This window comes from Pyrus communis, chromosome 4 (genome assembly GCF_963583255.1).
Source record: "Pyrus communis chromosome 4, drPyrComm1.1, whole genome shotgun sequence".
In the NCBI taxonomy this organism is placed as follows: domain Eukaryota; kingdom Viridiplantae; phylum Streptophyta; class Magnoliopsida; order Rosales; family Rosaceae; genus Pyrus; species Pyrus communis.
The window spans coordinates 24,372,377-24,444,465 of NC_084806.1; the positions used below are offsets into that span (position 1 = coordinate 24,372,377).

At 38.3% G+C, this 72,089-nt stretch overlaps 3 protein-coding genes across 3 annotated transcripts; all 3 read left to right on the forward strand.

Annotated features, from left to right (window-relative positions):
- The first annotated feature begins 17,023 nt into the window (after window positions 1-17,023).
- Window positions 17,024-17,812, forward strand: LOC137732862 (secreted RxLR effector protein 161-like). Its single transcript, XM_068472123.1, has one exon. It carries the CDS (start codon window positions 17,024-17,026, stop codon window positions 17,810-17,812), a length of 789 nt encoding a protein of 262 aa, XP_068328224.1.
- A 3,383-nt stretch (window positions 17,813-21,195) lies between these two features.
- Window positions 21,196-24,170, forward strand: LOC137730593 (tetraspanin-8-like). The gene is made up of 2 exons (XM_068469580.1): window positions 21,196-21,773; window positions 23,697-24,170. The coding sequence occupies exons 1-2, from the start codon at window positions 21,273-21,275 to the stop codon at window positions 23,991-23,993; spliced, it is 798 nt and encodes a 265-aa protein (XP_068325681.1). The 5' UTR covers window positions 21,196-21,272; the 3' UTR covers window positions 23,994-24,170.
- A 25,674-nt stretch (window positions 24,171-49,844) lies between these two features.
- Window positions 49,845-50,552, forward strand: LOC137732863 (uncharacterized). The gene is made up of 2 exons (XM_068472124.1): window positions 49,845-50,081; window positions 50,178-50,552. The coding sequence occupies exons 1-2, from the start codon at window positions 49,845-49,847 to the stop codon at window positions 50,550-50,552; spliced, it is 612 nt and encodes a 203-aa protein (XP_068328225.1).
- Window positions 50,553-72,089: the final 21,537 nt, after the last annotated feature.

A 72,089-nucleotide genomic window follows, 5' to 3' on the forward strand; every position in this document is an offset into this window, starting at 1 on the left:
TCCACCTACAACATCCACCTACTTCACCTACAACATCCACTTCACCTACAACATCCACCTACTTCACCTACAACATCCACATAGCCATATGTTCCCTCCACTACTCCTATAAATACCCTTGCATTCATTTATTCATGGACATCTCATTTCATACACAACACACCACAAACACATCCCTTTCTCTCTTAGCAATGAGTCTCCCTTAGAATCCAAAAACCATCTTTCCATTTCCATCACTCCTCTTCCATTCCACACTTCCATCCCCCAAACCAATTATCCCTAGACCTTATGCTACAATAAAGAGGAAGAGAAGAGAGCCTAAACGTTCATACAATTCAAGTTTGAGTTGTTGGAATGTTTAGGCGTTTCTTTGATTTCAATGTTTAATTTCAATTCTCTTTGTTTTGTATGAGGAACTAAACCCCCCTTTAGCTAGGGGGTGATTCGAAATATATGTTTATGCTTGCATTTTGATTTGATTACTTCTAATTACGTTTCATAAGTTGTGAATTCAATTTGTTTAACTGTTTTATTGATAACCTATTTATGTATGTTTATTGAGAGTGCACACTTAATTTTCATGCATGAATTTGACGCTAGAATATAAGTGAATTTCACCTAATCGTTATGAACTTATATTCACAAGTAGTGGAGGTTGCTTATAAACAATCGCGTTAAACGAATTCTTGGCATAAGTTTCATGCAATCATAGTAACGAATGCCTCGTCAACACTTATAGTTTTCATAATGCTTAATGATCTTTGATTGTATCTTTATTGTGCTGTTCACGTAAAGGACTTTTGGAGAATGTTGTGAATTGCGTTGCGCTAACCCATCCAATTCATTAACTTAAGGAAAACTTGACGGTTAATTTAAGCGGACCTAATTAACCCGGGGTGATGAGTTTAATAATTTATTGAAATGTAATTGGAAATCTTTTTATTATGCAAGTGTAACATATGTGGAGATGACCCCCTTAGCTATTCTATCATCCATTCATTCCATTTCATCAATTTCATATTTACATTCTGTTTTAATTTGTTCATTTAATTTAATTTCGTATAAACTTAAGTCCCCCTTTACTTTAATGTCAATTTAGTTAGAAATCATTTTAGTTTGTGTTTTTAAAAGCATTTTGAGTTTTTGGTTTGTTTTAGAGTTTTAAAGTTTAGTTTTACATTCTTTGAGTCTAATTTAGTGTTTTATATTGCATTTTTACGTTTTTGAGTCAAATCCAAGTGATTAACAATCCCTCCTAATCCCCGGTCCAGAACGATCCCTACTTATACTTATACTACAATTGTCAAAAAGAGGGTTTAATTTGTGCGCGTAAAAATCTCGCACCAAATTTTGGCGCCGTTGCCGGGGATTAGAAAATTTGCTAATCCCTTGGATTGTTTGTTTCTGTATTGTCTTTTAGATTTAGTTTTTATTTGTGTTTTGTTTGTTAAGAACAACATGGCACTTGATAACACTTCTCTTTTGTCACAGCTCATGGAAAGGTCCCAAATGCAAAGAGTTGATATATCTAATCTTCAATCAAGGAATAACGTGTTTTCCAATACTTACAATTCGGATTGGAGTGATCATTCAAACTCTATGTGGTGGGAACCTCAAAATGCTCAACAAGGAGGATATTGGCAGCCACCACAACCTCATATTCAATATGCCCAACCAAACTCAAGTTCGTCAATAGATTATAATCAAAAGCTTAATGAATTAATTTGTTTGGTGCAGGGCTCACAAAATCAAGACAATGAGGCTCAACAAGAAGGATATTGGCAGCCATATGAGGAGTTCTATTCAACGCCTATGCAGCCACCACAAAGGTTGGACCACTTGGATAAGCAAATTGGGCAGATCGCGGAGTTCGTAGGACAGTTTCGAGACCAAGGCGAACTCCCTAGTTCAACCATTGCAAATCAGAAGGGAGAATTTGAAAACACCAATGCTATCATGTTGAGAAGTGACAAGGAGGTTGGAACGGACCCTCAACCATCAAAATCAAATCACAAGGAAGAGGAATACACCCAACCCACGGAAAGGGTGGAAACACCTTTACCGGAGGCACTTATTGCTCCTACGCCATCTAATTCAAGTAAGGTTGTTCCAATTAGTTCTAACCCCATTCCACCTAATATCCCTATTCCTTGCAGGTTCATGAATTCCAAGGAAGAAGAAAGTGAAAAAGACATCTTGGAAGACCTTCCAAAGGTGCAAAGTAGGGAATTTCATGAATTCATCAAAGGGGATATACTTGAGACAACAATGCCCAAAGAAGTTGAATTTGATGACATTGGACAAGTCATAACCATCACATGCAATCTGGCCAAGTCCAATATCCCTGAAACTTTCAAAGGAGTGGTGTTTGTTATTGAGTTCTTGTCAGACAAAACAAGTAAGTCATTTTTTTCAAATTCCATTACATTTTATACTAACTTGTTGTTTTTTATGAATCAGGCACCTACATTAGAATTCAAACCAATGCCGGTTCACTTCAAGTATCACCTTCCATTCAAGGACCAATTCCATGCCGTTTGATTTTATTTATGTTAAAAATAAAAAAATTAAAAAAAAAAAAAAAAAAAAAAAAAAAAAAAGAAAGATACTAAACATGGAGAAAGATGGAGCCTTCACATAGGATGTTTACGTGAAGCCCCACTACGAGGCGTCGAAGCAGAAGGAATAGAAGCGGAAGGCATAGGAGCAGAAGGCATAGAAGCAGGAGGCATAGAAGCGGAAGGCATCGGAGCGGAAGGCATCGGAGCTAGAGCATTCCAGGCCTCAATACTTGGCCAAACGCTGGATGACCCAGGAAAAAGGTGCCTCTGGAGATAAGACGCAAGCCTTTGACGGTCATTGTGAATTCGACCCTCAGATTCTTGCAGCTCATCAAGCTTCCTCTTCATCCCCGACGAATAGTTATTTGCAAGCACATGCAAACTTCTATTCTCGTACTTAAGCTGCTGGATCTCTTGCTTAAGTCTTTCCACCTCTGCCATCAACGATTCCACTTGGCGGGACCGAGCAAGCAGGCGTTGGCCCATGTTGGACACAGAACTCGCACACTGAACACTAAGTGCGAGGGACTCTTGAACGGCCAACTCATCGGACCGTCCTGACAGCAGCCTACTATCTTTTGGAGTGAGGAGGTTTTTAGCTACTATTGTAGCTGTTGTGGCGTCCTGCATCACAGAGTCTTCACCTGAAAGAGGACCGTTAGAAGATAAAAAAGAAGGGCGCCATACATTACCTTGACGGGGCGCAACCGGATCGCTGCTGAGACTCAAATCTAAGCTAAGGTTCGATGAGTTTGCCATTTTTTTCAAAAGTGTTCAAAGAGAAGGGGTGGATGGAGTTAAAATTTCACAAAGGGCCAGAGTCGAGTTTCAGGAATGGGAAATCTTCAGAGTGTGTGTGTTGGGGTGATTGATAGCTCTATAAAAAGCCAAGACGACGCGTCCACCGATTCAAAGAGCCGGATTTTCCGGCGTAATTTAGGCGACGCTCCCTCGGCTTTTCAGAAAACGCGTTCAACTTTGTCAAAAGATTTCTGACAAAGCTGAAAACACGTGGAGGCCATCATCGCATCTACACATCTTTAGCCGACAAGCGCAAAGTTCGGCGACGCTTTCTCTGCTTTTCAGAAGACGCGTGCAGCTTTGTCAAAAGGAGTCGCATCTGCACTACCACGTGTCGTTCAGAAAGCGAAGGGGCGTCGTTCAGAAATCGAAGGGGCGCCTGTTCAGAAATCGAAGAGGCGTATTCAAAGATCGAAGAGGCGCCACTATTTCAAAGAGCTGGATTTGCGAGATCAAAACGTTTGTCGACAAGGGTAAAAAGTACCACCACTTGATATTATCTCTATATATGTCGACCTTCGTCTTTTATGGCAGGGCAAACCTGAAGAAAATGCCCAACTCTCCCTCACCTCTAAGGGCGCACTCCCAGCAAAGCCTTTCAAAATACTCAATTCTTTCTTCTTCCCCAAAGATGATACCAGATGCCTGGAGTACATATGACCCAGGAGGAAACGGCGGATTGAAGCATGTGCTGATTCATTCACCGCTTCTTCAAAGCAAAGGTATCTCATATCATCAAGGTCAAAAGCAAAAGTATCTCATATCATGCTCTTTCCCTGTCTTTTTCTTTGTCCTTGTTCTTACTTGCATGGCAAAGTAAAAGAAGCAATCAGCCGGCACTTGGAGTCAGTCTTCCGATCTGGAGCCAACTGCCTGGAATCTATTCCTGATTGCTTACCTAGCGTTGCTCTCGAGTAGTCATCTTCAACGGTTGATACACTTCCAGACAAGGGACCACTCCTGCAAAGATTGAACAAAGAAACAGATAACAGGAGGAAGCTCAGACCTTCGGGGGAAACCAAAAGAACAATCCTGCTGCCCAGTTCAAGAGTAAGCCTGTGGAATCACCAAGATCATGCCTCAATACAATCACCAAGGAGAAGAGGGAATTTACACTCCATAACCAGATTTGCGTCCCTAAACTCTTCTCTTTGTTAATTACATTCTGCCATGTTTAGTATGTTTAGTTGCTTTTTGTGTGTTTACTTATGTTTTGTGTGAACCATATGCTTAAAACATTGAGGACAATGTTTGATTTAAGTATGGGGGGGGGGGGGGGTAACTAAGTATATTTAATGCAAATTCGTGGGATTTTATCACCCATAACTTCAAATGTTGTTCCTTGCTGTTTTAAGGTGTTTTTAAGTTGTTTTAGAGTGTTTTAGTGTGTTTTGTTTTATAATTCGAAAATCCCATAAAAATTTGAAAAATTGTTTTGAAAAACCCAAAAAGAGTTGTTTTAAGAGTCGTTTTTGTGTGTTTGTGTCTTAGGGTACCTTCCAACACAATGATAAGGATTTGGTTTATAATTGCATGAAGGTTAGAAAGAGTTATAAACATAGAGAAAAGTTTGATTTACTCTTGGTATATGCTTGGTTATGGTTATAATGTATGACTTCACATGCAATCATAAAAGAAAAAAAATTCGTTTTTGTAACATGCTTGAAGGAAGGAACTCAAACAAACGCTACAACCCTGAGAGACTTGAGCCTATAACGTTCTTTGGAGAGTATAATCTGTGATTTCTTGTTTTCTAAAGTCGTTGCATGATCTCATTATTCTTTGCTTGGTTACTACTTAGAAGGCGTTTCATCATATAGTTCCAAATGCTAGAACTCATGCCCATTTCATTCAAAGCATGTTATTGATTTGCATAACACATATTCAAGAAGAAGTTGTGTAGTGACCACCACCATAGCCAAATAGCCTTACTTCCCATACTTCGTATATGTTGTAAGTTTTAACCCCGTTGAGCCTCGTTTTGCCTTTATTCCTTGTTTACCCACATCACCCCTTACCTAGCTTAGAGTAGGACTTTCCTATACCCTTGTTCTTAAAGTTTAGTGAGCATGACTTAAATGAATTCCTTTTGAGTTACATTATGCAAGAAAATGAGTGTGGGGGAGTAAAAGTTTGTTCTTACGTTTATATGTATGTTTTGAGATTTAAAAGAAAAAGAAGAAAAGAAAAAAAAAAAAAAAAAAAAAAAAAAAAAGGAGTGAAAATAAGTAAGAATGAACTCACGAGCGTTGATGGTTGAAGAAAGGGTCCAAAAAGTTGAATATGGCCCTAAGTTTTGTGTGATTTTCCCTTGGGTGTTCAAAGTTGACTTCTGCGTTCTTAAGGGAATTCTAAGTGCCTAATTCAATACTTTGCTCACTATTGCTTTAAGAATGTTTGTTTATCCTTCACCTTTCATTGTTAGCCAATACCCTAGCCCCGTTACTACCCTTTGACTTCTATATTGAGTGTTATGTATTTCAATTGTGGAGTTTGAACTTGGTATGAGCTTATGGTGTCACTGGTTCTCGCGTCTAAGTAGTAGCATTCCATTCATGAGATCATATCTAAACATGCTTATTAACTCCAGAAAATGCTTTCCTTATTATAACATATGTGAGTGTTCGTCTACATGTTTACATCAATCTTCTCACATATACCTAGTGTAGGGTGTGTAGTCAGAAAATCTGTGTGAAAAACGAGAGTACATCTAGTAAGAAATTGAGGGAATTCTCTAAAGGCATGTTACTACATTTGAAATGTGTTTTAATTGCTTAATTGTGAACTAGTATGTGGTGACTATGATTAAGAATGTACTTAAGTGTAAAGATGGCTCAAATCTGTGAGAATAATGATTTTTAACTTGTCATGTGCATTGGAAGTCCCTGATACGATTGTTGGAAGGTGTAGGTTGTGTTTTGTTCTTTTTGTTTTGTTTTTCTGTTTTGCTCGAGGACTAGCAAAAGCTAAGTGTGGGGGTATTTGATAGGAGCATATTTATGCGACTTAAATGGCTTGTTCTCGTACATTTACGTTATGTTTCTTTAGTTATTTTAGTACTTTAAGCTATTTTCGTGTGTTTGTAGGTCGAAAGGGCTAAAGGAGCAAAAAGATGCATTTTGGAGACTTTTGGAGCACTTTTGGGCTAAGGACGGATAGCTTATGCTTGAAGCCAAAGTGTTGGACGAAATTGAAGACCTAATTGGAGCCAAAGTGTTGGAACCTTGTTCTCTTTAGTTTTAGGACATTTAAACCTTTCCTAATCCCAATCATGCCATGCATAACACACATCCATTATAACACATTGTCATTGCACATGCATTTCCTTCATTAGTTAACCCACATGCACTTATCACTTATCATCACCACATATCATATCACTTAATCACTTATCACTTATCATCACCACTTAACCACTTATCATATCATAACCACATATCATATCACTTATCACTTATCACTTAACATATCATCCACCTACTTCACCTACAACATCCACTTCACCTACAACATCCACCTACTCCACCTACAACATCCACCTACTTCACCTACAACATCCACTTCACCTACAACATCCACCTACTTCACCTACAACATCCACATAGCCATATGTTCCCTCCACTACTCCTATAAATACCCTTGCATTCATTTATTCATGGACATCTCATTTCATACACAACACACCACAAACACATCCCTTTCTCTCTTAGCAATGAGTCTCCCTTAGAATCCAAAAACCATCTTTCCATTTCCATCACTCCTCTTCCATTCCACACTTCCATCCCCCAAACCAATTATCCCTAGACCTTATGCTACAATAAAGAGGAAGAGAAGAGAGCCTAAACGTTCATACAATTCAAGTTTGAGTTGTTGGAATGTTTAGGCGTTTCTTTGATTTCAATGTTTAATTTCAATTCTCTTTGTTTTGTATGAGGAACTAAACCCCCCTTTAGCTAGGGGGTGATTCGAAATATATGTTTATGCTTGCATTTTGATTTGATTACTTCTAATTACGTTTCATAAGTTGTGAATTCAATTTGTTTAACTGTTTTATTGATAACCTATTTATGTATGTTTATTGAGAGTGCACACTTAATTTTCATGCATGAATTTGACGCTAGAATATAAGTGAATTTCACCTAATCGTTATGAACTTATATTCACAAGTAGTGGAGGTTGCTTATAAACAATCGCGTTAAACGAATTCTTGGCATAAGTTTCATGCAATCATAGTAACGAATGCCTCGTCAACACTTATAGTTTTCATAATGCTTAATGATCTTTGATTGTATCTTTATTGTGCTGTTCACGTAAAGGACTTTTGGAGAATGTTGTGAATTGCGTTGCGCTAACCCATCCAATTCATTAACTTAAGGAAAACTTGACGGTTAATTTAAGCGGACCTAATTAACCCGGAGTGATGAGTTTAATAATTTATTGAAATGTAATTGGAAATCTTTTTATTATGCAAGTGTAACATATGTGGAGATGACCCCCTTAGCTATTCTATCATCCATTCATTCCATTTCATCAATTTCATATTTACATTCTGTTTTAATTTGTTCATTTAATTTAATTTCGTATAAACTTAAGTCCCCCTTTACTTTAATGTCAATTTAGTTAGAAATCATTTTAGTTTGTGTTTTTAAAAGCATTTTGAGTTTTTGGTTTGTTTTAGAGTTTTAAAGTTTAGTTTTACATTCTTTGAGTCTAATTTAGTGTTTTATATTGCATTTTTACGTTTTTGAGTCAAATCCAAGTGATTAACAATCCCTCATAATCCCCGGTCCAGAACGATCCCTACTTATATTTATACTACAATTGTCAAAAAGAGGGTTTAATTTGTGCGCGTAAAAATCTCGCACCAGAGGTTCCCTATTTTGGAAACTTGGAGAGTCATTCCTTCATCCATCCAATAAGTCATGGAGCCTAGAACCAAAGTTCCTCCATCCACATCCATGGAGTCAAGGAGCAAGGAGACTAAGGAAAGAAGGCCCTCATATGGGTGAATATCGTTTGCTAAGCAAAGAGGTGCTTCAAAGGTATGAAAGTTTCTCAACTCTTTTCTTTAAGATTTGAGTTGAGTCTTGGTTCACCACAATTACTTGGCCTTGAATTTCACGGGTAAAGTTTTATTTTTGAGTGCATACAAGCACGATTCTGCTCTTTAATTGTTAATTGCATGTATAGATGTTGCTCAAATGAACTTGTTTTCACAAATTTTTCCTTCAGAGGATTATTTCAGTTGTTCAGCAGTCTAGCTTTCTTTAGCTACACTCACAACAATGAATTTCATGCTCTCCAGTGTGAGAAGGTAACCTAATCTCCCGACACACATCTGGGTATGCTCTTCCATGCTCTTCAGTACGAGAGGGTAAACTAATTCCCCAACATCCATTTGGGTTTGCTCTCTAGTGCTATAGCATAAACTAATTCCCCAACACCCATCTGCGAGAAGGTAAATTAATTCCCTGACACCTATTTGCGAGAAGGTAAACCAATTCCCTGACATCTATCTGCATCTGCTCTCCAATGCGATAGGGTAAACTAATTCCCCGATACCTATTTGGGTCTGCTCTCCAGCGTGAGAAGGTAAATTTATTTCCTGACAACCATCTAGGTCTGGTCTCCAGCGCGAGATGGTAAACTAATTCCTTGACAACCATTTGGGTCTGCTCTCCAGCGCGAGATGATAAACTAATTTCTTGACACCTATTTGGGTCTGCTCTCATACGAGAGGGTAAACTAATTCTCTGATAGGGTAAACTAATTCTCTGATACCCATCTACGTCTACTCTCCAGCAGGAGAGGGTAAATTGCCCTTTTTTTTATTTATATTTTTTATATGATTAGTTAACAATTTTCATGTCCCAAAAATCTTTATCATGTTATGATGTAGGCCATGCAGCTCAAAGGACCAAAAGACTCAACGATTAGCTAAGCAGCATATGGTCAGGGGGCAGCAACTCACGATGAACCTAACAGCTCGATGCCCTGAGAAGCCAAAGCTTAAGCCATAGTGACTCTGTGGGATCGTCTTCTTTTTCAAAGCAGCGCACTTATCCGATGATCCTATAGCTAAAAGTTTTGCAAGACATTTCAAGCAAGAAAAGTTTCAACAAAAATGAAGAAGGAGAAAGAGAAGAAAACAGTTTATTAAATTTCTTGTATGTTGATAAATTAGCACGATGTTTGTCAAAATCCGACATATGCTAAATAAAGCAAAACTACTCATTAACAGCTTGGATGATAATTAGCTCTCCTACAACCATCAAGCCTTCAACAGCCATTTTGCACTCAACAATTTGCTCATCTGACACTTGATCTTCAGTAGCTCTGATCTTGGTAGCTTCATCCTCAACTTCTCCATCTAAGGTAGTTGAGAAATCAAACTCGAGCAGTTCCCTATTTCTTAGCAAGAAGTACAGATGTAGTAGCATTGGAAGGAGTAGGCTTTGACACCTCTTTAACAACCTAATCCACTTTTCCAAGTTACAAACTTTCCTTCCCACTTCTCATAGTGGCAAGCCTTTCAGAAGTCGATCTAGACTTAGCCACAACTGGATACTTCACTCTATCTCCCGATCTAGATACTGAAAACAGCTTGTTGTTAGCTTTCTAGAAGCAGTAGAATCCTACCATCATGCGAAATTGCATGCCTATGCATCTCAAAGAAGATTCTAAATAGCTCGTTGGAATTAATCTTGACATGAATAACCTTGGAGTACCCAGCCTTACCAGAAAATTTGCCTTGACTACACTACAGCGGAATATATCCCATCACCTTGGTAACTCAAGTGAGACATATTCAAAGAATCCATGCATGGAGGGCATAAGGAAAATATTACAATGAGGTTCACAAAGAAAAAAAGATAAAAGCATGCATGAAGTAGGGGGCACCAGGCAATAGCCCAACACGCCACGACTTGAGGCTAAGAAGGCCTACCAACACCTCCCACTTTTCCTTTCTTCTTCTTAGCTCAGAAGGAAAAGACCAGGGCCCCTTCTTCCCCCATCTTTCTTGATCTAGCAAGGTAGGGAGCCTAGCCCATACTAGCTCCCTCATCTCTCTTTTTCCTTGGGCCAAACTAGATAGGAAGCCCAAGCCTCTGTTGGAAGTATGCCCACAAAGCCACTCATTTGATGTAATAGCTTTTTGGAATACTTATTGTGTTAAACTTTTATATGTTTAATAGAGGGCAAAGCTTATTGTTAATCACTATTTATAGTATCTTGTGTTTAAGCAATAAGGGAATCCAAGGAATGTATTTGATCTAAGAGAGAAGTGATTTAAGTTAGTTAAATTAACGAGACCTTTCTCTTATGTTCATTCCTAAAACGTTCCTAGCCATAGGATTGCCAATTGGGCATTGACAATCCGCTAAGGTTAGTATGTGTTATGTCGACTCAAGCCTGAGTATGAACTAGTCTCAAGTCATTTGGTGTTGGACACTAAGGCAAACACATAGGTGCTCGAAAGAGTAATCGAGTACACTGAACAACGATCAAACGAGAGTTCGAACATACATGTCATGTGAGAACTCAATAGTTGCAATATGCAAAGTAGTCCTTTGACCTGAGGCATCATTGATGTCTAATGGTTAGGTCCTTGATCTTTGATTATGTCAACGACATTCCATTGGAGTGTCCACGGCATTGTTGGGGTCAAGCTATCTAGTCATGTAGGCATATGAATGCACAACAAGGGATCTCTAACCTTCCATGGTGGAAGGAGAATACTCTAAGATATGATTCGAGAGTCTTTGGCCAAAGCATATGAATATGACTAAGGAAGGTTGTTCCAAATCTTATTCAATTGAATCATATAGAGAAATATCACATTGGATAGTAGACATGAAACAAACTATCACTTAAACAATGTGATTAAGAGTATTGTATTAGAGAAAGACCGTATTGCATTGTAGTTGTAACTGGATAGGTTCTCCAACCACTTCTACTTAGCTTGGGTAACCATGACATGCTGCTAGGCGTCACCCATGGTTTGTGGAAGCCCTAAAGATTAGCAAACACTAATTTTAAGGGAGAATTGAAATGTGGTTTCAATTCACAATCGATCGTTAAGAGTAACATCGCCCACTACCTCGCTAATTGGAACCTAATGGATCGTACACCGAGTAAGGATATAAGTGAAGAAATTATATGAAATGGATAAGCAATTAAATGGTTTAATTGAAGAATGGTCAAGATTAATTAAATAGTTAATTAATTATACGAAACGTTCGTATTGGGCATTTAAGTTGGTTTTGGGCTTCGGGGCACAAAAACGTTTTGGTCCACAAGGCCCATTATGTTTAAGTTGTATGACAACTAAAACAAAATGGGCAATTAAGCCCAATAACAACATATTTTCGGCCATAAGGGTGAGGGGTAGCAAACTTGTATTAATTACAAGTTTGCCACTCACATGAAATGAAGTATAAAATCAACATTATAGCTTTGTTTCAAATTAGGGTTTTCTAATTGAATTTGGGTGAAACATATTCTCTCATTTTCTACATAGAGGCCGGCCACTTAGGGGAGGAAAATCTAGCAATCTTCTTCTTCCCTAAGTCATCCATTTCATCTTCACACTACATCTTTGGTGTGGAGACTTAGAGACACCAAACCTTTGGTGTTTTTGGAGAACAAATCCTCAAATCCTCAAAGAAGAAAAGGAGCACTAAAAGGGAGGAAATCACAAGGAAGATCCAAGGAGCAAGGAGGTGACTTGAAGGCCCTCCACTTGGGTGAATCCCTTGTGTAATCAAGGATGAGCTTCAAGGGTAAAGAATCTCTAAATTCTTATTCTCTTTAATATTGTTAAAGAGTCTTATGGTTCACCATATAATAGGCTTTGAAAGTCATGGGTTTTATGAATTGTTTTTGAATGCATGCCTACTTTAAAGTGTTATTAGTATGCCTATGTATTCAAATGTTCATGCATGTTCTTAGCTAGGACAAAATTTTTCCTTCAAGTGGTATCAGAGCCTAGGCCTAGTTTATGGTGGATCCTTTTGGGTTTTGTGATTTTTCATATTTTGTGATTTAAGTGTTGTAAATGTTACAAGCTTTGTTCTTGCTTTGAATATAAATTTTGCTTGAAAATTTAGCATCTCAAATGTTGTAGATGTATTTCATTAAAGCATGAATAATGGAACTAATAGTTGGTGCCAAGTGTTTTGGGATTTTCGGCCAAATCCAAAGGGTGAGTTTTTGGGTTCTTGTTAGCCTTGTTAAAATGGTTTTAATGTGCTTTTTGGAACCCCTAAGTACCCTAGGATATTAACCCTCTTTTGAGTTGTGAAAAATTGAGTTTTGGTAAGTGAAAAACATTCATGGAGCTATTATGAGTTTTCATGAGTGTTCTTCAATGTTCTTGAAGTTCTTGCCAAGAACAAAAATTTTTGAAGTTTTGATTCAAAAGTTTTTTGTTTTTCATAAAGTTTTGATTATTAATTGATGGGTGATGATTATTGGTGAGAAATGATTAAATGGCTTTAATTATGTCAAAGATATATTTTCTTTTCAAACCATCCCCACCATCTTTAATCTCACCCATCAAAATCCACTTACAAAATTTTTTTTATCAAAAATCTCAATGATGGCCGGCCACCCCTCTAGTGGGGTACTTTTGTGCAATTATATAAAATGTTGATACTTTTGTATATTTGAATTTTGGCCCAAAAGTTTGTGTTTTGCAAAATGGCCCAAATAAAATGAGAACAAAAATTGTTTTGTCTCTTTAATGAGAATTGGATTTTCATTATATTTAGTTCCATTTAAATCAATTCTATGGATCCAAAAACCAATTGTTTAAAGTTGCTTTCTTAGTTAATTTAGTTAATTAAGAAAAGGGTGATTATGAACCAAAGGCCTCGATAATTGAGCTATGTGATTGGCCGATTTACATTATGAATGCTTGGGTTTTAAGTAATGTAGATTTGAATGTAATTTGATTAATTCAAGTTGTTGTATTGGGCATAAGTCCTTCAATTTGTTGTAAAGGGCATAAGCCCATTATTTGTGTTGTAAAAGGGCATAAGCCCTTCTTATTATTTCATGTATTCCTCTTTGTTTATATGTATGCAAATTGGAATAGTTGGGTCCAACGCCCAATAGGAAATAACGGTTTAATTGGATTAAACGCGTAACTAAAATCAACAACTATCTACCTTAAACCCAAGGTCCAACACAAGGCTCGTGTTGGATCAAATCAAACGGTTCATAATCATCCTAAAACCTAATATGACTATATAGTCCATATGAGGATGCAATGCGTTCGTTAGTAGTTCCATATAGTCTCGCTTGTTTCAACGAAACAGTGGGAGTATTATATGCTACTAATTCATATTAACTTGGACCAATAGTTATGATAGGGCCATGTTCTTTTAATATGATTAAAATGTTTTGATGTAGCCCAAAACTACTCCCTCAACAAACGAATATTAAGTTGATAAACGAGAGGTGTTTTGAACATTTCTTCGTAGGCCTTCCACCGTGGTGGGCTCCAATCGTTTGTGACTTGTACACCGGCTTCACCCTATCATGGGGGAGTACAAAGTGCATGCTTACACTCAAGAGGAGTCCATAAACATATGATGAGGTAAGTGTAGGCAATGAGGATAGCCAACATCGTATCATCGTGAGGTTATTCTTGAACCCCTACATGAACTAAGCATGGTGGGAATAACTTAACTAAGTGCAATGGTGCCAACATCGTATCATCGTGAGGCAACATTCTCTAGAGGCCAAACAAGATGGGTAATTACAAACGTTGTAAATGAGTAAAGCGTTATTCTCTCATCATTATTTTTGCTAACCAACATCGTATCATCGTGAGGTGGGCTTGGTAATGGTGAGTCTCCCATACCCTGCTAAGAGTTCAACATAACTCTCGGATTCTATTGAGGGATATGGAATTTGCCAAAAATAGCGGGTGGTACTATTTGATTCAAGACCCAATCAAGTAGTTAATCAACAATCTAATACCATTTCTGTTATGTTATGTAGTTAACGACATGCCTAAAATACTACCCACCATTATACTTGACAAAATGGCCTAAGACTTTTTCCTTGCATATCTCTCGGATGATTTCACTAAGTTTATTGTAAACTATAAAGTGAATAGATTCGATCATACTTTTAACGAGATGATTGACATGTGCTGTAAATTTGAAAAATGTTTCAAAAAGGACAGTGGGAGTGAGAATGCAAAAACAAGGAAGAGGTTACATAAGAAGAAGGCAAAGAAATCCAAAGGAACATGCTTTCATTGTGGAAAGGATGAACGTTGGAAGAAGAAATACAGGGTGCGCATTGCGAGCCTTATGACACGAACTTTTGAAGAGACTATTTCGGTCATAGAAAGTGCTTTTACAGTGAGCTCCAATTCCTGGATATTTGATTCAGGCGCTAGTCAACATATCTGTAATACGATGCAGGGACTAGCAGAGAGCAAGACACTGCGCAATGGGGAGATAGTTGTGCGAGTTGGGAACGGCACTAAAATCTCTGCAAAAGCAATAGGCACCTATATGCTTAAACTACCCTCTGGGGAAGTCTTGGAACTTAAAAATTGTTTATATTTTCCTTCATGTATAAAGAATTTGATTTCTATCTCTAAACTTTTACGAGATGGGCACTCAGTATTGTTTGACAAAATGAGTTGCACTTTATACTTGAACGGTCGTATTATCTCTCATGGTAATATGATAGAGGGACTTTTTCACCAAGAGACGAATAGTGGTTTGCACTGTATTGAAAGCGGGAATACCTCAAAACCCAAAAGGGCTAGAGAAGAAGTTAATCAAGAAAAGATGTGGCATCTTAAACTTGGACATGTGAACCTTGATAAGATTCGCAAGATGTCGAAAGACGGATATTTCCGCCCGTTAGGTAATGACCAGATGGGTACTTGTGAATGTTGCTTGAAAGGGAAGATGACCAAATCTCCATTCACTGGGAAGGGAGAGCGTGCCACTGAAATTCTAGGGTTAATCCACACTGACGTATGTGGACCTATGTCTACTACGTCGAGAGGAGACTTCTCCTACTATATCACATTCACCGACGATCACTCTCGGTTTGGCTATGTGTATCTTATGAAGTACAAGTCAGAATCCTTTGAAAGGTTCAAAGAATTCAAGAATGAAGTTGAGAAGCAAACTGGGAAACAGATAAAGATCCTAAGATCAGATCGAGGGGGTGAATATCTGAGTAATGAATTCCTAGATTATCTCAAAGAGTGTGGAATAATATCACAGTGGACTCCACCGGGAACTCCACAACTTAATGGAGTTTCTGAAAGGAGAAATCGAACCTTGATGAACATGGTTCGTTCTATGATGAGTTCCGCTGATCTGCCAGTAACATTCTGGGGATACGCTCTATATACAGCAGCTTACTTGCTTAATAGAGTACCTTCCAAATCAGTTTCACAAACGCCCTATGAGATATGGCATGGAAGAAAGCCAAGTCTTAATCACATTAAGATTTGGGGTTGTGAAGCATATGTCAAGAAGCTTGAAGCTACTAAGCTTGAAGCGAGATCAGTAAGGTGCTATTTTGTGGGATATCCTAGAGAAACTATGGGATATGAGTTCTACCATCCTGACAACCAGAAAGTCTTTGTCGCCAGAACTGCTAAGTTTCTAGAGGACGAATTTGTTCTCAAAGGAACTATAAGTAAAAAGATGGAAATTAATGAGATTAATGATGAACCACAAACAAGCACACGACATGTTGACAACCCTGTTCCTGAACCCCTAGCTCCACGTAGATCTGAACGGGTTAATAAGCCACCTAGGAGGTATGGAATAGACAAAGACTTTGGGGAATTGTACCTTCTAGGTGACAATGACACAAAGGAAGACCCTAGAGACTACACTGAAGCAATGTCCGACATTGATTCAAAGAGATGGCAAGAGGCCATGAAATCCGAGATGGATTCCATGTATCAAAATCAAGTCTGGACTCTTGTAGACCCTGCAGAAGGTATAGTACCTGTTGGAAACAAATGGATCTTCAAGAGGAAAATAGGCGTTGATGGGAACGTGGAGACTTATAAGGCTAGACTAGTAGCCAAGGGTTACAGGCAAAGAGAAGGGATTGACTATGAAGAAACCTTTTCTCCTGTAGCAATGATTAAGTCCATTCGGATTTTGCTTGCTATAGCTGCGTACCATGATTATGAAATCTAGCAAATGGACGTGAAGACAGCCTTTCTGAACAGCTACCTAGAGGAAGAGCTTTATATGGCTCAACCCGAAGGTTTCGTGTCCAAGTTTGAAAAGACTAAGGTATGCAAGCTTCAAAGGTCCATTTATGGACTTAAGCAAGCCTCCAGGAGCTGGAACATTCGTTTTGATACTGAAATCAAATCGTTTGGTTTTACTCAAAACGAAGACGACAATTGTGTTTATCAAAAAGTCGTTGGGGAAGCAGTTGTATTCCTAGTGTTATATGTAGATGACATATTACTATTCGGGAATGACACTGCAGTACTTTCTTCTGTAAAAGTGTGGTTGTCCAAAACCTTCCACATGAAAGATTTAGGAGATGCATCTTATGTACTTGGGATAAAGCTCTATCGTGATAGATCCAGAAAATTAATTGGATTATCCCAATCTATGTACATTGATAAGGTGCTAAGTAGGTTCCAGATGGAGCAATCTAAGAAAGGTATTCTTCCTATGGGACATGGAATTCATCTTTCTAAGTCCATGGGACCTAAGACTCCTGAAGAGATACGGCATATGAATATGATTCCTTATGCTTCCGCCATAGGAAGTCTTATGTATGCCATGATATGCACAAGGCCTGATATCGCATATGCTGTGAGCATTACTAGTCGATATCAATCTAACCCAGGATCAGAACACTGGGCAGCTGTCAAGACGGTCCTTAAGTACTTAAGAAGAACTAAGGACATGTTCCTCATTTATGGAGGAGCGATAGAGTTGCGAGTGGAAGGCTATACAGACGCAGATTTCCAATCTGACGTCGATGATAGAAGTTCCAACTCCGGATATGTATTCACTCTGAATGGTGGGGCTGTCAGCTGGAAAAGCAAGAAACAAAGTGTAATTGCTGATTCCACGACAAAGGCTGAATATGTCGCTGCAGCTGAAGCCGGCAAAGAAGCGTTCTGGATGAAGAAGTTCATCACTGAACTTGGAGTGGTTCCAACCATTACATCACCAGTAACTTTGTACTGTGATAATAGTGGGGCGATAACTCAAGCCAAGGAACCCAGGGCACATCAAAAGAACAAGCATTTTGATAGGCGCTTTAATATCATTAGAAGATATGCTGCCGAGGGGAAAGTTAACATCCTCAAAGTTGCTTCAGCCAATAACGTAGCAGATCCACTAACGAAGCCAATGTCTCAAATCCAACTTGACCGTCATATGGAAAAGATGGGTATTAGATACATGGGAAGATGGCTTTGAGTGCAAGTGGGAGATTGTTGGAAGTATGCCCACAAAGCCACTCATTTGATGTAATAGCTTTTTGGAATACTTATTGTGTTAAACTTTTATATGTTTAATAGAGGGCAAAGCTTATTGTTAATCACTATTTATAGTATCTTGTGTTTAAGCAATAAGGGAATCCAAGGAATGTATTTGATCTAAGAGAGAAGTGATTTAAGTTAGTTAAATTAACGAGACCTTTCTCTTATGTTCATTCCTAAAACGTTCCTAGCCATAGGATTGCCAATTGGGCATTGACAATCCGCTAAGGTTAGTATGTGTTATGTCGACTCAAGCCTGAGTATGAACTAGTCTCAAGTCATTTGGTGTTGGACACTAAGGCAAACACATAGGTGCTCGAAAGAGTAATCGAGTACACTGAACAACGATCAAACGAGAGTTCGAACATACATGTCATGTGAGAACTCAATAGTTGCAATATGCAAAGTAGTCCTTTGACCTGAGGCATCATTGATGTCTAATGGTTAGGTCCTTGATCTTTGATTATGTCAACGACATTCCATTGGAGTGTCCACGGCATTGTTGGGGTCAAGCTATCTAGTCATGTAGGCATATGAATGCACAACAAGGGATCTCTAACCTTCCATGGTGGAAGGAGAATACTCTAAGATATGATTCGAGAGTCTTTGGCCAAAGCATATGAATATGACTAAGGAAGGTTGTTCCAAATCTTATTCAATTGAATCATATAGAGAAATATCACATTGGATAGTAGACATGAAACAAACTATCACTTAAACAATGTGATTAAGAGTATTGTATTAGAGAAGGACCGTATTGCATTGTAGTTGTAACTGGATAGGTTCTCCAACCACTTCTACTTAGCTTGGGTAACCATGACATGCTGCTAGGCGTCACCCATGGTTTGTGGAAGCCCTAAAGATTAGCAAACACTAATTTTAAGGGAGAATTGAAATGTGGTTTCAATTCACAATCGATCGTTAAGAGTAACATCGCCCACTACCTCGCTAATTGGAACCTAATGGATCGTACACCGAGTAAGGATATAAGTGAAGAAATTATATGAAATGGATAAGCAATTAAATGGTTTAATTGAAGAATGGTCAAGATTAATTAAATAGTTAATTAATTATACGAAACGTTCGTATTGGGCGTTTAAGTTGGTTTTGGGCTTCGGGGCACAAAAACGTTTTGGTCCACAAGGCCCATTATGTTTAAGTTGTATGACAACTAAAACAAAATGGGCAATTAAGCCCAATAACAACATATTTTCGGCCATAAGGGTGAGGGGTAGCAAACTTGTATTAATTACAAGTTTGCCACTCACATGAAATGAAGTATAAAATCAACATTATAGCTTTGTTTCAAATTAGGGTTTTCTAATTGAATTTGGGTGAAACATATTCTCTCATTTTCTACATAGAGGCCGGCCACTTAGGGGAGGAAAATCTAGCAATCTTCTTCTTCCCTAAGTCATCCATTTCATCTTCACACTACGTCTTTGGTGTGGAGACTTAGAGAGACACCAAACCTTTGGTGTTTTTGGAGAACAAATCCTCAAATCCTCAAAGAAGAAAAGGAGCACTAAAAGGGAGGAAATCACAAGGAAGATCCAAGGAGCAAGGAGGTGACTTGAAGGCCCTCCACTTGGGTGAATCCCTTGTGTAATCAAGGATGAGCTTCAAGGGTAAAGAATCTCTAAATTCTTATTCTCTTTAATATTGTTAAAGAGTCTTATGGTTCACCATATAATAGGCTTTGAAAGTCATGGGTTTTATGAATTGTTTTTGAATGCATGCCTACTTTAAAGTGTTATTAGTATGCCTATGTATTCAAATGTTCATGCATGTTCTTAGCTAGGACAAAATTTTTCCTTCAGCCTCCACCTTCATCAATCCAATAGGCCAGTCCTGCAGCCCAAACTATTCTCCACCAGTAGCCAGTAGGCAGAAGGCTTGTGCCATTCTTCTAATGCCTTCAACACTTCCTAGCTCGCGCTAGCCATTAACCTTGGCCCCAGTCGAGCCGGCTTCCTGCCGCTTGTAAGCCGATGCGCCACACCACCTTGACAGCTGCCCCGCGACAACACTACCAAAGAAGAAGACAACGAAAATATTTTTTTTTTACCTTGGTGTGGCGCAGAGAAGAAAAAGAACAACGAGAAACAATTGTTTGCAAAGACAAGCAAAGAAGAAAGCTAGGGGAGGGGGAATATATTTCCTCTAGCTTCCTCTCTTTCTTGTAAGGATAAAGATTGTTCTTCAAATTTATTTAACCCCCTGCTTAAGGCAGAATCAAGTAAGTATTGGTGGCAATTGGTTTCCCTTTCCTAAAGAATTTATCTCCTAGTTTAAGTATCTACATCAAATTGGGAACCAACTCTCTACTTACCTAAGCAGTTTGGGATTTCTACACCTACTACTCTTTCCTGCGAGTAGCCCAGTAGGTGTGACGTTATTTGTGGAACCAAAAATAACCCCAATAATCTTGGAGGCGACACATGGCCTTTTGTTCAAGAAAGACAAGATTGCCCTCATTAAATGGGTAAGGCACATTTATATTCCCACCTATAGCTCATCATCCCTAGAAGTGCAAACAACACACTACAACTGCTCAAGGCTCCCCTGCTCATGGTGTGGAGAAGTCAAAAGCATGAAAGATAGGATTAATTACTAAAACATATCTTTAATACATTCCCAATTGAACCAACTCTCTCAAGTAAGGAATCCCTATTACAATCAATTAGGGATATTTTCACCATTATTCTAAGATATTATCTCCTAATTAATATCTTAGAAATATCATTTCCTTGCGCATCCTACGTATGACATAACTTGGCTAATAGTAGGTCGCCATGTGTAAGGCAAAACCTACACCATGGTTAGCCACTACCTCCTATAAACTCCTCTATCTCCACCAATTTTGGTATGCTTTTGCTATGCATACAAGCCCTAAACACTCACTATTTTCCAAGAAACTTAGGCATCGGAGTTCTATTGGCCAAACCTCCCCCAACTCCTCGTGGGCGCAAGACTTTGGTCTTTTATCAAAGGTGTTGATTGTTTTACAGGTACTTTTTCGTTAAGACTAAAGATGCTGGAAATTTTCTACCACACAGTGTATGATTAGATCCATATTTTCCAAGTGCCTATCGATCTCTTAAACTAGGTTTCTTTTCCCGGATTTTGGTAGTGATTCTATTTTGATCCGAGTATGACTTTTAGTTGACCATACTGGCTAAAAATAGAAGAAAAATCTGGTTGACAGATTCAAATACGTACGGACGCACGGTATAATCTCCGATAACATTTCGTGAATTCCACAATATATATTCAACCTTCTCCCTACAATCTATTGGTGTTGTTTCTTCATCTATTTCTGCTTCATTTTTTAGGCTCAACCTCTCATGGTTTTGGGGAGTTAGGGTCTCGAATAATAGGGGATAACATCTATCAGAATGAATCTAGCAAACAACCTGTTAGGCCTTCTCAACATCCTCACCTTCCTGATATCGGTTCCAATCGTCATTGTCGGTGTGCAGCTGTATAGGGTAAATGCGGCTGGACAGTGCTTGGAGGTTTTTAGGCTGCCTGTCCTCGTGTTGGGCGTGTTGATCATGGTGATGTCCATCGTAGGCATAATCAGTGCGTGTTGTCGTATTTCTTGGCTCCTCTGGATCTACCTCTTAGTAATGCTCCTCCTCCTCATCGGACTCATGAGCATTTATGCCATATCCTTCTTTATCATTTGGAAATCAGGCGGTGGAACTAGGGTTCCTGGTACAGAGCTGAAGGAGTACAAGCTCAGCGGTTACGCAGAGTGGTTGCAGAATACAGTTCAAGGAAAGGGTTGGGATAGCCTCAAGAACTGTCTCGTTGTTAGCCAAGCATGCAATTATATGCCCAAAAATGATACTAAAATCCAGGAGTTCAATATGAAGGAGTTGCCCCCCATTATGGTATGCAGTATTATGTTTATTTATAAATTTATTGATTAATTATACCTAATTACCATGTCATTATTTCTTTGGCCCTCAATTACTTTACTTTCAGGATGCACGCGCGCGCGCGCACACACACACACACTATCAATGTTCTTTGATTAAAACCTTTGTGATTTTTAGTTTTTGATCGAAGTTTCTGATATTAATGTAATAATGCATTTCTATCTGATATTAATATAATAATGCATTTCTATGTAGGTTATTTTATTTTTAAACTAAAAATAAAATTTGTAGTTTTTTATATTAATGAGATTCTAAATAAGAACTCATAATTTATGGGATTACAAATATTAAAGATAAATTATACCCTCCAATATATTATATGTGTATACATGGGTACGTTCATAAAAAACTAACCAAAACATGGGTACATTTTTCAAAAACACAAAAAAAAAAAAGAAAAAAAAAGAAAAAGAAGACATTAGGCTTAATAATTATTAAGCATTTATTCTATTAAACTTGACATGGATACATTCTTAAATCAACGAAATAGAATGTACTTATATAAGTTTAAAAAAAGGAAAAATAATGAAAAATGTTTGAAAACTTCGAGTTTTAACAATAAAGACAAAATAAATGGTAAAGTGAATAGTACCAGGACTTTTTAGTGTAAAAATGTGGTTTTTCATTAAAGTGAACAGTACCGGGAGCTTTTCATTAATGTTCCCTTTAAAAAATGGATTAGAGAAAAGATTGAATTAATTTTACATGAAAAATGGATACATTTTATATTAAAAAAAGGGTACATTTTTCATATAACAAATTGGCATATTTAAGAATGGGTACATATCATTCTTTTATAAAAATTTAATGGGTACAAACTTATTCTGATTTTATTTTTTATACTTTGAAAATGTTTGAATTGAAATTAATAGGAGTTTAATAAGGGTGTGAGTATTAAAACTCTAAATCAATTACTAATTTTTATTATAAAAATTATGTAACTTACACATTATTCACTAATATATTAATGTTAGGGACTTTGATAAAAATCTAAAAACTAATAAGGTCTTAGTCAATGAATATTAGAAACTAAGGACCGGATACTAATTTTTCCATATATATATATATATATATCAAGGGACAAATATTTTGACAAACTTTTTTGCACTTCCTTGTAGCCTTTAGATTTTATAACATTCAACGGTCTAGATTAACAGTGATGTGGAGAGTTTTAAACATTAAATGACTTGGATGATAAGAAAACACTAATCTAAATTAAAAATTAATATCTAATAGGATAAAATTGAAAAAACTAATAATCAAACTTTGAACCTAGCGTAAAAAATCAAAAAATAAGAAAAACAAAAACAAAAACAGGAAAATACTGTAACATCCATCCCCCTCCCTGCAATGCCTTGGATGAAAATCTCCTTTTTCATTTTATAAAAAACCTAATTTAATCACCCTACATATATGAACAATAATATACAGTTTAGGGTTTTGTACGTTTTGCTTACGTAATGAAGATTTAAGAGACTAATAGCTTGATTTGTTGTAGAAGTCATCAAAATTTCATATCAATCCTATGAAAGTTGCAGACCTCATCGACAAAGAGGGAAATGAAGGTTGCAATACTTCGAATCAATGGAGTTCTACCTCCTTTCTTGTTTGCAAGCTTAAAACTAGGGTTTCTTCCTTTTTAATTTGATTTTTAATTACCTTCCATATTTTATGCTTTTTTAATTTTAATTTTATGTTTAATATTAGTTAAAATCCACTTAAGCATCCATGTCATTTAATGAATGAATATGAACCATTGGATATTTTGTAATCCAAAGGTTTGAAAAAAGTGTAAAAATATTTGTCAAAATGTTTGTCCCTTGATCCTATTCCTATATACTGCAGATAAATAATGTGGATGTTTATGATTTGCAGGCTGGTTGCTGTAAGCCATTAGCCGAGTGTGGATTTAGTTATAAGAGCCCCACCGTGTGGATAAGGAATAACAGCACTTCTTCCAGCCCTGACTGCAAAGCATGGAACAACGACCCAAAGGTTTTGTGCTACAACTGCGATTCTTGCAAGGCTGGAACTTTGGAACAACTACTGGATACCTGGAAGAGGATGCACTTTCTCAAAATTGTATTCCTTGGCTTCCTCGTGCTTGTCTATAGTATAGGATGCTGCGCATTTAAAAACACAAGGAAGAAACCTGACTATTGGAGACAATAAAAAAAAAGTTGGATATCATGCGTAGGGTTCCTCAGCATGTAGATTACATAGTTTTTATGTTTGACTGGAAGTTAGAAACTAGGCCAAGTTTTTTAATCTTCCTCTTTTTAATTACAAGTCAACAGCTAGTACTAAGCTTGAAAACTTGCTCTTGTGTAACTAATTAAACAATATGCCCAATTAACAACTTTTTTTGTTTTTGTTTTTATTTACTTTTTGTTTTACGTTATATATTAACATGTTTATTAATCAAGAATTAGGGTAAGAACGAATCAAACTAACTAGAAATCGGAATAAGCAGGAATCATAGTATCCAGGAATCAGAGTCATGCATTCTTCTTTACAAACTATCAGGAACCGGAGCAAAACAGCATAGGGTTTGCTATCTCCATTAGTGTCTCATTCATGTTTCCTCGCTAATTACTTGACATATGTCGAGCCACTTAACCAAACAATTAATACTGTTAACTTTAATATACAAAGAATATAATAACAACAACAAATTATCACAACAAAACAACCACCACCATTGTGACCTTCTTCATCATTCTCATGTACCATAACCTCACTAAACCTCTTTTTTCTCCTACACCAGATCAGGTATCATAGAAGTCGTTAGCGGGAATACACACATATTCTTCCTATTTTAGTAATTAACGGTTAAGGAATCGAATTGAACCACAATAGAAGAATCTAATCGAACTGAATTGAAGCTGACGAATCGAACTCTGATGCAAATAGTTGATGATTGGATTCCAATTTAATAATAGCTGTTCTTTTTTTGTTGACGAGGTTGAAGAGACAGAGAAGAGAGTGGAGGCTTGTCGGCAGCGAAGGCGACGGTGAAAAGAGTGTTTGCTGTAGCTAATTTGGTGGCGGAAAGCTTTGGAGTTTGAAGTCTGTTAATTTGTGTTTCAACACAAAATAATAAAATTTAATAGTGTTAAGTATTGGATAAGTTGGAGGACACGTATCAAAATAGTATCATGGGAGACATAGTAGATGTGGATGCAAATTTACGTCATCTTCTCCTTTGATGAAAATGCACTTGCAAAATAATAACACCTAAGATTATGGCCAAAAGCCTCACACACCCACAATGAATGGGGGGAGGGACTTTATCCGAAGAATCTCCGATGCCAAAGTTAGAATTCTAAAGAGAATGTGTTTAGGAGTTTGTGGGTAGCAAATAGCTTAGCATTTTAGTTGGATAAGAGGGGAATTTATAGGAGGTTGGCCAGCCCTTTTGTTGGAGAATGGTCGGCCATATGTGGTGTAATTGGGTGAATCATTGCAGGATATTATGCGAAATAATATCTTGCAATTAACATGGAAATTATTCCTAAATTAAATAGGAAGTTTTAGGAGTTACCTTTTGAATAAAATCAATTAGGGATTGATGGGGAGTGCTGAGAAGAATTTGAATAAATACCATATTGATCACCTTTGACTCTTTCTTGATCGAGCTTTTATTGTCCGTTGCATGTGCTTGGGAATTCCAACGTGCCTTGAGGGTAATCTTGTCTTTCTTGTCCAAAAATTCACATGTCATCTCCACAATTTTTGTATTATTTTTGGCTCCACAAATGCCTCTACACCTGTTGGGCTGCTCGCAGGAAAGGGCAGTAGGTGTATAGATCTCAAACTTTGATGCAGATTCCCACTTGGACTTGGAATTAGATTCTTCTAGGAAAGGAAAATAAATCGCCACCAAAGCCTATTTAAGCCTACCTTAAGTAGGGGATTAAATCAACTACCTTAAGTAGGGGATTAAATCAACTTCGAAGGGCAATTATTTATCCTTACAAGAAAGAGAGAAAGCTAAAAAATATTTGTTCCTCATCCCTTAGCATTCTTATTCGCTTGCACGTGTAAAGAACCGTCTTCCGTTGATTTCTTTGTCTTCTCTGTGCTGCACCAAGGTAAGAAAAACTTAATTTCCTTTGTCTTCTTCTTAGGTGGTGCTGTCACAGGGCAGTTGTCGAAGTGGTGCAGCATGTCGGCTGGCAGGGGCCAGGAGTCAATTCGACATTGGTCGAGGATGTGGTGTGGCAGAGGCCATGACTTAGGGCTCCTTAACTTGGTTGGATCCAAGGGCTGGCTCGACATGAGCCGAGGAAGTGGCGTGGCATAAGCCATAATTTGGGCTGCTCAGCTTGGTTGAAGCCAAGGGCAGCTGCGCAATTGAGGCCGGAGCTTGAGGCGCTAGGGTACAGTTCTGGTATGTTAGCTTGCTTACTAGACCTTTAGTTGAGAAGAAATCATTTGATTGCTAAAGAGGCATCAAAGCTTGCTCCTCTTGCTGCTGCCACGTCTGTGCTGCTTGCCAAAAAGAAAGAAACTGCCTTAGTTTGATTTCTCAGTTGTTGTAGATGGAGTAATCGAGGATGGTGCTGCCAAGATCAGAGCTGCTGAAGATGAAATGTCAGGTGAGCAAACTGTTGAATATGAAGTGGCTCTTGAAGGCAGGATGGCTGCTGGAGAAACCAAGGTCATCCAAGCTGCTAAATGAGTAATCTGCTCTGTTTACTTGTGTCGAATTTCGGTGACCTTCGTATAAGTTTATCAATTTGCTAGAAATTTAATAAACCGTTTTCTTCACTTCACTCCATCTTCGTTTTTCTTGAAACTTTGTTTGTGAAACGTCATGCAAAACTTTTAGCCATAAAATCTTCAGTTGGGCACGCTGCTTCGAAAAAAAGAATATGGCCCTAAGGAGTCTCTATGGTCGTGAGTGTTAGCTTTTTGGGTGTCAAGCTATTGAGTTAGGCGTTGCTTGCTACCCCCTGACCATTTGCTGCTTAGGTGGTATTCAAGTATTCGATCATTTGAGCTGTGTGGCCTACATCACATCATAATAAAGATTTGTGGAATATGAAAATCATTAACTAATCACATCAAAATATGTAGTTATATGGAAATTCATGGGCAGTTTGCCCCCTTTCCATTGAATAGAAGACCCATGTGGATGTCGAAGAATTGGTTTATCATCCCAAATTAGAGAGCTTACCTAGATGGATGTCGGGAAATTGGTTTACCTTCTAGCACTAGAAAGCTTACCTAGATGGGTGTTGAGAATTAGTTTACCCTTTCGCACTGGAGAGCTTACTCAGATGGGTGTTGGGGGCTTGATTTACCCTCTTACACTAGAGAGCAATTAGTTTCTCCTCTCGCACTAGAGAGTTTACCCATATGGGTGTCAGGGGATTGGTTTACCCTCTCGCACTGGAGAACAATTAGTTTATCCCCTCACACTGAAGAGCATGGAAGTCGATGTCGCGAATGCAACTGAGGAAAGTTGGACTGCTACACAACTAAAATAATCCTCAGCTATGAGGTCATGTTCGGCGATCTACTAAAGACTTCAAACTGCTTTTGGAGGCTGCATAAGGGTGTAAGTGGGAAGCACAATGAGCTACTCCCAGACCTTTTCTAAGTATTGTGCCATCCTTAGATGTTTCATCGTGTACTCTTTTGAGGCTTGATTGGGAGTTGTGGAGAGAAAGTCGGCCTAGCGAGGAGCTACAGGGCAAGATTGGCATGGTTGGGAGCTGAGGTGACAAATCAAGGGCGGCTAGGATCCACGGAGTAGGTTTCAGCACGGTTAGGAGTAGTGGTGCAAGATAGGTGTGATTGTGAACCGCAGAGCAGGTAGGTGCGGCTGTTAGCGCAGAGCTAGAGCTAGCTTGGACTAGGTTGTGTGCAGCAATGTCTTTAGTGTTGAGAATAAGACTTCTCCTTGATTCTTAGGCTAGAGTGTTCTTCTGGTACCCGTCAGCTCGTGGCGTACACTTAAGCTGTGTTGCTGCGTTTTTTGAAACAGAAGTAATCTTTGTATCCGCCAGTGTATGTGGGATGGTTTTGTTTGCTTGATCTTATCAATGAAAAGTGACCTGCTTATGTTGTTCTTGTCTCATCAAGTTGCTTTGTCATTAGCTTCATTGTGCTGGAAGTCGCGCAATCGTTTGGTCAGGAATCTCTCAACTTCTTTCTGAATTTTCCTTTGTTAGGGCAGCGGAGCTTCTAGCTTTTCTTGGTCATGACATGTTGGTGTAGGCTATTCTTCTTTGTGCATGGCTCGTTTAAACAGCAGCTGTAGCACATGTGGTACGTTCCTAACAAGCGAACAGGTTACTTGCAAGCAGCCGGTTAAACTTGAGCCGGATTAAGTGACTGCTTCTCTTCGTCTGTTGTGTTATGTACTTCGATATGAGATGAATGATGCTCCTTGCGAGACTAGCCGCAAATAAACACTTCGCTTGGAAGGTTTTCCATGTTGATTATCAGAGTGTGACCCCAACCATGAATGTATGCTAGTCCTTGGGCTTAATCAGGAGTGCACGCTCATCCGCTCGTTAAGACGAGAGTATACACTATCTCGGGGGACCAGTCGGGAGTGTACACTGTCAGAATGCTCAGTTAGTGGCTAGTCGAGGGGCTGTTTGCCAAGACGCTGCTAAAAAGGTTTGTCGTCTACCTTCGTCCTACTTCAGTACACATCATCTGGGGCATGCTGCATCTTGGTACGGTGCAAAAGCTGATTCACCAAAGTCGTTTACTGCACGAGGGTGCTTGTCAACTCTATGACTTGTCGAGACAAGTGTTGTTTGCCATGTGGGGTGGAAGAGCTTAGATGATATGCGTCTTCTTAAGTGGTGGTAGTGTAATGGACTCCAGGCACGAGATTTAAGCTGAGATATATCAAATAAGCAAAAAACAAGGTAAAAATACCCCCGGTTCAATTGTTGGACCAAAAATATAAAGCTAGGACGATTAAATCGATCTTGGACCGATTTAGGCAGTAAGGTGGGCCACAGGAGTAGACTTGATTGAGGGTGCAGGTTGGATCGATGGCACTGGTCAGATCGCTGGCACATGCTGGGCTGCCGAGGTGCATGGACGCTGGGCCTTTCCTTTTTTCTACACGGCTTAGGCTGGCCTGACATACTGGCCTATGGCTCTTGGGCTGGCTATGTTGCAGTAGTTTGCTGGGCCACTGCCCCGTGGGCTTTCTACTTTATAGCTGCTTGCTAGGCTGTTGTTCCGTGGGCTGCAATTATTGTTACTTTGTGGCCTAGCTGCCATGGAGTTGTCCCACTCTCCACTGCCATGGTGGTGGTGCTCCGTGGAGGCAAGGTTACTCTTATTGTTGTGGCAAAATTTGATGTGGTAGAAACTTACACACAAACTAAACCCTTTTAATGCAATTGTACTATGAGTAAATAAGGATCGTTCTATCCAGGGATTAGAAGGGATGCTAATCAACACAATTTTGACACAAAAACCCTAAAAACTGACTAACTCACACTAAAACAATGATATGGGGATTTTTGGAAGAATTAAAAAAAACTAAAGTAAATTGCATCAAACAAAGTAAATTGTGAATGAAAATTGGGTGAAAGGCTAGCTAGAAGATTCTTCTCCACACATAAACCATATGCGTACAAATCGATTTCCAGTTATTATTCCTATAAACCATGAATGATAATACTCCAAATTAATCGTGAACAACACTAATTAACTCTCAGTTTTCCTAATTTCATTAAATTGGACTCAGCAACGCAATCAAATTATTCTTATCAAGTTCCCTATATCAACAACATGATAGAGATACATATCAAAGATCATTAAGTTCTACGAAAATCATAAGCATTGACGAGGCATTCATAATTATGAAAAGCATGATACTCCTGCCAGGAATTTACTTAACTCAATCATGACTAGTGACTTTTACTATTGTGAATATAAGTTCATAACGATTAGGTGAAATTCTCTTATACTCTAGCATCAAATCCCTGCATGCATACTAAGTAGGCCTCCTTAATAAACATACAAGAATAAGTTCTCTATAAAACAGATAAGTAAATCGCATTCATGCTTTACGAAACAATAACTGGAGGAAATCAATTCATATAAAACATATGTCCATGGCTTCGAATTCACCTCTATCTAAAATGAAACTTAGCCACTCATGTTCATTGTATTTGAAAAGCAATATAAAATAAACATTGAAACTAAGAAACGATAGAAAGAACTTTGGAAATCTCCAAGGCTTGATTGCAATTTGCGGCACAAGAGTTAGATGTATCTCTGCATGGCACAAGCTCTCCTTTTCCTAATTGCAGGTCACAGCATAGTTGATTTCTTCTTTGAATGCTCCTAAAACCTGCGGCACACCCCCTGAATGTTGTGGCACAACATAATTTATAAGGCAAAGGTGCGGCTAAAACTAAGGTGGAAAAGGATTGATGTGTTTAGATGGATTAGGACTCTTAAATTGAGATGAGAAGGATTTAGAATAGGATAAGGACTCCTTTTGCAGCTGGAGATAAGTTTAGATAATGTTGGATTAAATAGGATAATGTTTGGATAATATGGGATAAGATAAGATAAGATTGGATAAGATAGGATAAGATTGGATAAGGTTAGATAAGGTTGGATAAGATAATATTTTTTCTTGTCTTCCAAGCTTCAATTCTGATTTCTCCAGATCTTAAGAACATGTTTAACACATGTTAAACAGCTTTTAAACCACAAAAACATCCATCCTACTTGTTCTCCATGCATGCTATTCATTCCAAATCCAAAACTGCTCCAAATTGCTCATTTTGGCCATTTATTGTCATCTTCACCAATTGAACCTACAATAGTACAAAAATAAACTAAATCACTATAATAAATGGAAATTAACTAAGTAAGTGCAAAGAAATAAGATAACAAAGGCACATAAATATGCTCCTATCAGCGAGTCTTGTGGATCGTCGTGGCGAGGCTACATCGCAATCTCTATCATTTGATCCGAATCTTTGAACGTATGAAGTTTGTTCGTTGTGGTTTCCAAATTTCCCGTCATTGTATTTTTCTCTTATGTCTATTCAAAGAATTAAAAAATTTCTAGGAATAAGAACATATAAAAAATTCACGTATGAATGAGAAATGAGAAACTTTGAATGAGAGAGTATTCTTCAAGTGTGTGAATCAAACTCTCAATGAAAACACCAATTTGTGGATGCAAATTTTTGCCGTCTTCTCCTTTGATGAAAATGCACCTACAAAATAATAACACCTAAGATTATGGCCAAAAGCCTCACGAGCCCATGATGAATTTGGGGGGGGGGGGGGGGTGGGGTTTGGCCGAAGAATCTACGATGCCAAAGTTATAATTCTAAAGAGAATGTGTTTAGGAGTTTGTGGGTAGCAAATGGCTTAGCATTTTAGTGGGATAAGAGGGGTATTTATAGGAGGGTGGCTAGCCCTTTTGGTTTATAGGAGGGTGGCTAGCCCTTTTGGTGGAGAATGGTCGGCCATATATGGTGTAAGTTGGTGAATAATTGCAAGATATTATGTGAAATAATATCTTGCAATTAACATGGAAATTATTCCTAAATTAAATAGAAAGTTTTGAGAGTTACCTTTTGAATAAATCAACTCGGGATCGATGGGGAGTGATGAGAAGAATTTGAATAAATACCATATCGATCACCTTTCACTCTTCCTTGATTGAGCCGTTATTGTTTGTTGCTTGTGCATGGGAATTATGGTGTGCCTCGAGGGTAATCTCGTTTCTCTTATCCAAAAATGCACGTGTCACCTCCACAATTTTTGAATTATTTTTTGCTCCAGAGTAGACACACAGGTAAGAACAACAGGTCTATGACATATAAAAATTGTTTATATTAATTGTCAAGAATCAGAATGAAAACCAAGTTTGATTATCAATAAACCCTTAGACAATTTTTCTTTTTTGTTCAACTATTTCCTCAATTTTTTTTTTCTTTTAAAAGTTGTGTCACATGACATCACAGTTCTCATATGAGTTCCCAGAAACAAAACAGTTAAGGCCTGGTCGGTGCCCAAAGCGGACAATATCGTGCTACAGAAGAGTCGGTCTGGGATGTGACAGAATGATATCAGAGCCACTTTGTCGTTCAGTGCAGATATGTCGACAAGGACACTGGGTTCCCCTTAAGTGGGGTGGATTGTAACATCCCCCATTGACCAACGGATAGGGGGTGATGTGCCTTATATGTACATGCTCCCCTCCCTATGGCACGAGGCCTTTTGGGAATTGGCTTCAGATTCCATCGGAACTCCAAACTTAAGTAAGTTCGGGCGAGAGCATTCCTAGGATAAAGGACCTACTGGGAAGTTCTCGTCTGAGTTCCCAAAAACAAAACTGTGAGGGTGTGGCTGGGGCCCAAAATGAACAATATCGTACTACGGCAGAGCCGGTCTAGGATGTGACAGAATTCTAACATCCCAGATGGATGCGGAGAGGGGTGATGTGCCTTATATGTACATGCCCACCTCCATATACCATGAGGCCTTTTGGAAGCTCACTGGCTTCGGATTTCATCGGAACTCCGAAGTTAAGTGAGTTCGGGCGAGAGCAATCCTAGGATTGTAACATATAAGGCACATCACCCCCTTTCCGTTGGTTGATGTGGGATGTTACAATCCACCCCCTTAGGGGCCTGACATCTTTGTCAGCCCTCTTACACCACACGGCAGAGTGGCTCTGATACCATTCTGTCACATCCCAGTCTTGACTCCGCCATAGCACGATGTGCAATAGGGAGAGGAGCATGTACATATAAGGCACATCACCCCCTCTCCGTTGGTCGATTTGGGATGTTACAATCCACCCCCCTTATAGGCCCGACGTCCTCATCGGCAAACTCGCACCACACAGCAGAGTGGCTTTGATACCATCTTGTCACAACCCAGACTAGACTCCATTGTAGCACGATATTGTCCGCTTTGGGCCCCGGCCACACCCTTACGGTTTTGTTTCTGGGAACTCACGAGCAACTTCCCAGTGGATCACCCATCCTGGGATTGCTCTTGCTCGAACTTGCTTAATTTCGAATTTCCAATGGAATCCGAAGCCAGTGAGTTCCCAAAAGGCCTCGTGCTATAGGGAGGGGAGCATTTACATATAAGGCACGTCACCCCATCTCCGTTGGTCGATGTGGGATGTTACATGTTATCCAAAGATAAACCCAATTGTTTTTATATGAAGACTATGAAAAATAAGATGTTACAAAAAATATAATTTAATATTAGTCACGTGGTGACCAAGTCATGATTACTCTCCTTTAAATTTGATATCAAAGATAAAGATTAAAACATTCAATGCACATATTCCTTATCCACCTTTGATAGCAAGGGTGAGGGATCATGTACATTTTAGTCAATAAGTGACCAAGAAATTTTTTTTTTTTAATGAAATCCTAATTAATTTTACTTTATTCGAAATAGACATTGTCTATAGAGACATAAAAGCAATAGTTTTTGCCTGTAGTTGATGCGGTAGAAACTAACACACAAATTAAACCCTATAAATTATGCAATCGTAGTATGAGTAAGTAGGGATTCTTCTATTACAAGGATTAGAAGGGATGCCAATCAACACAAATTAAACTTATAAACCTGAAAACTAAGTTAAACTAACAACAAAACAATGACTGGGGGGATTTTGGACGAACTTAATTAAAACAAAAGTAAAGTGCAGCAAGTATATTAAGTTGTGAATGAAATATAGATGAAAGGATATCTAAATGATTCTTCTCCACACATGAAACATATGCATACAAATCGATTTCCAGTTATTCTTCATATAAACCATGAATGACAATGCCCCAAAATAATTGTGAACAACACTAATTAACTCTTAGATTTTCCTAAGTTCATTGAATTGGACTCAAGGACGCAATCAAATTATTCTTCTCAAGTTCCCTAAATACGAAAAGCATTATAGAGATACATCTCAAAGATCATTAAGTTATGTGAAAATCATAAGCATTGACAAGGTATTTGTAACTATGAAAAGCATGATACTCCTGCCAAGAATTTACTTAACTCAATCATGACTAGTGACTTATACTACTTGCAAATATAAGTTCATAATGATTAGGTGAAATTCCCTTACATTCTATCATCAAATCCCTGCATGCAAACTAAGTGTGCACCCTTAATAAACATACAAAACTAAGTTTTCTATAAAGCAGATAAGTAAATCGCATTCATGTTTTATGAAACAATAACTGGATGTAATCAATTTATATAAAACATATGATCATAGCTTCGAATTCACCTCTAGCTAAACAGAAACGTAGTTACACATGTTCATCATAACTGAAAAGCAATCTATAATAAAAATTGAAACTTAAAACAAAGATAGAATGAACTCTGAAAATTCCAACAACTTCAATGGATGAATGGTAAGCATGACACACTCTAAATCTTTGTAGGAATTTCATATATATAAGGGGGAATGGCTGAATCCAAGGAGGAAATGGTTTTGGCATTTTGAATTATTTTAGGACTCTAAAAATCAGGTAAAGAGTGTTGGAATGTGATTAGGATTCCTCCTTGCAGCTGGAGATAAGATAAGATAAGATAAGGTTGGATAAGATAATGTTCCTCTCCAACTAGTATTCCTCTTTCTTGTCTAATTCCTTATCTGCCAAGCCTCAATTCCAAAAATGTATCTAGCACCATTTAAACACCAAAAGCATCAAGCCCATATGCTATCCATGCCTATTATCCAATCCAAGTCCAAAACTGCTCCAAATTGCTCCATTTTTCCATTTATTGTCATCTTTACCAACTGGACCTACAATAATACGAAAATAACTTAAATTACTACAATAAATAGAAATTAACTAAATAAATGCAAAGAAATAAGATAACAAAGTCGCATAAATATGCTCCTATCAGTAGTGACATATTTTTTAATCCTTGCATACAGTATTCAATGATTTGTCAATTACATGTGAGTTGTTTTGCCAAAACACCCAAAAACAAACCCTTTTTAATTTTTTATTTTTTTATTTTTTTTTATTTTTTTATTTTTTTTTCCAGTTGCCTAGTGAGACATGACAACATTTACATAAAAACCCTTGGAGGAAGAGGTCATCAAGAGGGAGCTCGATGTGAGTTGGAAATATGATGTTAAAAACACTTTCTATGTGGATCATTGGAATTCACAGACGAATACGAGTACATGATTGACAACCGTCCTTGGTATATGAGATGATAGATTTTCATTTAGAGAGATGGACTAAGGAGTTTAGGGAATCTAACCCTATTAATTGTTGACTGTGTGGGTTAAAATTCCTCGGCTACCTGTCCAATTTAATCACCAAGAATATTACTCAACCCATTGGTAGGCTTGTTTGGGTTGATGATGGCTCTATTAATTCACTAAATGCCATGTCCATTAGGGTGTTAGTGGGAATACATGTTCATTTTCCGCTGAAGAGGGTCTTGGTGGTGAATGGAGATGATGATTTACCTACTTTCTTGAGTTATGATTTACCTACTTTATCGAGGGAAGCGACTATGATGAGGGGATGATGATGTAAGTTGGTTCATGATTAATAGATTGGTTAAGGATGTGCGAAATGTGGTTATGGAGGGTATTAAAGATGATTGTTTGACGTTGGCAGATGTTGGAACCAAATTCACTATTGGGGGTTGTGGGAAGAATGAGGTTGATTAGGGGATGTGGTTGAATCTGGAAAGGACTGCTTATATATCTTTATGAAGGAGAACTAAACCACAGGTGTAGTTCTATGAAAGAATGGTGTGAACCATCCTTGATGAATAGCCTATGGCGGGCGTTGGGAGTTGAGTTCTCTATAGACATGCCTATGCGTAGACAGAAGCCTAAGGGCCTCCACTAGGTGTTGAGAGAATATATGTTTAAGTTAGGAAGAGAGAGAGATAGATTGATGGAAAAATTTATATGGTAGTCTTGTAGAGAATAAAGTGGTCGTCCTAAAGAGAGTTAGATCTGAGAAAGAGATGGAAGTTCGTCCTACTTAGAAAGAATTAGCTGCTCCCTTGAGAGAATTAGATGTCCACTTGATAAATACCCAGGGTAGTGTATTTATAGGGATCTTAAGAGTTCTTGTAAGGAAAGTAATCTTCATCAAATCAGGAAACTATCTAGGAGGAAATCTAGGACAAGATACCCAATCTTGCTAAGATTATGATTATATTTGCGTAATCCCTAAGGTACCCTAATTTGACTTTAAATAGGGTTTCCTTTACTTGGGAGACAAGTAATATCTTTAAGGAAGCCTATCCTATTAGATTGTGTTATATGGGCTTCGAGCATTCCGATCATTCTCTCCACATGTCATATGCCCAGAAAATCATGGTCCCATAATTGCCCTTAACTATGCTTTTGAGAATATGCTCTGCTTCGAAGATGGATAGTTAGTAAGGGACCATGAGTGAATAACTTCTTCGGAATGACTTTTGAACTTTTTGTTGATTCGGAAACAGCCAATTCCAGCTAGTCTTGCTCGCTTGTCTTTCAATGTTTTGATCTTTTGAAGTTCCGAACCATATTGTAAACCCCTAGTCATAGTTCCAGATACATAGTTAAAATGCTAGATGCGAGGCCAATTGGGCCTATATATTTCTAGAAAAACATATTTGCCTTAGGAATATTCTTCTAAGTTTATTTTACTCAAGTCATCAAGCCAGTTAAAGTACAACACTTGAAATTTTCATCCTTTGCTTCTTAATTGCGGAATGTAGTTTAATCCATCAATCTTCCCAAAATAAGCTAACTTCTAAGTATGGAGTACTAAGGCTAAAAACGAGTAAGCTTGTGGCCGCGGGACACAATTCATCAAAACCTCCCTTGGTGACATTGATTTGGAAAAATGTTAGCTCCCAAACTCAGTGTTTATAAAGATTCCCATTGCAATATTCGGAGTACCACCTTACTTCGGTACCAAGAATTAAATATTAAACCTATGGAAAACCTTTTGCTCTAGACTTATGGTAGTGCATTGACCTCCAGATTTTAAAGCCAATCTAACATGTTTAGGCTTTCTAGTTTGTAGAGTCCGTTTGTTCTTTCACCTTGCCCTCATTCTGGGTTAGAGGATTTTAATAGTGTAATGTGTAACCAAGAAGAGTTTTCCTTCTTAGTTCGAATTACTGATTCATCCCTAGTGAGTCTTAAATGAAAGTTTGTTACGGACTTGGTCGCCTGCATGTGGTCAAAAATACTTTTTGAATCCTTTTGTCAAACCCTATGCTTTGGACTTGAGCATTTCTGATCAGATTACACTTAGCTAGCTTGGCCAAGGCATTGCCGCATATTGGATCTTTGTTGGAATAACATTCATCTTCAGGATTTCCTAGTCTGGATGCCTCATTCAAACCTACTGACATACGATGTCACAAAACATACTTATCTTAGTATTTTGGTTTGGGATAGAAGTAGTCATACTCGGGGTCAGAGTTCAGAGCCACCCTCGGGTGATTTTCAAATGCCTAGGTCTAAAAGTTATATAGTGCATTGAACTTCCAGGTCATGGCACCATCTGCATGTGCCTGTAGTCTGTCAATTGTAACCGCGCTCATTACAACACGAGCGTCTCAAGTTGTTAACCGTTCTAAAAAGGATGGGCTTAATCAAGACTCCTCTGACCACTTTGAATTTTTAGACTTGCATTTATGCGAAGTTTCAAAGTTCTTCGTAATTATGGAATTTAGGGTACTCCATGTACCACAATGATTGGTGTAAGAAAGAACAAACAATGGCACGTGAGGATCTAAAAAGATCATTCCCAGCTTTGGGTCTTCTATCCTAGACATGCATTTAATCTTGTTTACTTATCTTTTAGAGCAATAACATGGTTTGGACCAAGGTTGTTCACATGTCGGATGGGCCTTCAAGTTGTTTTCCTTGTTTGTCTTTGATGAGCCTTTGAGAATTCTAGAGGATATCTAGGGATAGATATTGTATCATCTTAGAAGTTTGATTATTTACGACGCAAGTCAATTCCTAGATTGTTGGAACTCGAAGACATATAGGATTTGATTGAGTCTATATCCAGATTAGATGGCATGTCTTTCAAAACAAGCATGGTCTATGACTCTGCCTATCGCCTCAGAATAGGGTGATGGTGGCACCGCTATTCCCTTTGATACAACTTTGCTTGGAGTTAGGGAAGGAAGATGCCTGTCATTGGAGTGCTTCTGTCGAAAAAGAGAATTAGATGTATTGGCTGAAGTAGCTGGGAGCAGCCACTGCATGGGTAAGACTAACTTATGAGGGAGTTAATGATGAATTGTAGTGTCTTGGCTTAGAAATTTATGTTTCTTGTTTTTCTGAATAGTTTAGATTTTTTTTGTGTTTTAGTTTAAGGTTTGTTTAATGTAATTTTCAGCTTTGTGGGAAATTTAATTTTTAGTTTTCAGGAACTTTTTGGACATTATGGTTATGTGAAGAAGTTCTTTGTAGTCTAACATCTTGAGGTTACTTCTTCGATCGATCCATTGTCCATGATTCAATATTTAGACGTATATCGTTTATTGCAATAGTCCTAATGAGTGACTTTGCCCTTTTCTTCCATTAGACTTGACTATACTCTTAGACATTATCTTGAAAGATGTCATCTTAAGATTGACTTTCAGGGCATACTCCAAAAGTCTTCTCATCCACACATTTTTCCTTAACTTCCCTCCTTAATTCCTTGATCTCTTTGGTCAACTCTTCCACCATCTTCAACATCTTCCACTCTGAAATGTCCTTCTCCAAATGGGCCAAAGACACCGTCAACCCTTTTATTTTCACTTTCAACTCACTGATATCATTTGTGTAGGGAGCAAGGGTGTTGGGCATTACTATAATAGCCTCGACAAAGTATACCATCCTTATCTTCAATGCCTCGGCAAAGTATACCATCCCTATTCAAGCTCAACATAAGTCACCCAAATATTTTTGCTCACTTTCTCGGGGGCTGTCTTTGGTTTAACTTTGCCTTTCCTACCCTTGCTACTCTTTCCAACAAATGAGATTTCTCAGGAGAATACTTAATCAAAAGTTTAACATTCGAAGGCTCAAGCTCAAGACCATAGGGTTTGTCACAACAAAGCCCCGTAATGAGGCAAAAGCCCTTCTTCGTGAACTAGGTCACTTCATAACCTATTAAATAAGTGAGTCCTTTAGGTCTTTCATCTCTTGATTAGCCACTCTATAAAGTGACAATTCATGCACCAATTGGCCACTTAAGCCAGTTTATTGACATTCTCTAGTGTCCAAAGCACAATGCACTAAAGGCAGCAAGTTATGGATCATTAAGATTTTGACGCATGACTCCTAGAACATGACTTGCTTGAGAGAGGTTGTTAACCCTTCCTCTGTATGATTCTTCTTCTTTTGTTGCTAGTTAAAACCCCTGAGTTTCCATCTCTTGCAGACATAACAATATACAAATATTCAACTCAACACAACCAAATTCAAAAATATATACCCTTAATGCAACCAAATTCAACAATATATACCCTTTGAACAAGGTTTCATAACAATACATCTACCATGAACAAAGCATTATAACCTAGCAATATCAAGTTAATTCATAAAATTCAAAAGGGTAAATTACATTTTATCCCCTCGAGTTTAAGTGTAATTGCAATCTCATACAATATCTTTAAAACATTTCAATTTAATACATTACTTATCATTCCATTACAATTTCATACCCCCCCTAGTCAATTCGTCAATTTCACCGTTAAGTGATGACATGCCAAATGTGAGGTCATCTTTTTTGGAAAAGCATCCTCCCTAGATCCTTTTCTTGGAGATCTTGGGGATTCTGTGATCGTGACTGTTCATCGTACATCGTGTGGTTAGTTTTCGTTAGGTACTATTTATATTTAATTTTAAATGATTTTTGACCGCATGAGGTATGATAAACGGTCACAATCACGGGATTCTTAGGATTCCTAGGAAAAGGATCCTCGTAGGATCCTTTTCCTTCTTTTTTGTTAATGTGGATGCCAACTATGATCCACGCAGAATAAAATAAATAAAAAAAGGATAGTGATTTAAAAAAGTAATTTACCCAAAAATATGGTTGGCGATGGTGTTAGCGGCGTGGGGATGGTGTTTTTCCTTTTGAGTTATCCCCAAACCCAACAACTCTAATTATTTATAGAAAAAGAAAAAAATAAAAAAATAAAAACCTAAGAAAAGCAACTGGGTAGGGATCAGCAGCCCAACCTCATGCACCTCTCCTTTTTTCCTCCATCACCATTTTCTTCAATTTGAAAGATCCAGACAAATTCTTGAAATCTCTGCCATATGCACTATGCGATGACATATTTGTGGACCCAAAAATAACCAAGAAAAATATGGAGGTGCTATGTGGATTCTTGGGTGAAAAGGACAAAATTACCCTTGAGACACAACAAAACTCCCACGCGTAAAAAGTTGACAACAACGGCTCAATCAAGGTCAAAGGTGATCAAAATAGGTATTTATTCAAAACCTATTTCATCAATCCTCATCAAATCCTCCCTATAAGGTAATTCTTATTTATTCCTTTCAAAATAGGATTAATTAGCTATTTAATTGATTAATTGCCTAATTGATTACAATTACACCAAAAAACCACCATAAGTGGTCGAACCCCTTTTCTTCGAATAGGGGCCAGCCATACCCCTATAAATATGACCACCATTTCTCCTAAAAACCTAACTTCAATCCTCTTGCAAAATTCTCCAAATTTCTCTAAACACTTTTCCCTCAAATTCTAACTTTGGCATCATAGGTTCTTCAGCCAAAGCCCCATCTCCCACATTCCTCGTGGGCGTGTGAGGCTCTTGGCCTTGACCTAAGGTGTTAATTGTTTTGTAGGTGCATTTTCGTCTGAGAAGAAGAAGGTGGAAATTTGCATTCACAAATTGGTGCTTTCATTGAAAGTCTTGATTTATATGCTCGTAGAAGACTATCGCATTCAAGGTTTTTCATTTTCTTGTTCATTTGTAGATTTTTCGTACGTTCTCGTTCCTAGAATTTTTTTATAAAAACTCTTTGAATCAACGTGAAAGAAAATGACAATGGCAAGAGATTCGGGAACCAAGACGAACTTAAATTCCAACATTCAAGAGTAAGGACCGTGGCAATCTATGAGGCTCAACACGACAACGAGTGGAGTGGCATCACCACCGCAACAACCACCACAATGGCCATGACAGCAACAACCACCGTGGCCACCTTTGGAGGGCCCATGCCTTACATGGAGCAGCAAGCCCAAGCGCCAAGGGTAGCCTAACCAATGCAAGCTTCACGCACGGCCCAAGGCCCGTGGGCCTAAGCCCAGGACCTACTGAGCCGAGCCTAGGCCCAACATGAGCTGCGTACAACCTAGCCCACTCCCGTGGTGTCCCAAGCAACCCAAAGTTGGTCCAAGACTGGTTCAACCGTCCCAACTCCAAATTTCTGGGCCGACGATTGAACCGGGGGCATTTTCACCCTATTTCTCTACGGATTTGACATTTCCTAACTCAAATCTCATGTTCAGAGCCTACCACACTTCCACTACTCAAGGAGAAGCATTCCTTCCAAGCTCTTGCAACCCAAATAAGGAACACCACTTGTCTTGACAAGTCATAGAGTTGACAAACGCCCTTGCACAGTAAACGACCTTGGTAAATTAGCTCTTGCAACGTACCGAGATGCAACATGCCCCAAACAAGGTGTCCCGAAGTAGGACAAGGGCAAACAAAGAACCTCTCCAGTAGCATCCCGGTAAATAGCCGCCAACCGAGTATTTCGGTAGTGTACACTTCCGATTGGACCCTCGAGATAGCGTATACTTCCGTCTTAGCACGCGGAGAAGTGTGCACTCTCGATTAAGCCCACGAACGAGCATACATTTATGGTTGGGACCACACTCTGATAATCAACATGAACAACCTTCCAGGCGAAGTGTTCATTCACGACTAGGCCCGCAAGAAGCAACCTCCACCTCACATTGAAGCAGGCAGCACAACAGACGGAGAGAAGCAATAACTCAATCTGGCTCGAGTTCAACCGGCAGCCTACGAGGAATTCCTTTGCTTGCTAAGAACGAACCACATGCACCACCGTTGTGACATCGACGAGCCGAGCATGATGAAGATCAGCCTAGACTAGCAGGTCAAGACTAGGGCAGCCAATATCTCCACTACCCCAACAGAGGTAAATTCAGGAAGAGGTAAAGAGGCTCCTGAACAAGTGATTGCATGATTTTCAATGCAGGAAGTTACCGATAAAGCGTTGTGACAAGACATGACCAATATGACCAAGTCACCCTTCACGGACGAGATCGAGCAGGCAGAGCTTCCGCGCAAGTTTAGCATGCCACATTTCATATTTTCAAAGGAGATGGAGATCCGGAGAGACACTTGAAGCACTACCGAAGCACCATGGTCATTTGTTGAAACAACGATACTTTTATGTGCAAGATATTCGCCACCACTTTGCAAGACGAGGTGCAAGATTGGTTCCACACCTTGGCGTCACGGTCTATCTGGAGTTTCGATGATCTTTCTTTGGTTTCACCGAAAAATATTCATCCTACTGCTCGATCAAGAAGAAATTCGATCATTTGTTCAATATGAAGAAGAATCCAAATGAGTCGCTCTGTGACTATGTGAAGAGGTTCAAAGCAGAGAAAGTGAAGAAAGTCGGATGCGATGACTCAATAGCTAGTGCAGCCATCCAAAAAAGACTCCCAGTAGACCATCCACTGTTTGGAGAGTTGATCATGAACGAAGATCTAACCCTGGCAGACTTTTTCGTTCTGGCAGAGAAGCATGCACTTTGGGATAAGGCTTGGTGAGCAGATAAGGCACCCAAGCAGCCTCGAAAATAGTCAATAGTGGCTCAAAAAGAAGGAGGACATAAAGCAGTACAACAAAAACAGGCAGGAGGCTAAGTGTAAGGATTTCTCCACGACTAAAGAATCCAAGAACTACTCTAAGTTCTCGATCCCGATTCATGAAATCCTTTGCGACATTAAGAGTGAACCATGGTTCAAGCTGCCGAAGCAATTATAGAGAGATACTTCTAAGTTGGACCACACCAAATATTGCACATTCCACTGAGGTCCCAGTCACACAATTGACGACTACTACACTTGGAAGAACTACCTAGAGAAGCTTATGAAAAAAGGCAAAGCCAACAAATACTTGGATGAGCCAGCTATGCAGCCTAGAAAGAACGTGGATGTCGACGAAGAACCGCCAAACATGATGATTCAGATTAACGAAATCTTCTTTGAGTCTGAACATTTGGGGGCTAATAACAATTCCAAGAAGAGGAAGATCTAGTAGGCTCTACTAGTCTCACAAGTCCAAGCAGTCGAGACTCAACCTGGACTTATCATTGGGTCCGCCGAGTAAGATGCCGAAGCCATCGATTTCCCGCATGACGACACACTAGTAGTATTAGTCCAACTGGCCCATGCCATAGTCGATTAAATGATGGTGGACAATGCAAATGCAGTCAACGTACTTCAGCTCTTAATAATTCAGAATATGGGCCTGGAAAGCATAATCATACGCTGAACGAAAAAGCTCATTGGATTCAACGGACACACCTCAACTGCCATTGGCCACATCACACTGGATGTGGAAACACCGCTAGCTGTCTCAAAGTAGACATTCACAATAGTAAGCGACCCGTCTCCTTACAATGGGATTCTAGGGAGACCTTAGCTAATAAAGCTGGACATCGTCACTTCTGTCAAGTATCAAAAAATCTAATTTCGTATCCCGAGAGGAGGAGTTGGAGAAATCAAGTCTTACCAGGCTGTATCTCGACGATGCACTGTGCTAGTATTGAAGGAATCAAAGAAGAAGACCTTTACCCCCATTGAGGCTACCGAAGTCCGAAAAGAAGACGAAGCTACCCAATAACAATTACAGCAATCAGATTAAGAAGATGGCATCCAAACCAACACGCCAATAGACGAGGACATCACTCTAAATCCCTAGTAACTAGAAAGGACGGCAAGAATTGGCTCACGTTTAAGCCCAACACAGAAGGAAGAACTTCCGGCTTTCCTTAGGGAAAATTATGACGTCTTTGCGTGGTCCACAAACTACATGTCAACCCCGCTGCCAAACCGATGATCCAAAAGAGAAGACATTTCGCACCTGAGCGAGTAGCGATCATCAAAGCAAAAAATTGACAAGCTACTAAAGGCCAGATTCATAGAAGAGGTAGCGCACTCAGTATGGCTTGCCAACGTCGTGCTAGTGAAGAAGAAAGAGAAGGGAAAATTGAGAGTTTTAGTAGGCTACACCAACCTCAGCAAAGCATGCCCAAATAATCCTTATCCATTTCCCCGAATCAATCAATTAGTAAATTCAACTTGAGGGAACCAACTGTTCAGTTTCTTGGATGTATACTCTGGCTACAACCAAATAGCCTTGTACGAGCCCGACAAGGAGAAAACCACGTTCATAATCAAGCGAGGCACCTACTGCTACAAGGTCATGCCCTTTGGCTTCAAGAACACAACAGCCACTTACCAAAGGTTAGTAAACATGATGTTCAACAAGCAAATTAGAATAACAATGGAGGTATATGTCGACGACATCATGGTGAAGGGCAAGCAGCGATTTGACCACATCGACAACTTGGTGGAAACTTTTGACATCCTCAGAAAGTACAAAATGAAGCATAATCCCGCCAAGTGCACATTTGGAGTATCTTTAGGCCGATTCCTAGAGTATTTAGTAGCCCAACGAGGAATCGAAGCACCTCCCAAACAAATCTGAGTGATCCTAGAGATGAAATCTCTAACTACCTTGAAGGAGATCTAAAGCTTGTTCGGACGAGTAGCCACCCTCAATCGTTTTCTCTAGCGGTCCACCGATCGATGCAAACCCTTTTTCAAGGCCATCAAAAAGGCACAATGAGACAAATTGGATAAAGAGTGTGAAAGACCTTTTCCAAGACCTGAACAAGTATCTCACATCATCTCCCTTACTATCTAAATCGGAAGTATCAGAGGACTTATACATCTACTTGGCAGTCTCAGAAGTAGCAGTGAGCTCTGCCCTCATACGAGAAGAGCTGGGGGTCTAACTGCCATTATTTTACACTTCTAAAGCTATTCTCGATGCGAAAACTAGATATCGAAAGATTGAAAAACTAATTCTGGCACTAGTTGTTGCGGCCCGAAAGCTCAGACCATACTTTCAAGCTCACACAGTCATCATCATGACTCAGTATCTTTTACGATCAATCCTACAAGGTCCAGATACTTCTCAACGAGTGATGAAATGGGCGTGAGTTCTAGTATTTGGAACTAAAATGATGAAAAAACATTCCAAGTAGCAACCAAGCAAAGAAATAATGAGATCATGCAATGACTTTAGAAAACAACAATATCACTGAATAATAACTCTCCAAACAAAGAATAGGCTCAAGTCTCACAAGGTTGTAGCGTTAGTTTGAGTTTCTTCCTTTAAGCACGTTACAAAAAATGATTTTTTTTTCTTTGTGATTATATGTGAATTCGTAAATGAAAACTACAACTAAGTATTAACCAAAGAACATATCAAACTTCCCACCCATGTTTGTAACTTTCTTTAACAGTCATGCAATTAAAAACCAAATCCTCATCATTGTGTTGGAAGGTACCCTAAAACACACACAAGCAACAAAAACGATTCTTTTTTATTTTTTCTCGAACTTTTGCGATTTTTTTTTTTCAAATTTTGTTTTTATGACACACAATAAAACACTTTAAAATAGTGAATAACAATATTAGTAGTGATAGGTTGTGCAATTCGAAGATAAGTCATGAAAAGCAATATGTTTACACCCAGCACTTAAACCAAACATTGTCCTTAATGTTTCAAAAATAAACTTAAACAAGAAAGCAACAAAAGATAACTAGCAAACAAGACTATCATGGCAAAGTAAAAACAATAAAGAGAAGGGTAAAAGAGAGCAAATCTAGTTGTAGGAGCCAAAAATTACAATGTCTCTTTATTTGAATGCATGGGTTCCTCCCAATAAGCGCTTGTTTTCACGTCTTCCAGCCGAACGATACCTCTATTTAATCCTCACTAGGACCAGCAGCATGGAGGGGTACATCCTCCACGACATGCACCTTAAAACTTTCATGCATTGGATCTATGAACGGAAGGGGATAGTGATCATTCCTGATTGTGGTGTTGAGCCTCCTAAAGTCAATGTAAACTCTCCCACCAGCTTGGATTCGATTGGGCACCTGAACCAAATAAGGTAACAACCTATTAGTTGAAATGAGAATTAGAATTGGAATAGGTGGTTCACCGATGTACTGCGATGAAGACTCAAAAGTAGCCGCACTGTCAACAATTTTAGAGGTGGTGCTCTCAGCCTTGGGTGCTTTGAGGGCAGTGGCTTGTCCCATGTGATCCACTGCAATTCCCTTTTCAATGGTGGTTCTAAATACATCTTTCTTGATAGGTGTTGAACGTTCCGACCTTATATTTTCAATCACATTAATGGCAAAACAAGAATGAACATCATTAGGATACTTATTAGATTCAGACACATTAAAATTAATCATATCACCGTCAAACTCCATATTTAACGCTCCCTTGGACACATCAATCTTGGTTTGGGTTGTTTTTCATGAAAGGTCTTCCAAGTAAGATTGGCAATGGTGTAGAGTGGGCGGAATCCTCCATTTCAAGTCACATAAAAATCTGATGGAAAGATCAAGTGGTTAACTTGCACCAAAACATCTTCCAAAACTACTTTCGGGTATGTATTAGATCGATCAGCTAATTGAATAATAACACCATCATTTTTAAGCTGTCCCAGATTCATAGATGCATAAATGGAGTAGGGCATGACATTAATTGAAGCACCTAAATCTAACATACCACTTTCAAACTTGGTATTACCAATAACACAAGGGATCGTGAAACTACCTAGATCTTTGCATTTAGGTGGTAGCTTTCTTTGCAAAACTGCAGAGACATTTTCACTTACATGTTCCACCTCCTTCTCCAGAATCTTTTTCTTTGTTGTAAAAAGCTTCTTCAAAAACTTAGCATACTTCAAAACTTGCTTTATTGCGTCAAGAAGAGGGACATTAATTTGTACCTTTTCAAAGGTTTAGAAGATGTCTTTTTCACTCTCTTCTTTCTCTGATTGGATAAACATGTGAGGAAATGGTACATTTGGTGGAATAGGGTTAGAAAGAATTGAATTTGGAACAACCTTACCTAAATTGGGTGGCATAGGGACTTTAAAAGGCTGCGACAAGGTTTGTTCCTTCCTTGTTGTGGCCTTGTCATCCTCCTCTTCTTCGAGCAGCAACTGTTCACCCTCTTTTTGGCTTTGTTTGGACTTTTTGGATTAGTTCCAATCTCTTTACCACTTCTCAAAGTGATAGCTTTAGCAGTTTCAAAACCTCCCTTTGGATTGACAATGGTTGAACTAGGAAGTTTGCCTTGTGCTCAAATTTGTCCCATGAATTCTGCAATCTGTCCAAGTTGATTTTTCAATTCGACCATCTCTTTAGCTTGGTTTTCTAGATCCCGAGTCAAAGAAGCACAAGAAATAATTAGTGTTTGAAGAATTTTAACATGATCCATTGACATACTTGAATTTGGTTGGAATTGTTGTGTGGCAGATTGTGGTGGCAGCATAGGTCTTGAATAGAACTCCTCAGATGGCTACCAATATCCTTCTTGTTAAACTTGTTGAGGTTCCCTCCACATAAAATTTAAACGATCTCTCCCACTTGGATTGTAAGTGTTGAAAAACAAGTTGTTCCTTGATTGGTAATGGACTTGATAACCCCAAACATTGACACTATCACAGCCACCAATCTCAATTAATTGAGGATGTTGATTAGTTTGATATCCTTGCCTATGGGACACACCAAATGTAGGGACACTTTGCATTGTGGACCTTTTGATATACTGCGACATAAGAGAAGTAAGATTCACCATTTGAGCTTGAAGATTAGCAATTGTTATGTCTTGCTTCTCTAGTACTTGAAATCAAAGAAATAAAACTAAATCAAATATCAAAAGTAAAATAAACAAAGAAACAGTGTGATTAGCAATTTTATTAATCCACGGCAATGGCGCCAAAATTTGATGTGGTAGAAACTAACACACAAATTAAAACCTATAAATTATGCAATCGTATTATGAGTAAATAGGGATCGTTCTATTCCGGGGATTAGAAGGGATGCTAATCAATACAAATTAAACTTATAAACCTGAAAACTAAGTTAAACTAACAACAAAACAATGACAAGGGGAATTTTGGACGAATTTAATTAAAACAAAAGTAAAGTGCAGCAAGTAAATTAAGTTGTGAATGGAGTATGGATGAAAGGATAGCTAAAGGATTTTTCTCCACACATGAAACATATGCACAGAAATCGATTTACAGTAATTCTTCCTATAAACCATGAATGACAATGCCCCAAATTAACTGTGAACAACACTAATTAACTCTCAGCTTTTCCTAAGTTCATTGAATTGGACTCAGCGACGCAACCAAATTATTCTTCTCAAGTTCCCTAACTATGAAAAGCATGATAGAGATACATCTCAAAGATCATTAAATTCTGTGAAAATCATAAGCATCGACAAAGTATTCGTAACTATGAAAAGCATGATACTCCTACCAAGAATTTACTAAACTCAATCATGACTAGTGACTTTTACTACTTACAAATATAAGTTCATAACAATTAGGTGAAATTCCCTTATATTCTAGCATCAAATCCTTGCATGCAACTAAGTGTGCACCCTTAATAAACATACAAGAATAAGTTCTCTATAAAGAAGATAAGTAAATCGCATTCATGTTTTATGAAACAATAACTGGATGTAATCAATTCATATAAAACATATGATCATGGCTTCGAATTCACCTCTAGCTAAAAAGAAACTTAGTTACGCATGTTCATCATAACTGAAAAACAATTTAAAATAAACATTGAAACTTAAAACAAAGATAGAATGAACTCTGAAAAATTCCAGCAACTTCAATGGATGAATGGTAGGTGCGGCACCCCTAAATCACTGCAGGAATTTCATATATATAGGGGGAACAACTGAATCCAAAGAGGAAAAGGTTTTGGCATTTTGAATTATTTTAGGACTCTAAAAATTAGGTACAGAGTCTTGGAATGTGATTTGGATTCCTCCTTATAGCTGGAGATAAGATAAGATAAGATTAGATAAGACAAGATAAGATAATGTTCCTCTCCAACTAGGATTCCTCTTTCTTGTCTAATTCCTTACCTTCCAAGCATCAACCTTAATTTCTCGAGATTTTAGCACATATCTAGCACCATTTAAACACCAAAAACGTCCAGCCCATATGCTATCCACACCTGCTATCCAATCCAAGTCCAAAATTGTTCCAAATTGCTCCATTTTGCCATTTATTGTCATCTTTACCAATTGAACCTACAATAATACGAAAATAACTTAAATTACTACAATAAATAGAAATTAACTAAATAAATGCAAAGAAATAAGATAACAAAGTCGCATAAATATGCTCCTGTCACCAAACAAGGCCTTTTTGAGTGGCTAGTGATGTCTTTTGGGTTTATGCAACGCTCCAACGACATTTATGTGCCTTATGAATGAGGTACTTCGTCCATATATTGATGAATTTGTCATTGTTTATCTGGATGATATCTTTGTGTATAGTCCTACTTGGAAAGAACATCTAACTCATGTGGGAAAAGTGTTGGAAACGTTGAAACAATCTCAATTAAGACTGAATTTGAAGAAATGTGAATTTGGAAAAAGTTCGCTAGTGTATCTTAGTTTCATAGTTGGTGAAGAAGAGGTGAAAGTTGATCCGTCCAAGGTTCAGGCTATCACAAATTGGTGGAGACCTTGTACAGTAACTGAGGTGCGTAGTTTTATGGGAGCTTGCCAGTATGTACGTAAGCTTATCCGTCTTTTTTCTCAGATTGCAGGGCCATTATTTGAATTGACTAAGGCAGGGAGAAAGTTTTAATGGTCTGATAAACATGAGGATATCTTCAGATTGCTTAAATGAAAGATTTTAGAAGCTCCAGTATTAGCTTTGCCAAACTTCAAAGATCATTTGAGGTAGAAACAGATGCTAGTAATTATGCCTTGGGTGGGATTCTAAAGCAAGATGGGAAGCCAGTTGAGTATTATTATGAGATATTCAATTCTGCAATATGGAATTATCCTACCTGCGACAAGGAGTTGTTTGCTTTGCATCAGTGTGTGAAGCATTGGAGATGCTACTTGTTAGGTCAAGAGGTTATTGTGCATTCAGACCACAAGCCTTTGCAATACTTACAGTCATAATCTAAGTTGCAGCAAGCCCGTCATATGAAATGGACGTTATACTTACAGCAATTTAACATCATTATAAGGTACAAGAAGGGCACTACAAATAAGTTGGCAGATATGTTGTCTAGACCACGAAGTTATTCCGCTGTGCTGGTGGCTATGCAAATCCAACCTGTTGTTCTTTCTGAGTACGCGAAAAAGTATGACAATGATCATGATTTCAAAGAACCCTTTGAAAAGCTTCAACATGGGAAGACATGTCAATTTGAGATAAAGGATAATTTGATGTTCAAAGGAAAACAACTATGCATTCCTGTCAATGGAGACCAATTACAGTGGATTAGAGAATCTCATAATTCAAGATGTGCAGGACACTTGGAGTTGATAAGACCTTACTCAATCTACAACGGTATGTATATTGGCTGCGAATGCATGTAGATATTTCTCGCCTTATTCGAGGTTGGGTATTGCGTAATACGTCAAAACCTTCAAGGAAGTTGGGATTATACACACCATTACCGGTTCCCACCAGACCTTGGGAGAGCATTTCGATGGATTTCTTGGGTGGTTTACCTACCACCATAACCGGATTTGATTATTTGTTTGTCGTGGTTGATAGATTCAGCAAGGTGGTGATCTTAATTCCTTGTTGTTTAGGCCCAAAATAATATTATTGGGCCGAGTGTAGGTTTAGGTTCAGCCCAAAGCTAAATCGAATATACTATGGGCTACCTGGTGGTCCCGAGCCATTTAGCAAGGATGGTCGAGTCCTGTCGCAAGAAGGAGTACTTCGGATGAGCAAAGGGGTCGAAGAAGTCCTAATATAGTAAGGGGTCTTAGTCCAATTTGGATTCTTGACCAGAAATGAATATGGCCTCAAAAAAGGGGTGAGTTCAATGTCCTAATATGGGTAGGATTAGTCGAAGTGGAGTTGGAACAGAACAAGAAGTCCCAATCTAGATATAATTTTGACTTGATTTCAAGGAGGATTTGGTGCTATAAATACAAGGCATCATGCAACAATCAAGTTCTCTCCAATTCAGCATACAATTGCCCTACGCAAACCTCTCAAACAACTTGAGATTTTTCAGTTTCTTTTTCCACCAACACATCTTCAGTTTGGATAAACAACATTGTGGAGGCAACCGGCGAACATCTTTAGTTTGGATAAACAGTATTGTTGCCGTAGAATCAATCGACCAAGGAGCACCTTCAGTTTGGATAAACAACACTGCATCGAGGCCGACTGGTTACCTATCCAAGTCTTGGTCGAGAAGGGTTTCTGAAACCTTATCAACTGAGGTCATCTTATTAGCCTTCTCAGTGAAATAAGGTGTTACGAGTTACGACATTCGGCACATTAAACGCCGAGTGATTTTATGATTGAATACTCACAAGTGGGTTTTAGAGTTCGGCATTCTGATGGCCGAACCACATTCATCATCAAGACATACATCTCCTTCGAGTATTTGTGCCCATATAGTATGGTGTCGATTCAACGTGCTTATACTTTCACGAATATAATCACCATGGCCCAATCCGGCACTGATAATTTGTGAACTTCGCAGAACTAGCAGCCTTGTCTTCAGTTTCAAGAATCCAAAGGCCAAGACTTGTTCCTTCCTCGACCGCAATCACAAGATTAAGAAGTCAACATGGCGCTTAACGCAGCATCAACAAATTTTACTCCTCGGCCAAGGTTGGCTAACGAGTTGGCACACTTCGCATTCAACCGAAGGATGTAGTTAGCTTATTAGTTATTCGGCCTGCGAGCCACGTAGGCTTTGTAATTTTTAGGGTCCACATTTTGGCACACCCAGTGGGATCCTATGCTAGACCTTTGGAGTTCATGACCATTGAGACACGGTGCGTAAAGAAGAAAACAGTCATGGGAAAGTCAACAAGCGACTTACCAGTACAAGGCCCTGGACAAGATTTGTCTCAGGTACAAAACCCTCTCATTGTCGTGCCACCCGAGGCTACAAGTGCGACACGCTGAGAGAAGGAAAATTGTCTCGGTGGACAGCCTCGCAACCCAGAAATTCCCAACCAAATGGCAGGCATTTTCGTCAAAAGGATAGTAGAGGATTGCGACGAAGATGGTGGGGAAGGTTCTGATCCGCCAACTAGGTCGTTTCTTTGAAGACGACTTGATGAATAATCTCAGCAGGTCGAGCAGTCGATTAGCCAAAAAATGAATGATTTGTTGACACAATACGAAGCAATAGTGATACACAGACGAGGATGCTTAAACTATTGGTCATGTTGGCCAACTTCGACGGTTTCCCCTTAAGAATGTTCCATTACAAGTCGAGAAATGATCCGTGCGGCTCCAACCAAGTGACTTGGAAAAGAGAGGCGGATCAAGCAGTAAATCTGATGGACCCGACCAAGGAGTGGAAACAACATCCATCAATATGACTAAGGTCCAAAGGATGATCGATTCGGCATTAAAAAAGGGGCCAAAGTTCCCAAAGTTCATCCATCCGTACCCGGCTTATGTAGAAAAGTTCGAATATCCTAAAGGCTTCAAGATCTCGTACTTCAGTCTTTTCGCTGGAGAATCATCCTTATCTTCGTTAGAACATGTAGCTCGGTTCACTGCGCAATGTGGAGACGTTAATAGCGACTTCCATAAACTACAGCTATTCAACTTCTCATTAATGGGTTCAGCCTTTGCTTGGTATATTAACCTCCTAACGAACTCTGTCCAGAGTTGGGAGGAATTGGTCGAGAAGTTCCATGAACAATTCTATCGACCAGGGATGGAAATGTCCGTTTCATCATTAGCTAGGATGGCTCAAGCTTCAGACGAATCACCAATGGAATACTTAACAAGGTTCAAATCGGCCAGAAATTGGTGCCGAGTACCTCTCTCTGAAGTTGAATTCGTCAGAATCGCTCTAAACGGCCTGGACGTGGAATACAAAAAGAAATTCCTGGGGCCAAATATCTGAGATATGTACGAACTTGCTCAGTACGTTGAGCAGTATGATTATTTGCTCTGAAAGGGAAAAATATCAAAGTCCCCATCCCGAGGAACGATATACAAGAATCCCACGGTCAGCTACGCATTGGCCGAAAGTGAGGATCCCCAATAAGCCAGTGTGGACGCAGCTGAAATAGTGATAGATAAACCATACGTTTGCAAGGCATTAGCTCAAATCAGCCCTAAAGATGCCAAAACCCACTCAGCCTTTGAAGAGATGATTAAACCATCAAAAGTTTACACCTTCGATATCACCAAGGCCGATGTAATTTTCAACCAGTTGTTGGTAGCAAAGATCATAAAACTTCGGCCAGGACACAACATTCCTAAGGTCGAAGAATTGAAAGGCAAAACATATTGCAAGTACCATAATTCAAACAAGCATGCTACCAATATTGCGTCGTGTTCCGTGATGCGATTCAAAGTTGGATCTAGAAGGGTAACTTAAAATTTCCTGAGAAACAGATGGCGATTGACGTCAATCCCTTCCCCTCGACAACAATTGGTATGGTGGATGCTCATCTCCCTAAAAACAAAGGAAAAGGGAAGGTCAAATTCGTCCCGGTACAACATATCCATAAGCAGGGTGGCCAGCCGAGACTTAAGATTGATTTATTTTCAAATGCACCACCCACGGAGGCTTCTGGGCCGGCCATCGTTGAACCCATGTCAGGTTCTAGTTTCGAAGAAACTAATGAATCAATGGTTTTGTGCTGCCACAGTAAAACATGAATTGAACCTAAAGAGAGAACACCCCCAGCTCTAACTTCATGTCCACCGTCCACGGCCGCAGTGAAAGCTCTGAAGGAACTCGATGCTGGCCAATGACAGCAAGTGTTTGAGAGACTCGGCCCACAAGTACAAGCAAAAGACCCAAACCCCAATCAGACAACGTCTTGACTTTGACGTGCCACTCTATAATGAAGATTATTACTTGCGTAACTCCAGCAGTTCGAGTTCATCGGTGGGTCGAAAAACCTTCAAGCCACCTAAGCCTCGTGACCAACGTTGGTATAGTTACAATTCTCCAACTGGCCTGTATACGGCGTTATCTAAGTCTCAAAAACGTCGTCGCTAGCAGATAGATTGCATGGCTCGACGACAAGAATCACAAACTAATTCAACTACCTGATGGTAGCCAAAATAGGCATCAGGAAGCAGCGACGATCGACCTACCCTAACCATTATGGCCAAATACTGCAAGAAAAAAAGGCAGTTGATCACAACTTTGAAACCACCATTGAAGAGTCTGAGAAATGCATCAAGCTCCTTCTTCAACCCAGAGAGATGAAAGTTCGTCTTGAGCATTTCAGACAAGAAGCCGAAAGTAAGCCGTAGGAACCGTTAATAAAAGTACGGCGCAATCTGCACCCTTCATTCCTTGGTGAATCCTTAGAGTACATGCGGGAATTTCATAAGAAATATACCGCCAATGACTTATACAGACTGCCCAAGGCATGTCAGGAAGCCCTTGACCTAACATTAACTTGCCCTGATGTTGAACAAATTATTCAGAAAACCACTGATCCGGCAATAAAAGCTAGGTTCCAGCATATACGTGAGGCTCGAGTCCTCGGCTTTGAGGTCAACCCATACACAGATATAGACAACGTCGAGCTACCTTTTACACTTGAAGACCTTCAACACCTGCGATATCATTTCGAAGTCTTCTCAGACGTGTCGCTTTTCGGCCTTACGGCCGATAAGGAAAATCGTGTGGCGCGTTTAAATGCATACCTGGACACAAGGAACGCCCGAATTGCCTACGAAGAACGAGCCCATAAAGCATTACAAGAACAACATCACTCTTCGGCAATAAACAAGCTCGAGGACGATGACCATAATGAAATAGGTTCAGTCAACGCGCCCCAAGAGTAGGTATATACTGAGGCAATAAATAATCCAGTTGAAAACACTCCAAACACTGATACTACATCTCTTAATCTGGAAGTCGACGACCAAAACCCGATAGGCCTTTCGGGACTCGATCACATGGAAATCAGCATGGACATTGTCCCCCCGGTTGAATTTCAACCAAAAACCTACCAATCAAATATTTTGGATGGGGACGTGGTTGCCGAAGAAGCTACATAAGTAGAGTTCATGGCTACTAAGGAAGATGAGAAAATCAGTAAAGGCGACAAGCTTAAGGCAGCACTGGCCAAATTGTTCCCCCATTCTTCTTCTGTTAATCTCCAACATCTAAAGTCGTTATACGTTACAGGTCATATTGAAGGATACCCTATTTCCAAGGTGTTTGTCGACTGTGGAGCCACATTCAACATTATGCCGATCTCCATCATGAAGGCATTGTGCCGCTCCAATGACGAGCTCATACCATCAGGGATTACGATGAGCAGCTTCATCGGCGACAAGTCTCAAACCAAATGAGTGCTCCCATTAGAAGTCATCGTTGCAGGTCACAACCATATGACTGCATTCTTTATACTTGACTCAAAGACCGACTATAATGCATTCCTTCCATCAAACAAGTTGCATTCCTTCTATCGTTGTACCACGTTCTTATATTTTGGGACGGCAAATCGGTCGTAGTCTATCCAGCCAATAATTAACCGCTTGAAACCAACATGATTTAGGCTCGCTATTATGACGATCACCTCGGTTACATCACCCTACAGGGTTTTAATGAGGACGGATAGCAGACTCAAATTTCAGTTCAGAAAGCCATCGAGGTAGGCGCCGAGACTGTACAGCAGGATTCAACGAGACTCGGCTTGGCAGATCTAATTACCAATGCTGATGACTGACGCCGCCAAACAAGAAAGGCGTCGAGCTACGGGTTCATCCACCATGGAACGTCTACTGGCTCATTGGTATACCATTGCCAAGCAACCACACTCGGGCATAAACTTAATCAAATTTTTGGCCGAAGCAGATAACGGCCCAGTTTTATCGTTAGACAAAGTTCAGGCCGCACTGGCCAAACTCGAAGACAATTGCCCCTAAGTCAAAGACCCATTAGAAGAAATAAATGTTGGCACAGCCGACGAGCCTCAACAGTTGTTTATTAGTGCGTTGTTGCCGCCCCCCATGAAGGTCGAGCTTTGTGAACTGCTCCATGAATTTAAAAATTGTTTCGCGTGGAATTATTATGAGATGCCAGGCCTTGACCGAAACCTCATCAAACATGAGTTACGCATCAATGTGGGTTGTAAGCCTTTCTAAAAACCCCCACACCAGTTCTCGACAGAAGTACAGCTCGGCATAAAGGACCAATTAGTTCAGCTTTTGAAAGCCGGGTTTATTCAAACTGCTCAGTATGTCGAATGGTTGGCCAATATCGTCCCGATGTTAAAGAAAAATGGAGCCCTACGCATTTGCATCGCTTTCCGTAATTTGAATCTGGCAACTCCCAAGGATGAATACACGATGCCAATTTCGGATTTACTAATTGATGTTGCAGCCAATCATGAAATGTTGTCCTTCATGGACGCCCATGTCAGTTACAACCAGATCTTTATTGTTGAAGCTAACGTTCATAAGACCGCCTTTCGTTGCCCGGGGGCACTCGACACCTACAAATGGGTTGTCATGCCATTCGGCCTCAAGAACGCCAGCACCACATACCAACGAGCTATGAATATGATATTCCATGATTTGATCGGTACGATCGTAGAAGTTTATATCGATGATGTGGTTGTGAAATCAAAAAGTCGCCGAACGCACCTGGATGATCTTCGACAAGCATTCCTTTGTATACGCCAACATAATCTCAAAATGAACCCGGCTAAATGTGCCTTTGGTGTATCGGCCGGTAACTTTTTGGGTTTTCTTGTGCACCATCGTGGCATCGACGTCGACAAAAATAAAGCTCGCGCAATCATTCACGCTCCACCCCCGGCGACCAAGAAGCAACTCAAGTCATGACTCTGGAAGATAAATTTTCTCCACTGTTTCATAGTTAATTCGGCAGGCAAAATGAAAGCATTATCTACACTCTTGAAACTTAAGAACTCAGAAAGTTTGAATGGCGAGAAGAACATCAAGCGGCTTTCACGCAAATCAAGGTTTTCCTTACCACGCATTTTTAGGGTCAACACTTGCAAAAAGATAATCACAGGGAAAGGAGCTGCCAAACTATTTTTCCATAATGTCTGGAAACATTTCGGGTTACCTACTTCTATCATTTTGGATCGAGATAGATTTCTTGGTCACTTTTGGAAGTCTTTATGAAGGACGATAGACACAAAGCTGAAACATAGTACCGCATTTCATCCTCAAATGGATGGGAAAACAAAAGTTGTCAATCGAACCATGATACACCGCTTGTGAGGGTATAACTCTAGACATCCTCGTACTTGGGATGCGACTTTACCATATTTGCAATTTGCCTTGAATAGGGCAATTCATAGTTCTACTTTGAACTCGCATTTCGAAGTTTGCTTGGGCTACCTACCTTCGTGTCCATTTGATATGACCTTTTCACTTGATGATAAGCGAAAAGGAAAAAAAGAGGAAGATAGACTAAAGGCACAATGACTTTTGGAGTGTGTTTCAAAGGTTCATAAAGAAGTTGAGGAGCAGTTACAGAAGTCACGACAACGATATAGGGCTCGTCATGACAAACATAGGCTCCAACATGACTTCAATGAAAGTGATATGGTTTGGTTAAAGCTTAGTAAGGAACAATTGCTTGGTACAGGAAAGGAGCTAAAGCCTATTTGGTATGGGCCATTCAAGATCTTAGAAAAGATTGGAGATAATGCATTTTGACTTGAGTTGCCACCTTACATGCAAATGTATTCAGTAACAAATGATGAATACTTAACCCCACTAACGGACGGACTAATGGCTGGTTTGGTATTGCTATGTTTTGAAGAAAAAAAACTGCTTCTGTTGTGCTGTGAGAATAAGCTAATTTTTTCTGCTTCACGTTTTCAGCTTTTTTTCACCCAAAACTAGGCCTGGCAATTCCTAACACGACCCGATAATCCGACACGACACGACACGAAATTAATAGGTGTTCGAGTCGACACGATAACGAATCAGGTCGTTATCGGGTAACCCGATAAGCACCTGTTAAGATAACGGGTTGATTCGGGTATACACGTGGGTAACACGATACACAATAAGCAGAATATTATTTTTATAATTTTATAACCCTAAAAAAATACTGTAATAATTATATATATATATATATATTAATTTAACAATTTTATACCCCTAAAAACTATAATATATATATATATATATATGAAATTAACTATAATAATTATACCCCCCAAATATTAACTATCTATAATAATTATATATATATATATATATTAAATTTTGAATTAAATTTTATAAAAACTATAATAATTATTAATTAATATGCATCCATTGATTTGATTCCATAATTGATAATTCCATTCCATTCCCTGCAGTGCAATCATTTTTGAAGAAAAAGGGAGGGAAAATGAAAATGATAAGAAAAGTTGAAAAGGAAACAAAAAAGAGAGGGAATTAGGGAAAGATGGGTAGACACCATAGGCTGCCGAAGGGAAAAGTGAAAATTATAAGAAAAGTTGAAAAGGAAACAAAAATGAGAGGGAAAAATGAAAATTAATAGAAGTGGTGAGAATTTTTTTTTTTTTTTTTTTTTTTTTTTAAGTTATTAACTTTTTATCACACATATAACATATCTCACTATTTTTATAATGACTCACATGATGTACTACTCCGTGTACCAATCAATTATACGTACAAAATAAATAGATTTAAATCTACCTAATAAATATATATAGATATATACACACACCATTGAACTTGATGGGATACGAATTCTTTGAAATTAATTTCAACGATCCCAACCGTCAAACTTGTTTGTAAATGCTTTGAGATCACATCAACAAAAAATCACAAAAAACAAACATTCAAAGATCAAGTAATGGGACAAAGCTTTTCGACGGTTATAAACGAAAAATCACGATTTAACGGTTATTTTAACTCCGATTTTGATGATTTTTTACAGCTACACTCCTTGACCCTATATGAATACAATGAATGAATTCAATCTTCAATTTAAAATATTTACACAAGTGAATACCACAAAATCTTCTGTTATACTTAATGAAAGTATAAATAAACTCTAAGTGTTAGTCAATCTATCGTTTTGATGGGATACGAATTATCTGAAACTAATTTTAATGATCCCAACCGTCAAACTTGTTTGTATATGCTTCGAGATCACATCAGCAAAAAATCACAAAAAAAAAAACATTCAGAGATCAAGTAACGGGACAAAGCTTTTCGACAGTTATAAATGAAAAATCACGATTTAACGGTTATTTTAACTCCAATTTTGATGATTTTTTACAACTACACTCCTTGACCCTATATGAATACAATGAATGAATTTGATCTTCAATTTAAAATATTTACACAAGTGGATACCACAAAATCTTATATTATACTTAATTAATATAAATAAACTCTAAGTGTTAGTCAATCTATCGTTTTTATGGGATACAAATTATTTGAAACTAATTTCAACGATCCCAACCTTCAAACTTGTTTGTATATGCTTCAAGATCACATCAGCAAAAAATCACAAAAAACAAACATTCAAAGATCAAGTAACGGGACAAAGTTTTTCGATGGTTATAAATGAAAAATCACGATTTAACGGTTATTGTAACTCCAATTTTGATGATTTTTTACAACTACACTCATTGACCCTATATGAATACAATGAATGAATTTGATCTTCAATTTAAAATATTTACACAAGTGGATACCACAAAATCTTATATTATACTTAATGAAAGTATAAATAAACTCTAAGTGTTAGTCAATCTATCGTTTTGATGGGATACAAATTCTTCGAAACTAATTTCAACGATCCTAACCGTTAAACTTGTTTGTATATGCTTCGAGATCACATCAGCAAAAACTCGCAAAAAACAAACATTAAGAGATCAAGTAACATCACAAAACTTTTCCACAGTTATAAATAAAAAATCACGATTTAACGGTTATTTTAACTCCGATTTTGATGATTTTTTACAGCTATACTCCTTGACCCTATATGAATATCATGAATGAACTCGATCTTCAATTTAAAATATTTACACTAGTGGATACCACAAAATCTTATGTTATACTTAATGAAAGTATAAATAAACTCTAAGTGTTAGTGAATCTATTGTTTTGATAAGATACGCATTCTATGAAACTAGTTTCAACGATCCAACCGTCAAACATGTTTGTATATGCTTCGAGATCGCATACGTCAAAAATTTCAAAAAACAAACATTCAGTGATCAAGTAACGGGACAAAAATTTTCGATGGTTATCAACGAAAATTTACGATTTAACGGTTATTTTAACACCGATTTTGATGATTTTTTACAACTACACTCTTTGACCCTATATGAATACAATAAATGAATTTGATCTTCAATTTAAAATATTTACACAAGTGAATACCACAAATCTTATGTTATATTTAATAAAAGTATAAATAAACGCTAAGTGTTAGTGAATCTATTGTTTTGATAGGATACGCATTCTACGAAACTAGTTTCGACGATCCAACCTTCAAACATGTTTGTATATGCTTCGAGATCGCATACGCCAAAAATTTCAAAAAACAAACATTCAGAGATCAAGTGACGGGTCAAAAGTTTTCAACGATTATCAACGAAAAATCATGATTTAACGGTTATTTTAACTCCGATTTTGATGATTTTTTACAGCTACACTCCTTGACCCTATATGAATATCATGTATGAACTCAATCTTCAATTTAAAATATTTACACTAGTGGATACCACAAAATCTTATGTTATACTTAATAAAAGTATGAATAAACTTTTAAGTGTTAGTGAATTTATCATTTTGATGGGATATGCATTCTACGAAACTAATTTCAACGATCCAACCGTCAAACATGTTTGTATATACTTCGAGATCACATACACCAAAAATTGCAAAAAATAAACATTCAGAGATCAAGTACCGGAACAAAAGTTTTTGACGGTTATCATTGAAAAATCACGATTTAACGGTTATTTTAACTCTGATTTTGATGATTTCTTACATCCACACTCCTTGACCCTATGTGAATACAATGAATGAACTCAATCTTCAATTTAAAATATTTACACTAGTGGATACTACAAAATCTTATGTTATACTCAATGAAAGTATGAATAAACTCTTAAGTGTTAGTGAATCTATCATTTTGATGGGATACGCATTCTACGAAATTAATTTTAACGATCCAACCGTCAAACTTGTTTGTATATGCTTTAAGATCGTATATGGTAAAAATCGCAAAAAATAAACATTCAGAGATCAAGTAAAGGGACAAAACCTTTTGATGGTTATCAATGAAAAATCACGATTTAACGGTTATTTTAACTCCGATTTTGATGGTTTTTTTACAGCTACACTCCTTGACCCTATACGAATACAATGATTGAACTCGATCTTCAATTTAAAATATTTACACAAGTGGATACCACAAAATCTTATGTTATATTTAATGAAAGTATGAATAAACTCTTAAGTGTTAGTGAATCTATTGTTTTGTTGGGATACGCATTCTATGAAACTAGTTTCAACGATCCAACCGTCAAACATGTTTGTATATACTTCGAGATCGCATACGCCAAAATTTTCAAAAAACAAACATTCAGAGATCAAGTAATGACCCTATATGAATACAATGAATGAATTTGATCTTCAATTTAAAATATTTACCCTAGTAGATACCACAAAATCTTATGTTATACTTAATGAAAGTATAAATAAACTCCAAGTGTTAGTGAATCTATCGTTTTGATGGGACACGCATTCTACGAAAATAATTTCAATGATCCAACCGTCAAACTTGTTTGTATATGCTTCAAGATCGCATACGCCAAAAATCGCAAAAAATAAACATTCAGAGATGAATTTGATATTCAACTTAAAATATTTACACTAGTGGATACCACAAAATCTTATGTCATGATGATCGAAGAAAATTGAGGATTTTGTAAAATGAATAACATGCAAGCTTTGAGTTCCATTGGCAATGTTTAAACTTTTGAGAAAGGCTTCACAACCTTTAAAACAAAAACTCTTTCATTTTGCATATCATTGCACATTTAATATTTTGTAATAGATTAGTAGTGTATGGATGTTTGTTTATTAGGCTTTTATTTTCAAGTGTAGATGTAGTACTTAAACGATAAATGTGTTTTAATGTTTTGAAGTAATATTTATGTGGCAATGTGTGGTATGTGCAAATTTAAGAAAAAAAATATTTTTCTTAACGGGTCATAACGGGTCATAACGGGTCGGGTCACTTTACCCGTTGGGTAAAGTGACCCGACCTGTTAACGGGTAAAGTGACCCGACCTGTTAAGGACCCGTTAAGATAATGGGTGTGACACGACACGACCCGTTAAGATAACAGGTGTTACACGAAAACGACACAAACACGACAGACACAACCCGTTTGCCAGGCCTACCCAAAACTGTGAAAATAAGCTGTTTTTAAGTGTTTCTCTTCTTCTTATTATTTTTTTTAAAATATTATCTGACCAAAACGATCACATTTTAGGCCAAATTAGTTTAATAAAATTAAAAAAATAAATAAAATAAAAAAAAAACAAAAACAACAACAACAACAACAGCCAAAAATGTAATAATAATCATGTGTATTTGCTAAGGGAGACTTTGAATCTGGTCCCTAGCCACTAAAATTATTGCTATTAATACGTATTTTCATATGTTTGATATTAATTACTTGACATGTTATGGAATTCAAAATCATATTATATGGCATATAAATTAAAAACGGTTACAATAAAAAAAGAAAATACTCAAAAAAAAATGTACATTTTACATATAACAAAGTGGTACATTTGTAAAGAAAAATGGGTACATTTTAAATAGATTATGTGTGACAACCCGTCCTTAAAATTTTGTTTTTATTTACTTTAATCGAGGGAATTGACGAAAATGCCCTTAGAGGCGAGGGTATTGACTTGCATTGATCAACGTGTTCTGAGACATACGAAATATTCTTTTAGTGTATTCCTAAAGTACTCGGCAATATGGGCGCGTAGGGCATGCAAAAGCGGATTTTGAGTAATGGTGTGACCAATTATTATTATTTTATATATTTTCATAAGCACTATTGTATTATGGGAAGATTATATTTGGTAAGGGAGGAGAGAAGGAAAGGAAGAAACAGAAGAGAAGGACCAACCAAAGAAGAGAGCAATTAGGGGAAAGGAGGGAGAGGAGATGTGTCACATCTCCTCGACCCGTTTGTCCCCCATCGGATTCGCGCAACCCGGCGATTTCCATCCTTTTTCCGTTGATTTTCCGGCGACTCGAACCTCGCCACCACCTGAAAATGAATCATCACCCTTTCCTCTTCCAATTCCATGCAAAACTCAATTCTTTTAACCCCAATTTGAGGGGAATTGAGCTATCAAACCCGTGGGGGTTTCGAAGGTTGCCACGGCGGAATCTGCCATTTCTGAGTGTATCTCTTCAATTACCACCACCAAAATACTCCTCAAGAGGTCAAGAACAAAGCCCAATTAGTGGTTGGAGTGTCGAAGTTGATTTGAGGACGAATCACCAACACCCAAAGTATGGGTTCTGACGGGTTCATAGCAATTTGGAGCTTTTCTCGGCCAAATTGGACTTGGTCACAGGTATAAAACTTGCTCTAATCAATGAGATCTTCATGTTTGTGAAATTTGGGAATTTTTGCAAAATATTTGGATTTTCCGGCAAGCCGGGTTGGCCGACCGCCACCCATGCCGGTGGGTGCGGCGGCGCTTGGCCAGGGGGCATTCAATGTCATTCTTAGGCTAAATTAGTTGCCTTGAGCTCAGTCTTGGTAATTGTATGAGATAGGTTGGTGGTTAGAACCTAAATTCTCTACGTTACATTATTTGGTAAAAGTATGAATCGATGATTCGACCGTTGGATTATCACCAAACTTTAATACATTATAGCACGTAATATTTAAGGACCATAGAAACTTACAGATCGGGAATCCGATGTACATATCTACTCGAATTGGATTTGTAAGTTCTTAAAATAAAATGTTGATTGCCACTCGGTTTTGGCAATTGGCGAAGATCCGACCATTGGATCGTAATGAAATATTAGGATGTTGTTCTAGGAACATAATGTGGATCCATGAAAGTAACGGATCGGAAATCCGTGGTACAGATCTTCAAGACTGAATTACGTAGGGATGTGTTTTATGTAAATTATGTATTCTATCAGTAAGAACTCTGAGACGTGATTTGATAATTGTTCTAGGTGATGTTGGTTCGTGATGTCAAGTTCGTGCCTAGGAGTTGTAGCGTGGACCTAAGGTGAGTGAGCCTTTTCCCTTCTATTGTATATTATATATATATATATATATATATATATAAGATTGACATCTTCACAAACGTTTATAAATTGAATATTTCATATAATTTATGTGAATGCTTTGGAGGCCTAGTGCGAACTACGAATGGCTTGATCCCTGTTTAGGGTACGTAGGCAGTCTAACGAGACGTTAGATGCAACCATACAAGAAGTGAGATTAAATAATTGAGAAAATAGATTTGTTTGGGGAATTGAACAATGTGAGGGACATTGGTGTAAAATGTGAGATTTAACCTTATGTGTTGGTGGTTAAATGTTGGTTATAAATCAATGTGTGAAGAATCAAGAAATTAAAGTAAGGAAACGTAAGTGATGATAGTTAATTAAACTAGTGTCTAGTTGGGCTTATCACTGATATTCTGCCCAAAAATAAATAGTTTGGGAGTAGGGCGTTACAGCTTATGCATTTTATGCCATATTATATATATATATATGTATGTATATAATTGAAAATGCTATGACATGGTTGAGTATTAGATCGCATCATGGTATATCCATATGTATACTACCTACACACAATTATTGTGAATGCTTTGAAATGCAAAGGTGAACGCATCATGGTATATCCATATACATACTACCTGCACCCTGGTGTTAGTTCTCCCGCCCGTGGGCAAGGTACAGTCCTTCACTTGATGTTCACCTCCCGTACCTTACGCTCACCTTGGACTCAAGGTAGGTGCACATGCTTATCGTATAGACCACTATAGGTGGTTTCGACTTGTACGTGACCCGCGATTATTCGCACAGCCTTCATGTGATCGTGCAGTTGAGGGTACTTATTTACACCCAGTCCTGTTGTACAGACCACTAGAAGTGTTTCCGACTCGCGTGCAGGGATGTTTGAGGAGCTATAGATTAAGTCATACAGGTCACTATAGGTGACTCCCGACTTATATGCTAGCATTGATATGGATAAGTTGTATAGGTCACTATATGTGACTCTCGACTTATATGCTAGCATTGATTGATGAGATATGGATAAGTCGTACAGGTCACTATAGTTGACTCCCGACTTATATGCTAGCATTGATTGATGAGCTATTGGTTTAGCCGTACAGGCCACAATTGGTGGATCCGGCTGACATACCATTTCATATTGATTTATTTCACATGGGTTACTTATTCTTATTGAGATATTTGACATAGCATAACTATGAGACTGTTATTTTGGTTATGGTTTTGAGTTATATTCACTCCTGTTATTTCTGGGAAATTATACAGGTGTTACGACGAAGGGCTACTACTTTTGGTAATTGAAATTGGTTTGAAAAGTTTTGTTTTACTCACTCATATTTTTTACATTTGCACCTCTCCAGGTTCTAGCAGCAGAGTTCCGTATCGATGAGGATTCATGGCACTTTTTAGTACAAATGTCTTCTTATGATGGTATAATCATTATCTTACCTTACTGTATTATCATTATCTTACCTTACTGTATTATACTTATGCTTTGTATCATGCGTGAATGGGTCCACACCCGCTCACCGCGCACTCATGTACTTAGGCATTTTAGATTTTAATTTATTCACATTTTATACAATCTCACACTTTATGGCTTCATCACTTTCCAGGTGTTGGCCAGCACGGCCCGATTCGGGGTCCTAGTGGACATTCCGGGTCGGAGTGTGTTAGTTTGGTATTAGAGCATAAGTTGGGCAGTATTGTTTTCATCACACGTGTGATGTGAGCATTCTTAGTTTTTGTGTCTAATGTTTGAATCTTGCCACCTCGTCGAATACAGAAAATATGTTAGTTGTTTCTACGTTTTGGATCAATTTGGCGAGTGTCTCTAGATTATAAGCAAAGAACTGTCCTGCCAAGGAAAGATGTGGAATTGAGACTAGTTGATGGCCCTAACCTGGGGTTAATGTATCATTATTGGTGTATCACTAGGGATTTATGGGTCAATCTCATCACTATTGTTAGCTGTCATTATTAAACCTTTTGAGAGTAGAAATCAAAAATAGTTTTGATTCTTTGGCGATATTCGGGAGTATACCACCATTCCACTTTTTCGTACTACATTAGTTTTCTTGCATCTTTTCGCACAAATCCTACTCCAAATTGGTGGTCTATGTAACCAATTTTTGAAACTCAGAGTTTTCTCGTGAAGCTTGTTGAATTTATAGTTAGTTGTATGCCAAAATTTCTCAAACATTAGTTTTGTTGGGATTGGTACTTTTCTGAGAAGACATGATCTCCACAGACGATATTCTATTTTCTTTCGAAAGAGAATGTAGCAGAAGAAAGAGGAAATTCTCACAAAGTATTGTGAATTTCAGGATATCTTTGATTTTGTCAATTTTATTGATAATTTGTTAACGATCTTTTGGCTATGGTGTTTTTCCATTTATCAACCAAGGAAGACAACCAAAGTGTTGTCTCACCCCATCTCTGTTCTACGTCTTTCATTGACATTGATCTTTTGGAATTTATGATGACGCGTCCTTTGGATGTGTCAATCGAGTAAGGGCAGCCTAATGGATTATCATCTATATTACCAATGTGTAGAACCATTTGGCATGAACTATCTTATCCATGATTTAAAGCTAACAATTATCATCTTTGCTCAGAAGTCAAATGACATTTCTCTGTGGAGAAAGTGTTCAAAATCTTTATCAACTTTAGAACTTCTTAAATACACTTACTTTTTGGAACGGGCTAAGTTTCTGATAGCGGCAGTAGAAGAATTTAATCAACAGCTATTAGTGTACTATCGTGTATCCAGTTGTACAAAAAGAACATATTTACTCTTGAACAGTTTTAGCTTGTCATATCTTATTTCAATTGAAAAATACAAGTATCGATATGGAATTTCCTTTAACCTATCAAGAAATGATTCGAATGATTATAATCATTTTTGTTATGAAAGGAGTTGAGAAGTATCATTATTCATTCTCAGTTTGAGGTATTTTGTATATGTAGAGAATGTGGAAATCAATAATTGTGATGTTGAACCAAGGTTACACTCATGTGGTATTCCAATTGGTGGTAGTTTTACTTAAGTAGAAAGCAGTATTCTTCGAGCCTCAAAGCTTAAAGTATTGGCAGTGGTTTATTTCCTTAAAATGGGCGTTGGATTTCCAACAACAAGACACTTGTGAAGATAACTAAGATAGAAGTGGGATATTGTTAACTTATCCATGGAACGTGATCTAAAAGTCCTTGTTCGTGATATGATCAAATGTGGAGATAAAACAAAAATTAAAATTTAAGCTCCACTTGAGGTGATTGAAGAGAATTTTCAGTCTAGGCATCTCGCCTTTGGTTAAAGTAGAAGGATGTTGAGGAAATAAAGTCCAAACTTTCTGGATAACCACAGTTCTTCTCTGTTTACTTTCAGAGGATGATGGCATTATGAGAAAGCTGCTTCTAGATTTATATACAAGTACAGGCAATTGGAAACCCAATAAGATTATCATCTTGGTGTTTATATTTCATCGTGTTACGTGTTTCACTTCCAAGCCTTTGGAAGTTTTTTTAAAGGTTGGAAGTATTAGATGTTGTTTAGTATCACATTTCCACCCCTAGACTAACGATTAAACTCAAGCAAGTTACTCAGACTTTAGTGGACGTGTTGCATTGTGTTCATCCCATGAGTTGTATGGTTGTAATATACAATTATCTCTATTTTAGTTGCTTGTAACTATGCTTAGCTATGAAACCTTTAGGGTCAATATACAAAAATTTTATGCACAGTACATGATTGCTAGCCACTTAGCCTTGTTAGAGTTATGTGTAACTGAGGTTATATTCCTGGTTATGAGTACGACATCATTTGAGATATGTAGCAGTATGTGATTTGCAGTAGAGAGTTGTGGGTAGGTATTAGAATGATGGAGATTGTGACACAGAAATTTTATGGTATTCACGATGTTGCTTGAAAAAGTAGTACATGAGCACGTTTGAGGCTCATTCAGACGAGATATGTGTACTTTTCCAATGAGGGACAAGATGGTAATATTGCAACTTCATCCGGTTACATTTAGTTGTTTACTTATTGATGGGCTTAACCCAATGTTATTGTACACTTACCTTCAAACTAGGTAAAGCTACAAGTGTGTGGGTGAAAACTTTCAATGCTCAATTTTAATTTAAATATATCTATTTGACTTGATGCTTTTGTAAAGGATTTTATACTTTAATGTTGTTTAAAAAAAGAATGAAAGTTTGAGTTTGGAGGCATTCTAGTTGATTTTCTCCGTATATATACATATACAAGTATATAGACTTTTTCTTATCTTCTGGAGTACATTATGTTTAGCAAATGGTTTCAAATTTCGAGGACGAAATTTTTTTTAGGTGGGTAGAAGATTGTGACAACCCATCCCTAAAATTTCGTTTTTATTTAGTTTAATCAAGCGAATTGATGAAAATGCCCTTAGAGGCGAGGGTATTGACTTCCATTTATCAACGTGTTCTGAGACGTACAAAATATTCTTTTAGTGTATTCCTAAAGTACTCAGCAATATGGGCGCGTAGGGCATGGAAAAGTGGATTTGGAGTAATGGTGTGACCAATAATTATTATTTTATATATTTTCATAAGTACTATTATATTATGGGAAGATTATATTTGGTAGGGGAGGAAAAAAGGAAAGGAAGAAACAGAAAAGAAGGGGAGGATTGCTGCCCAATCCAATAAGGAAGCTGATAGGGCTGCTACCCAATCAGGAAGATGAGAGAAGTGAGGGACCAACCAGAGAAGAGAGCAAGGAGGGGAAAGGAGGGAGAGGAGATGTGCCGTATCTCCTTGACCCGTTTGTCCCCCATTAGACTCGCGCGACCCGGCGGTTTTCCATCCTTTTTCCGTCGATTTTTCGACGACTCAATCCTCGCCACCACCTAAAAATGAATCATCATCCTTCCCCTTTTCCAATTCCATGCAAAACCCAGTTCTTTTAACCCCAATTTGAGGGGAATTGAGCTATCAAATCCATGGGGGTTCCAAAGGTTGCCACGGCAGAATTCGCCATTTCTGAAGTGTTACTCTTCAATTACCACCACTAAAATACTCCTCAAGAGGTCAGGAACAAAGCCCAAATAGTGGTTGAAGCGTTGGAGTTGATTTGAGGACGAATCACCAACACCCAAAGTATAGGGTTCCGACAGGTTCATAGCAATTTGGACCTTTTCTCAGCCAAATCAGACTTGGTTGCAGGTATAAAACTTGCTCTAATCATTGAGATCTTCATTTCTGCGAAATTTGGGAATTTTTGGAAATAGTTGGATTTTACGGCAAGTCGGGGCGGCCGACCGCCACCCACGGCGGCGCGTGCGGCAGGGGGCGATTGATGTCATTCTTAGGCTAAATTAGTTGCCTTGAGCTCAGTCTTGGTAATTGTATGAGATAGGTTGATGGTTGGAACCTAAATTCTCTACGTTACGTTATTTGGTAAAAGTATGAATTGACGATCCGACCGTTGGATTATCACCAAACTTTAATAGATTGTAGTACGTAATATATGAGGACCTTAGAAACTTACGGATTGGGAATCCGACGTACGGATCTTCCCGAATTGGATTTGTAAGTTCTTAAAATAAAATGTTGACCGCCACTTGGTTTTGGCAATTGGCGAAGATCCGACCGTTGGATTGTAATGAAACATTAGGACGTTGTTCTAGGAACATAATGTGGATCCATGAAAGTAACGGATCAGAAATCCGTGATGCAGATCTCCCGAACTGAATTACGTAGGGATGTGTTTTATGTAAATTATGTATTCTATCGGTAAGAACTCTGAGACGTGATTTGATAATTGTTTTAGGAGACATTGGTTCGTGATGTCTAGATATTCGTGATTGGGAGTTGTAGTGCGGACCTAAGGTGAGTGGGTCTTTTCCTTTCTATTGTATATTATATATATGTAAGATTGAAATCTTCACAAACGTTTATAAATTCAATATTTCATATAATGTCTGTGAATGCTTTGGAGGACTAGTGCGAACTACGAATGGCTTGATCCCTGTTTAGGGTACGTAAGCAATCTAACGAGACGTTACATGCAACCATACAAGAAGTGAGATTAAATAATTAAGACAATAGATTTGTTTGGGGAATTGAACAATGTGAGGGACATTGGTGTAAACTGTGAGATTTAACCTTATGTGTTGGTGGTTAAATGTTGGTTATAAATCAATGTGTGAAGAATCAAGAAATTAAAGTAAGGAAACGTAAGTAATGATAGTTAAATAAACTAGTGTCTAGTTGGGCTTATCATCGATAATTCTTCCCGAAAATAAATAGTTCGGGAGTAGGGCATTACAGCTTATGCATTTTATGCCATATTATATATATATATATATATATATATATATATATATATAATTGAAAATGCTATGACATGGTTGAGTATTAGATCGCATCATGGTATATCCATATGTATATTACCTGCACACAATTATTGTGAATGCTTTGAAGTGCAAAGGTGAACGCAGGACACCCAGGCAAGTTCAAGTGAGTTTATGGTATTAGTTGAATTGATGGAGTTATGGCATGACTACATTTATGTTTTAGGCAACTCCGACATTGTCGTACAGGTTGCAATGTTAGGCAACTCCGACACTGTCGTACAGGTTGCCCATGAGTTGTACATGTTATATTGAGGTGCATTGGGAGCTCATAAACTTGCACCCCGGTGTTAGTGCTTCCGCCTATGGCCAGGGCATAGTCCTTCACGTGATGTTCACCTCCCACACCTTACGGTCACCTTGGACTCAAGGTAGGTGCATAGGCCTGTCATACAGACCACTATAGGTGGTTCCGACTCGTAGATGACCTGCGATTATTCGCACAGTCTTCATGTGATCGTAGCAATTGAGGGTACTTATTTACACGCAGTCCTATCGTACAGACCACTAGAGGTGGTTCCGACTCGTGTGCAGGGATGTTTGATGAGCTATAGATTAAGTTGTACAGGTCACTATAGGTGACTCCCGACCTATATGCTAGCATTGATTGATGAGATATGGATAAGTCGTACAGGTCACTATAGGTGACTCCCGACTTATATGCTGGCATTGATCAATGAGCTATTGGCTCAGCTGTACAAGCCACAATAGGTGGATCCGGCTAACATACCATTTCATATTGATTTATTTCACCTGGGTTACTTATTCTTGTTGAGATATTTGACACGGCTTAACTGTGAGACTATTATTTTGGTTGTTATTTCTGGGAAATTATACAGGTGTTAGGACGAGGTGCTACTGCCTTTGGTAATTGAAATTGGTTTGAAAAGTTTTGTTTCACTCACTCACATTTTCTATTTTTGCATCCCTTTAGGTTTTAGCAACAGAGTTCCGTATCAACTAGGATTCGTGGCACTTTTCAGTACAGATGTCTTCTTATGATGGTATAATCATTATCTTACCTTACTGTACTATACTTATGCTTTGTATCATGTATGAATGGGTCCAAACCCGCTCACCGCGCACTCGTGTACTTAGGCACTTTAGATTTTAATTTATTCACATTTTATACAATCTCACATTTTATGGCTTCGTCACCTTCTAGGTGTCGGCCAACATGGCTCGATTCGAGGTCCTAGTGGACATTCCAGGTCGGGGTGTATCATTATGAGTATA

Bases quoted from the DNA above. Each gene is read 5' to 3' on its own strand.
- LOC137732862 (XM_068472123.1), top strand. From the start codon at position 17,024: ATGGAGCAATCTAAGAAAGGTATTCTTCCTATGGGACATGGAATTCAT.
- LOC137730593 (XM_068469580.1), top strand. From the start codon at position 21,273: ATGAATCTAGCAAACAACCTGTTAGGCCTTCTCAACATCCTCACCTTC. The intron at 21,774-23,696 runs GTATGCAGTATT...TATGATTTGCAG, and splicing joins AGGAGTTGCCCCCCATTATG to GCTGGTTGCTGTAAGCCATT.
- LOC137732863 (XM_068472124.1), top strand. From the start codon at position 49,845: ATGAAAGATTTTAGAAGCTCCAGTATTAGCTTTGCCAAACTTCAAAGA. The intron at 50,082-50,177 runs GTTATTGTGCAT...TTATACTTACAG, and splicing joins GCTACTTGTTAGGTCAAGAG to CAATTTAACATCATTATAAG.